Consider the following 72089-nt stretch of genomic DNA (forward strand, 5'->3'; position numbering starts at 1 on the left):
AATTAGAAAGGGACGGATTGCTCTGTGCTGTATTTAAATGCTTTCAGAACTTGGGTTGCCCTAAAAATGATCCATTTGAATTTTGATGTGAACTTGTTGGTTTTAATCACTGAGTATCTATCTATTCCTTGTTGTCCAGCCTCCTTCCCTGTGGTGTCTTCCCTCTGATGACTTCCCCACTGCAGAGACGTGATAGTAGTGTATGTAATTATCCAATACACATTTAAAAGAACATTGAGAGTAACTTAACAATCACTGCTATTTAAGCAGAATATCTTACAGCTTCACAGGATTTAAAGAATGAACCATTTTGATCATTGTAAGAGTAAAATTTCTCTAAGAAGGGAGCATGTGCTGTTATTATTGTTGCTTTTTCCCTATTACCACTCACTGATGTTTAATCTTATTAGTTTCTTAGGTGGATTGATAATTCCCTCTAAAAATCTATTTTCATACTTTCTTTTTTTTTAAAATTTTCCTCTTTCTTTCTTTCTTTCTTTCTTTCTTTCTTTCTTTCTTTCTTTCTTTCTTCCTCTTTGGTTTTCTGAGATAGGGTTTCTCTGTGTAGCCTTGGCTGTCATGGAACTTGTAGACCAAACTGGCTTTGAACTCACAGAAATCGACCTGCCTCTGCCTCCCAAGTACTGATATTTAAGGTGTGTGCTACCACCACTTGGCTTTTCATACTTACTTCATAAAAAAGATAAACTTTATAAGATACTATGGCTAGTTCAAGATATAAATATTTCAAAGACTAAATTCCCTAACACTAAATACCCACATATAAACAAGGGGCTTGATGCTAATGGAAACTAAATGAATTTATTAAAATGATTCAAGAACTCATCATACTGCTTGTTTTCTTCCTTCCTTCCTTCAAAGAATTACTCTTGTTTTCCTGATTCTACAATCCTATAGCCCTTATCAAAGTCCCAAAGAGAAATTTCATATATTAAATAAAGAGCTGCAATGGTTAATTTAGTGTTGATAGATGTACACAATACTTATTTATTAAGATAAGCAGTTTGAAAGGCATCAATTAATGCAGGCTTTATTGTTTTTTTATTGCGTAGTCAAAGTGACTTTACCCATAGCGCCACTCACCAGCTTAATAACAACAACATGCCGTCTTACAAGCTACTTGTTATTTTTTGAAAGGGGAAGTTTCAGGGTTAGTAACTTCTCTTAGTCAATACTTACTTTCTCAGTTCAATAGCAACCTCATAAAAATATGGAGTGTCAGTTTATATGTTAGATCAGAGAAAGTTAAAACTATTATTTTTTTCTAAAATTATGGCCCTTAAGCAGCTAACAACCAAAAGGCAGTATGTATGGAGATGGTTGCTGAAAGAGGTTTGAACTCTGGCTAGATAAAAATGCACTGCTCTAGCTAAAAGTTGTAAAATAGCCAGCTATTTTAACCCCTGTTCTGTGTGGATGTAGCCTGTCCTCAACTGTAGATTTTTTTGGAACAGTAAAACTTTTTCAGCAATATCCTACAAAAAGTCACAACTGTTCCATATTCTTTTTTTATTGAAAAATAAAATCATTTATATTACATCTCAATTGTTATCCCATCCCGTGCATCTTCCCATTCCTCCCTCCCTCCTGCTTTTACCCCATTCCTCTTCCCTAAGACTATGACTGAGGGGGACATCCTCTCCCTGAATATGATGCTAGTGTATCTAGTCTCTTCTTGGCAGTCTGCTATCTTTCCTCTGACTGCTACTGGGCCTACCCATCAAGGGGACGTGGCCAAATATGGGCCACCAGAGATCGTGTAGAAGTCAGTCCCCACTCTCCACTTAACTGTGGAGAATGTCTTGTCCCTTGGCTAGATCTGAGTAGGGGTTTGATGCTCACTGCATGTATTGTCCTTGGTTGGTGCCATAGTTCGAGCAGAACCCCCGGGCCCAGATCCTCCCATTATAGTGTTCTTCTTGTAGGTTTCTAGGACCCTCTGGATCCTTCTATTTTCCTATCTCCTATATTTCTCTCACCTAGAGTCCCAAATAGGACATACTCACCTCTATCCCACTTTCCTGGTAAGTGAAGACAACTTTATTTAGCCAATCAGGGATAATTTTGGAGGCAAGGTTACACAGTACCATTTTTGGTATGTGATAGTCTGCTTGTAAAAGTCAACAAACAGACTTCAGGGGGTAAAATAACTAACAGTCAAATACAAAGCACTAGAGCATACCATAACAGCATAGCTGTAGGGCTGCAAGAATTACACAGCACTTTATTATCCTAGTACTAATTTGGTTCAGAATATTTTTTTTCTTGTTTTACTGCTCTAAAAACTGGGGGCATCTTATGGTCAGGTGCGTCTTATGGTCCAAAAATATAGTAGCCTTTCATAACACTGTGTTAGGCAAGCAAAATTTTGATGCTTTTAGTATCCATAGGTGAAGCAGACAATATTATCTTACTCAGATGTGATACTGCTACACAAAGGGGAAAATAAGCCAATGTCTTCCAAGTGTTTATCCATACACACCATGAAGCAGAGACGTGAGCTGTGCCTACCCAAGCCCTCTTTCCATAATTCCTTCCTGATCTTTTGGGAATTTGGCGTTGATTGGTTGTGTACCCATTTGTGTCTAAGTGGACATGGGAGAATCTAGGATCCAGGTGGGGAGTTTGTGGGGGAGCAAATTCACAACAGCCCCTCATAACTCCATGTAAGTCAGATCTCAGCAAGGCTGACTTGAAAACCTTCATAAGCTGAGCCTCAACCAGGAGCAAAGCAGCTGAGGATGCTCATCATGGCCATGAGCTGGAGTGTCTGCAGATCCCATGGTTAGGACAGAAGAACTGGCAGAGGAAGCAGCTACACCTCCAGCCCTGTTACCACAGCCCTCATCCTCTTTATTCGGCCATTTCTATTTACTTTAATATCAGACAACTGTAATTGTTTCTTTAGGTGACTTCCAGTCATGCCAGCCCTGATCTGTAGCAGACAAGGTAAGGCTAACACAAGCAGGGCTTGGCTGATGATTTTAGCTCCATGAAAAGCTGAAGGTCATTTTCTGTGCCTGAACAGAGGACTCTGGACAGCAGAGTGAGAAAATCTCTTCTTTGATATTTCTCACCATTCTCTGTGGCTACCACAGTCCAACAAGATGACATTCAAGCCCCAATTAGTCATCAATATAGATCTTAGATTCTTCTAAATCTATTGGTTTCATTTCAAAATTAGTGTGAGTACTGTGGGTGATGAATAAGTCTGGTTATGAACTTAAGGCAAAACCAATAGACATGGATAAATTCTCTGATCATGACAGAAGCTAGACTTTCTGCTGTTTATACAGTGGAGCAAGAAACCAAATTTTTCCATAATATTCTGCTTTCTGACCTCTGACCCGCATTCTTCATCAAACTCAGGACTCATTGAGAAGAGTCACACAGTGGATTTTAAGGTCTCACTCACCGTTTCTTGTCTCAGTGAATTCAAGTGACAAATGGCTCCCAGAAAGTGTACACTGTGCTGCCCACAGGCTCTCCTTTCCTACAAGCACCAAGTCTTCAGTGTCCCTTTGAAGCTCTGTCTCCCTTTATGTCGAGGTCATTGACTTTCTGAAATGCCTGGATTTCTGAGACCAGGGGCAGGTGTTTGTCCTGGTGCCTCCTGGGATAGAAACTCAAGGTGAAAGCTCTTGGGGAGCAATTAAATAAGACCCATGGCTTGATGACACAAGCTCCCTGTAGTCTCGTGTAGAGGACAATGGTCAGGGCAGTCACATACTGAGGGTAGGAAGAGTTCTCCCTCTATAGTTTCTGCTGACCAACCCTGTGCATACCTCCAGTCACTGAGACTCTCATGCCCCATGAGGAAGGTTTCACCATGATACAAATTGTCTTCTCTGTATAATGCTGAGAATATTTCACCTGACTCACATACACATAGAGTGGGTTTATTCTACGTATCATGTACTTCTGTGCCTTCCCTTCCTCTTCCTACATTCTTGACTTTCAATATATTGTTATGAATCAATGTTCCTTCAACACTTCCATTCTGTTTGCTACATTTTAAAGAATTTAAAATATTTATTCATCCCCAAGACTATATATACAGGTAGTATTATACAGACAGAACAATTTATATTTAGGAATAGGTATAAATATACATATACTCATATGCATGCAATAACAATTAGTAAATAAAAATTAGCCATGAATTTGGAGAAGAGTGATAGAGGGACATACAAATGGGTTTCAAAGAGAGAAAGGGAAGGCAGAAAGGTTATAATCAAAGTATAAACTCAAAAAAGTTTAAAGATACAATTTTGTCCAAAGGTCTATGTGTCATCAAATTTTAAAAGAAAACCTATTTAATTAGAATTTTTAGTTGAAAAAAATTTCAGATCTTGGTCTTTCTCTCCACCAACTCCTCCCATATCCTCCTTATTCACCCAATTCCATGTCCTTTCTTTCTCTTTCTTCAGAAAACAAACATAGTAGCAAGCAAAAACACAAAGAAAGCAACAAAAATGGACAAACAAAAGAAACAAACACACACAAAGTCCAAGTCAAAATTAGAAGCTATAATATTCAAACAAAAGGCAAGTAAGAAAAAAAATGGCCAAAGAAATACGAGAGAAAAGGTCTACTAAAATACTACTGAGTTTGTTTTTGTTTTCCGTCTACTCCTGGGCACATGGCCTACTAGGTTAAGTGAGTTTTATATACCCAATGAGACTCTATTGGTGAAAACAAAGTTTCCCTGAGTGTTCCAAGGCCTCTTGCTGTTTGTACATTATCCAGTTGTGGGTTTCTGTATTAGTTCCTATGCACAGCAGGAGGATGCTTCTCTATTGATGGCTTCTGGGAGTGAGACGTTGATCTCTGAGTATAGTAGAAGTTCATTAGGAGTAATTTTGTTGCTATGTACCTTTATCAGAACTGTAGTGCTTTGTTTCTCCCTCTGTCTGTGCCTTTTTATTCTCAGGTTCTTGGCCAGATAAGCAATGTCAGATAGGGGTTCCATTTCATGGAATGAGAGAGTGGTTGCTTACTCCCAAAACTTTTGTGTCACTGTTGCAACTGTTTATCATGCAAGCAGTCACTATTGTAGATTGAAGGGTGTGTAGCTGGGTTGGTGTTTCCTTTTTCCCTCTGGTAGACTGCAGAGTACCTTCTAGGACCATGAATAATAGTCAGTTGGGGATATTTTCTGGGAGTAAGACAAAATAGCATAGAGGGTTAAGAACAGACACAAACTGCTCAGATTGTTTTGTGAAGCCTTATATTATAAAAGAGTCTGAGTTATTTGTGTGATCACTGGGTTAAGAAATAAGCTAATAGAGACAAACATTGTTTTTATAAAAATAACATCAACACATTTTCACTGCTACTTTTAAATGAGCTCTTATGCACTTTTACATACATAATACATTCAAATGCATTTCAATATGAGTACAGTACTCTTAAACATTAAGCTATTTCTGTGACTCATTGAACCAAACCCAGTGCTGATTCAATCATGAGCAAGTCATAACTACATTCCTTGACTTTCTATCCCAACAGCCATGAATATGCTGTCACAGTAGTGAGGAATCCTTGCTCTTAGCCTATGCCTCCTATAGACCACACGGTCCATGTTTGATTCTTCATACTTTTGCTATTACCATTTCATAACATTGCTTGAAGCATGATTTGCATGCCAACTTGAAGCAAGGATATCCATTGTAGGAAAACAGGAGATTGAGCTTTACAGCCACTGACGTCTACTGAACCTCCCTGATCCAAATACAGAGAGGTGAGACCAGAGCCAGACATTGGCACAGTAGCACTTTTCTAGGCACAACACCACACCAGGAGTTTGTTTAATCACATTTCTGATTTAGACCCCAGTGTCTGGTGTATTTGTGTGCCTGGCTTTTCCTGGAGGGTCATTCTTATATTATGTGGCACATTGTAAGCAATGTTAACAAGTAACATATATATATATATATATATATATATATATATATATATATATATGATGTAGGCATGTATATGTAGATGTTTGTGACCATTTGTATACTTGTGTTTGAGTGAATATCAGTTGTTCTATAGCTTAAACCATAGTCATGAGACTAACAAAAACAGAAATGGCACAAAACATGACTTAAAGGTGAAACAAACAGTGTAAAAGAAATCAGCAGGTAGAACAGGCCAGGATCACTGTTTCACAGACACTGCTCTTTATTATCACCATAAATGAATCTAGAATCACCAAGGAGATTATTCTCAGCCTTTCTTTTTTTTTTTTTTTTGGTTATATTAAGAATTTATTACTATAATTTAGAACATAATTACACTTCAGAGATATATTTGCTATATTTTGATGTCAAAAAACCTTAATTTTCTATACCAAAGATATGATGAAATTATATGTTAAAGCCATAATTATAAAGTAGTAAAGAGTTCAAGACCTGGTGTTCTTTAGAATTCTAATTCATGACGTTAGTTAATGCCACAACAGATCCGAGGGCCATTCTCTGAAAGGGACACAGTTGGGTGACTAGACTCTCTGTTGTGCCAACCTATGGATGTATGTAAAATTGCAGTATTAATAGCGATTTTGTATTTGAAAATCGAGTATGATTTGCAAAATATTTTTGTTTTATACAAGAAAATTAAAATCTTTGTAAATATGCCAGTTGAATGAGATGATCGGGCGAACAAATGCCTAAAACACTGCTCACTAAAAACATCCATTTTGCTCTGACTGAAGTTGTGTTAAACTTGATCCTAGCTTTTCATCAATTTTGTCCCTTCCCCCTAGTTTTCTTTCCCTCCCCCAACTTGTACTTTCTCTTTTCTTTTCCTCATGTGCTTCTCCCTCCTCTTCTTCTCTTTCTTTCTTGACATTCTGTTAACTGTTGTACATTTTTGGCACCGTGTAGCTCTGTTCTCAGTATCTCAGTCTCACAGGCCAGGGTGAGTGATTTTGTGTTTTTGCAGAAGTAAAAACCTATATGAACAAAACTGTATTCTATTAACAACTTAGCTTGAATAAGGGAAACCAAGGCTACTTCCAAGCCTAGTGGGACACATGTGTGTAATTACAGCACCCAGGGCCTGAAGGCAGGAAGACTGGGTGTTCCAGGCCATTCTTGGCTACATAGCTCTCAAAAATTCAAACCAAACCCAAACATCAAGGGCAACAAGACCACCAAATCCTGGTGTAATATACCAGTGGGGTAATTATTGAGTATAATGGTTAAAAAAAAAATACAGTAAATAATACAAAATTTCCTAAGAGAGCAAACTTGTTTGAGATGCCCATCAATTCCCTTTGCCTTCAGTGTAAAGAGTAGCTGTAGAAAGCCCTGGTGTGTGCCTAGGGATATTACACACGACAGGAAGCCTTCTTTTATATTAGGTACACCAACAAGCTGACAGAGGCTTAGCGTTGGTGCACATTTGTAACCCCAGAACTCAGGAGGCTGAAGTAGATGAGTTGAGAGTGTGAGGCCAGTGATTCTCAGCCTTTCTAATGCTGCAATCCTTTAATACAGTTGTTCTTCATGCTGTGGTGAACTCCAACTATAAAATTATTTTTTGTTGATACTTCATAACTCTAATTTGCCATTGTGATGACTTGTAATGTAAGTATCTGATATTTCTGGTTGTCTTAGGTGACCCTTGTGAAAGGATTATTTGACCTCCAGGGGGGTTGCAAGCTACAGGTTGAGAACCAGTGACCTAGGTGTTCACCGAGGGACACTCCTTTCCATGCAGGCGAGAGTGTTTCCAGAGAGAATTTCCTGAAGCAGGGGATCCACTCTCTATGTGTGCAACAACATCCTAAAGTCCGAGGACTAGAAGGCATGGGCTAAAGGAGAAATCCAGTTGAGCCCAAGCGTGTTCCTTTTATGTGTTCTGGGGTGCCACAATGGGAAGAAACTTCTCCATCACATACCCAACTGCCATGAGGCCCTGCCTCATACTAGTCCATAGTAGAGAGTCACATGTCCGTGGGCAGAGTCTTCTGAAACCATGAGTCAGAATAAGTATATTGAAAGGGTCTTTTACTCACAAAGAGGAACAGTTGATTAATAGAACATATGTGATTTTAATCACAAGTCCTGGTGTGGTACAACATTTAGGAAGAATGAGGCAGTAAGGTGATGAAGAATGAATATAGTCTGAGAGGGATACAGGATCTTTCCAGAAGCAGTTGCTGCAGATGCTGCCCTTTCTCCACCTAGTTTTTGTCCCACCAGTATCTTAGCCATCACTACAGACTCACTTCTCCTTCCTCTTCATACCTCCTTCCACCTTCTTGTTGTTCTCAGAGTGTTTTAGCCAGTTAATTAGTTAACAGAAATAGGACTCCATTTTCTGAGTGTGCTCTTGTCTTGTTTTGATATTATTCTGTCTTATTGGTTTGTGAGAGAGAAGGAGAAGGTGTGGATGTTGGGTAGGTAGATAAAAAGTAGTTAGGATCTGGAAAGAGTTGCAGGAGATGAAAAATATGATTAAATGATGTTGCATGAATAAAAATGTTTTAACCTAGCATTTTTATCTGTAATATACTTGTGGTTGGTTCTTTTTATTAATATGTGAAGTAAGAGTTCCACTTTATCCTTTGTGTTTAGACATTCATCTAGTTGCCCCAAATCTCTTTGTTGTAAATGATTAATTTTCCCCATGAGTTTGAGTGGCTTTTTTGTTATAAGTATGCTACGTGACATATGTGACTTCACTCTGAAACTTAAACTTTATCTCTGTTCCATAGACGACTCTTTCTCCGTGTCAGCTCTGTCCCAGCAGGAAGTTGTGAAATAGAGAACCCAAGGCACTCAACTTTGCCTTCCCAAGATACTGTGGCCATGCAGGCCCCTCAAGTTTCCTTACGAAGTTTAGGTGCATTAGCCATAGTTCTGAAGCAAGGTCCTTTGATGCTTATAGGACAGCCCTGCATGAAAGGGCTTTATCTTGTGGCAATCACCATTGTCCCCGCTGAAAACCTTCCAGTCCAGGAACATGAAATCTCCATTTAGATACTTTAATTACTTTTGAAATGGTTTGTATTTATCAGGAAATAAAGGTTGAGTGTTCTGTCTACATTGCATCTAAGAATTTTGGTGTTTTTGAGGTTACAGTAACTGCAATTGTCAGAGAAAGGTTTTCTTTTCTTTTAAGATTTTATTTAATTGTTCACTTTACATCCCAGTTGTAGTTCCCTTGCTTTTCTCCTTCCAGTCCTTTACCTCATTCCCTCTTCTCTCTCCTCTCCCCTTCAGAAAAGGGGAGCATCCTCTACTAACTCACTCCAGAACATCTAGTTGCATCAGGACTGAGCACTTCCTCTTTCACAGTGTCCTGGAAAGGCAGCCCTGTCAGGGTGAAGTGATCTACAAGCATGCAGAAGAGATCTTGTCCGAGACAGGCCCTGCTCCTCTTTCTAGGAGACCCACATGAAGACCAACATGGCCATTAGATACATATGTGTAAGGGGTTTAGGTACAGTTCATGATGGTGGTTGGTTGGTGCTTCAGTCTCTGTAAGCTACCCTCAGCTCAGGTTAGTTGGCACTGTTGGTCTTCTTATGGAGCTCTTGTCCCCTTGAGGTCCTTCTATCCTTGCGTCCATTTTTCACATCACCCCTGCCCTGACTATTGTTTGTGAGTCTCAGCTTCTGGTTTGCTCCATTTGTGCATGGAACCTCTCAGAGGACAGCCATGCTAGGCTCCTATCATGTGTGTCTTTCTGGGTCTGGGTTACCTCACTCAGGATGATCTTCTCCAGGTCCGACCATTTCCCTGCAAATTTCATGATGTCCTTGTTTTTAATAGCTCAGTAGTATACCATTGTGTAAATGTACCACAATTTCTCTATTATTCTTCTATTGAGAGACATCTGGGTTGTTTCTAGTTTCCGGCTATTATAAATAAAGCTGCTATGAGCAGAGTTGAGCAAATGTCATTGTTGTATGCTGGGGCATCTCTTATATATGTGCTCAGGAGTGGTATAGCTGAGTCTTGATTTAGAGCTCCTCCCAGTTTTAAGAAAGCTCCAGATTGATTTCCAAAGTATTTGTACAAGTTTGTACTCCCACCAGCAATGAAGGTGTTGTTCCTTTTTCTCCACATCCTTGCTAGTGAATGCTGTCACTTGAGTTTTTAATCTTACCCAAGAATCTCAGAGTCATTTTGATTTGCATTTCCCTGATGACTAAGGATGTTGAGCATTTCTTTAAGTGCTTATCTGTTTAGCAATTTATCCCATATTTTAATTGGATTATTTGGTTTGTTGATGTTCAGTTTCTTGAGAAAGTGGGGATCAACTTTGAACTCATTAGAGGACAGAGCTTCCTGAAAAGAACACCAGCAGCTCAGGCTCTAAGATCAACAATTAATAAAAGGCAAAGGACTCTGTCAACAGAACAAAGTGGCAGCCTATAGATTCGGAAAAGATCTTCACTAAGAAAGGTTTCTGAAGCAGCAGTAGCCACACCCCTGCTCCATGAGGCTGCTCTCAGGAAAGCATGTAGAGGAACAGCCCAGCCCTGGAGAACAGCCTGCACATCTCCATTTAATGTGAGAAAGAGGGCAAGAGCCTGCCCAGGGCCAGCTTGACATCCTTGTTCCTCAGTGTGTAGATAAGGGGGTTCAGGGTTGGGCTGAGGACCGAGTAGAGCACCGAAGTCACTTTGCTTCTTTCTGGGCTGTAGCTGGAAGCAGGACTGATATAGGCACAGAACACAGACGAGTAGTACACAGAGACCACGATGAGGTGGGATGAGCAGGTAGAAAAGGCCTTCTTCTTGCCCTCAGCAGAGCGCATGCGCAAGATGCTGGCGATAATGCAGCCATAGGATAGCAAGGTGAGCGCGAAGTTGATGCCTCCATAAAAGGCATCTGCCACAAGAGTCATAACGCTATTCATATATGTGGAGCTGCAAGAAAGCAGGAGGAGAGGGGGGATCTCACAGAAGAAGTGGGTGATGACCTTGGGACCACAGAATGACAGCCGCGTCATCAGACCAGTGTGGACAGATGCATTCAGTGCACAGATGGACCACACACCCATGGCCAGGACCCCACACAGCTGTGGGCTCATCCTAGAGCTGTAGTGCAGGGGACAGCAGATGGCCACATAGCGGTCATAGGCCATGACTGTGAGCAGCAGCAGCTCAGAAGACAAGGACCACAAAAGGAAGAAGAGCTGGGCCATGCATCCCTTGAAGGAGATGGTGTTTTCTTCAGAGAATAGACCAACCAGTGCTTTGGGCAGCACAGAGGAGGTGCAGACAATGTCCATGGTGGCCAGATTGCACAGAAAAAAATACATAGGACGGTGGAGCCCAGTGCTGGAGGTGACCAAAGCAATGATCACAATGTTGCCTATTAGAGCCATTGTGTAGAGGGACAGGAAGCAGCCTATCAGGAGAAGTCTTAGACTGCTGTGCTCTGAGAAGCCTTGCAGCACGAACTCTGTCACTATCGTCTGGTTGGGCCTTGACATCATGGTGGAGAATGTCCGTTTCACAACTGTGTCTGTTGGCTTCTGAGAAAGGATCACAGTTTATTACTGCAACGTCTAGTGTCCAAACTTGAGCTTCTCAAATTTCTCTGCTGTCAAAAAGGGAAGGCGTGAATGTATTCCCTTCATGGAAGCTTCGTGTCGTTTATTGTCTGTAGCACACCATTGGGAATCACTTATATTTTACTTACTTTTATTTCCCACCTAGCAACTCTCACTCCACTGGTTTGAATCAAGAGTGATATCTACTCCTCTGTCACCTTGGACATGTAGAATGAGCGAAGCATCTAAGAACCAGCTTGTAATTTCCTTCACTGTTACCAGGCAAACCTTGTGTTCTGGGGACAGTGCTTGGTGACACAGCTGTATCCTTTACCTGTTTAGCAGGTATTCTCCACACTATGACAATTTTGGATGGACACAGTGAGATTACTCTCACACATTCTTCCACATTTTCCACATTTAACCCCTTAGATTCCCAGGTACTTTGTGTTTTCTGATATTTGGAGTGGCTGCTTTATTACATACATTAACCTAATAATTTTCATTTCCCATGGCGAAGTAGTGATATATTTTCTGAATTCTACTTACTATGATCTGTGACTTCTAATGTGAATGAAACTTTCTCGACTGTAATCTACGTCAGTTCTATCAACTTGGAGAACATTTCTCAAAACCCAGGCTTCTAAACTCATCACACTTTTGTGTCTTTTTGTCTTAATTAATTACAGTAACTTCTGAGTCAACATACCTACAGGTGAAGTCACTGCCACTGTCTACAGATGTTTATGAACAGTTTCAATGTTCTTATGTAGAAGTTCACCCTCAGCTTCCCATTGGTTCAAAATGCTTTGTCTATGGAGCACAGCTCCATCCCTCTGACTTTCTGTCTTACCTGTAACCTATGCCCCAATAGAGCCTCAGATATCCTGTTTCATGAGCCAGAAGTGGTGTTCTGCACCCTTCTTACCTCCCTAATCCAACTGGTCCTCAAAGTGTGCAACTACAGCTTTCCTCACATAACTTTTACTCTCAATGTCTTCAGCTGTTTCAGAATTTCTGGCTTCTTATTATTTCCAACATTCCCAGTTTCCTTCTGTATCATCTAAGGAGTAGAAACTGTGTACCTTATAATAACTGGCACTATCCCCTAGTTAAAACTCACTATGTCTCTCACCAGTCACCCAGCAAATCACACTCTTTAGCTTGACATAGAGGCCTCATTTGACATCCCCATTGGCCTTTTCCATAGGTTCCTTCATCAGTTCACATATGAACACACTCACAGAACATCCTTTTTATAAACCTGTTTATGTCAATTATTTGCAGTACTACTTCATTTTTAATCATATTTTATCTCATCTATCTTTTCCATAGTAATGCTCACAACCTATTTCTTAACAACTTAGTAGTAAATGTAGAATTTTAAGCATTATGTGTACTTCCACTCCAAGCTAGAGATACAAATGCAGCATTTACTCTCTGCAACCATGTGGAACATATTATTTCTGACCTCCCCCTTTCAATCTATTGTACACAATGAATAATTTGGTATTGCAAGTGGTTCTAGAGAAAAAGAATTACAAAAACATATTACTTTAATATTCTTGGAAGTTTCTGGATCTGGCTAGCTAATTCAAGTAAACCTGAAATTGTGGAATATTCTCCTGATACTATTTATAACATTTTGTGATATTAACTTCCACTCTTAGGGTGCATCTCCCTCAGAGTACAGTTAGTATTGATCAAGATAGACATTAGGCTGAGCGAGAGGGAAAGATTTAATTCTAATTGAAACCTGTGACAAACATGTATTATATTGTAGATTTCTCCTAATATCAATAGCACATCTATAAAAATCTGATTACATGCAAGATAACTGATTTTTAAATGACACACCCAAGGAAAATGACAGACAATTGTAATATATAGGATGATTTGAGGTCACAAACACATGTCCACATACCTATGGACACTTGTATTACAAAGAAGTAAAAACTATACACTAGAGAAAAGACAGTGCTAATCAAATAGGACATCTAAATGGAGAAAATGAACCTAGCTCCTTATGTCTCAACCTGTACAAGGACCTCAGCATAAGACACAACACCCTGAAAATGACAGAGTAGAAATAGGGGATGAGCTTCAACTCATTATCACAGAAAGAGCTTTCTGAACAGATTCATGGTAGCAAGGCGCTAAGCTCAATGATTGACAAAGTGGTCCACATGCAACAATAAAGCTTCTGTACAGAAAAGAACACCACCATTTGAGTGAAGAGGCTGCCTACAGAATGGCAAAAATTCTTTCCCAACTATACAAATGAGAGTGTTAATATCTAGAATATACAAATAATTAAAAATTAAACAAGAAGCCGGGTGGTGGTGGTGCATGCCTTTAATCCCAGCACTTGGGAGGCAGAGGCAGGCGGATCTCTGTGAGTTCAAGGCCAGCCTGGTCTACAAAAAGAATCCAGGGCAGCCAGGGCTGTTACACAGAGAAACTCTGTCTCATAAACAAACAAACAAAAAATTAAACAAGAAAACAGAACACTCTCCACAGTAGAATGGAGAGTGGGATATTACTCTCTCACATACTCTGGTGCCTCACCTTTGACCATGTCCCCTGGACGGGGAGACCTGGTGGCACTCAGAGGAAGGACAGCAGGTTACCAAGAAGAGACTTGATACCCTATGAACATATAGAGGGGGAGGTAATCCCCCTCAGGAACAGTCATAGAGGAGGAGAATAAAGGGAAAATGGGAGGGAGGGAAGAATGGGAGGATACAAGGGATGGGATAACCATTGAGATGTAACAAGAATAAATTTAAAAAAAAAATGAAAAAAAAAAAAAGAAAACAAACAACCCAACTAAAAATGAGGAATATAGTTAAGCAAAAACTTTTCAGAAAATGAAACACGAATAGCTAAGAAACATTTCTTTTTAGAAAATGTTCAACATTCTAATCTATCAGAGAAATAAAATTTAAAATCTTTTTTTATTTCTAAAAATTTATTCTTTTTTACACATGCATTTATGTTATCGCACCACATATATAATAAACTACCTACCAGCAAGAAGAACCATGAAAAAATAAGGAAATATATAAATGTTACATTGGTAGTATTTTGGCTATTTGTATTTGGCAACCTTGAAGAAAATATTTTTTTCTATCTTGGTGAGTCTAAAATTCTGAATGTAAATCAATATCTATCATATCTCATCTCTATCAACTTAAATCATCTATCTAGATCTAAAAACATCTTAACCCCTAAACAATTAAGCTTAATTGTAAAACCAAACTATCTGGTCTTCAACCCCTTCAGAGACTTGAGAAAGAATAAAATTAATTACTTGAATAAACAGGAAGTGCAGGTTAGCAGCTTCCAAAGTGAGTGACAGAGAAAGTTTGCTGCCTAAACAGTCACCCAAAACTCTCTATAATGTTGGAGCACCATCTTCAGCCTTCTGGCCCAATTTATCTGACAGATACGTTTGTAAGGTAGGATCTATTGAGGATTTGCCTATCCTGTGTTGGCAGAGTTTGGCCTGCATCCAAGCTTGCCTTTTAAAGGCAGATTTCTGTCTGTTGCAGGAATGAAGACATTTTATCCAGTGGCTTGTTTGCCACATTTGAAGCCATCTCCATAAGGTGGTTCTTTGATGCTCATCATCTTCTTTGAAGTAGTCTGGGTGTTAACCTATATTATTGTCAATGAATCCTTAAAATAATAAAAACATCTTTAAATGCCATATTCTGTAGGACTCTGAGGTTTTTGAAGACCTTATCTATTTTACCTTATCTTTCTATAGAATCATATCTATGTGTTAAACCTAGGATGTATATTCTTGCAATATAAATAGACTAGGAATTGACATGACCATGATTTGATCAACTAACAATTAACTTGTATTATTTAATTATCCTAAACAGTCTGCAGTAGCACTTTCAAAATATTGGAAGTAAACCTTGTATTCTATTTGAGTGGTATGGGTGCAATACCTCATATTAGGGTCAAATATATATAATGTGTGAAGAATAATCTTAAATTTGAATTCTATAGCAATGTATTAAAATTAAAATTATTTTGCATCAATGCATTTGAGGAGGTAAGAACCAGGGTACAGTCATGATTTGAGCAAAGCAGAACCACACTCAAACAGTATAAATAATTCAATGTTTAATAGCTGGGATTCATTCATTCATGCTCTTCTGGGCTTTTTTTCATGATAACAAGGCTCAATTTCTTTCCACGACCCTTTCAATCATAGGCTTTAACAGCTACTGATGTTTAATCTTCATCACTGGCCTCTCCTGGCCTTTCACAGTGCAATGCCATAGATGCTCTCCATGGTCCCTTCATGCCTTCAAAACCAGTATCACCTGCATGACTCTTACTCTACCATGTTTGTCTGTCAACAGGAGGTGCCTTCTGTGTGCTGACCCTGAGGAAACACTTTCAAGAATGCTTTCCCTCACTGATGGTCTCTTCTTAATCACAGTTAATTCTTCAGGTGACTAGCATCCATTGTCCCAGGAAAGCAAAGGTTTTACTTCAGTGGTTCTCTTGCTAATCACAGCCAATTGATTCTTGAGCTTTGGCTGACCAGATACTATAGATTCTTCACACAAAAGGCCCGGTAGAGTCTGCTTCCCTCTAAAACTTCACAAGCTAGGACTATATTGTCTACGTTGTTCTCAGAATTCTTATCTTCCAAGCTCCTGCAGAACAGCTCACTGAGCTCTGAACACTCAGTGGCTTTTCTAGTCCAAATTTCTAAAGTCCTTCCTCAATCATCTTCAAACAAAATGGTTAGGTCTATCATGGCAATACCCAGCTCTTGGTACCAATTTGGCTTAGAGTTACTGTTTCTGTGATGAAACACCATGACTAAAGCAACTTGGAAGGAATAGGCTTATTTGTCTTACCTTTCCAAATTTTTGTTCACCACTGAAGGAAGTCAGGACAGGAACTCAAATAGGGCAGGAACCTGGAGGCAGGAGCTAATGCAGAGGCCATGGAGGGGTGCTGTTTACTGGATGGCTCATCATGGCTTACTCAGTTTGGTTTCTCATAGAACATATAAATTAGACAGCACAATAAGAAACACTAAAAGCTTTTTGAAAAATCCACGTGGAAACCTTCTACAGAACAATATTCTTAAAATATACTCATATACAGATATAAAAAGAACTTATATGGAGTTACCTTATTGTGGGTGTGAGGGATAAAACCTCAATTAGACACCATATGCTACCAAATAAAACTCTTGAACCAGGAATGGGTTACTTGTTTCAGAGATGTTAATCATTGGGTCCCATTGACCCTCAGACATTATAGGCTAGTGTTATTGCTCTTGATTACCCTCCAGAATGTGACGGTATGATCCTGTGTTGGAGATACTACTTAAAATGGATCATAAACATGGAGAAATCAAGTGTGTACTGACCTGAAATCTTCTCTCTTACTTCCACGTTTCACAGTTCTGGAAGATGCTATGCACATTTACTTGATAGAAAAGATCATGATCAATTTCACCCAGCTCTGAACTTTATAACCTATAAAAACATGCTGGGCAAGATATGACACGTGATGCAATAGTGACAGAAATGTAATGGGGTAACCAACTACTTCCTAACTGAACTTAAACCCCACTTCACTATATTAAATCCACACCTGGTACTCTTAACAAGGCCAAGAACTCGTGGCTACATAAATCACAGGTCTAAGAAAAACCTACTCCTGTTCTCCTACTCTAAGTGGATATAGTGTTAAAAAGCCTTCTACTGAATACTGCTATACCCAAAGATAAGTCCCCCATACAACCCTCATCAGAGATGCTTCTTGCAGTAGATTAAAAAAAACCCTTTGGTGTGCTCTGACTTAAAAAGGTCTAGATCACACCCCTTTCCTCAAGACTTAGAAATATTCATGGATGAGGGGAGGAAAGAATTTTGCAGGATCTAAGATGACTTCATTTAGACAGAAAAATAAGTTCTAGGGCTCTGTATGGTGGAGTGATTACACTTTACAATAATCACTTATGCATTTACAAATAACAAGAAGAGAAGAGCTCAAAGCTTGAAAAGATAGAGATGACAAAGTCACAGAAGCGTAATCATTTACTTAGAATATGCACAAACATATTGAGATGTCAACCTATGTCCCATCAACATATGCAGTGGCTTGTTGTTACAAAGAACAGTATTGATTGACAGCATTTATTGTTATTCATCTTACCAATTCAGAAAAATACATCACAGAAAAACCAGTTCTAAACAGACAATAATATGGATAAGATGTGTAAAATAACTGTTCACAATGAAGTTATATGTGTTCATATAGAGGAAAATGTACTTAATACCTGCTCCCTAGCAGAAGATGCACATCTGTGTTACCTTAATTATTATGACCCAAACAAGAGGGTTATTGGACTTCTGATATTATGAAAATACCCTGCATCTTCATGGAACTGGGCTACATAAAAGAAAGCCCTCCATAAAGCACAAAGTGGTTAAAAATGTAAATCTATAAACAATATTACTTTCACTTCTTAAGTTTACTTGGCATCAAAGCTATGATATCTACCTTGAAAATATTCTAAGTGTGTTAGAACAAATGAAATGTACGTTGAGTGTAAAAGGAGCTGCATGCCTTATGGTGAAGAAAGGAGACACTAATAGGAAAAACGGGAGAGAATGTGTCCTCTGTGGAGTAGGATTATTAATGGAGAGGTTAGATGGAGACTTCTCTTTTGAACAGTGTACCACAATGCCTTTGCCACCTGAAATCCAATGGCAACATCTACAATCGTGTATTCACTTAAAAAACAATGAGAGTTGGAATGTGAGTGTGTGTACAGTAGGAGACAGGTCCGAACTGAACACAAGAAAGCATCAGTGGTTGCACAGTATGTGTGCCAAACATTTGGATCAAATCCACATCGACTATGGTGCAAAATAACATGTTCCACATGAGTCCACTGAGGACACTTAGAATTACAGGATGTGTCTGAATCCTGATAATCCTCATCACCAAACAGACTGAGAGCTTGTTCATGGCCTCAGCATTGACAGTGTGGTGACAACCTGTAGGATCCTGTAGTGCCATGGTGAATAACGAGCATCTTTCCTAGGATATAGAGACACCATTAGGGCTCTTGTCTGTGAACCCTGAAACACCCGGAACTGGGAAAAAACCAGTGAAATCAGGTAGGTGCCAAGTTCTGGGATTTCCAAGTCCAAATTGAGATTGGCTAGGGAACTGGAGGAGGCTTTGTTCTTGAAGAACACACATGGGGAAGGGATTAGAATATCATAAGCATGAATCTGTGACGGGCAAAGGCTAGGTTAGACACAGGACTTTCAGATAGTCCCATCTTTCCACAGATTATGTGTGGTTTTCATAAGAAAAGTACTGACTTCACCCTGTGCGCCTCATCAGAATCAAACCAGGCATCCCCTACACAGTATAATACTCAGTATTTATACTGAGTTTGTAGGGTAATAATCCTACTCTACATTTGCAGTGTATCTTAGAAGATGAACTACGGAGAAAAGTTGTTGGTAGAGGATCAGTTTGGTAGGCAATGACTGCCATCTTACCTGGACTGGACACAGAGGGCATGCCATATACTGGTACATCCAATAGCCAAAATGCACAAATTGGCTTTTGGAATATTTTGCATGAATAACAGAGAGGATAACGGTACTTCTAGAAAACCCCAGATCAATAATGAGTCTCTTCATACACACTGTACTTGGCAAGCTATGCTATGACACTGTCACACAGAAGCAAAAATATTAATACATTTCCCAACTGTTCACCAATGCACACTGTGAAGCTATCTATGATGCTATGACACTTGCACACAGGTAAAAATATTAATACATTTCCCAACTGTTCACCAATGCACACTGTGAAGCAGAGAGGTAGCAGCACCTGTGTGAGCCCTCTTTTCTGTAATCCTATTATGCTATTTTTGGAACTTAGCTATGATTGTTAATGTGACCATTTGTACCTAAGTGGACGCAGAAGAATCTAGGATCCAGATTCTTGGGAGAGCAAATTCATAACAGCCCCTCATAGCTCCATGTAAGTCAGATCTCAGCAAAGCTGACTTGAAAACCTTCAGAAGCTGAGCTTCAACCAGGAGCAGAGCAGCTGAGGGTCCTCACCATGGCCATGAGCTGGAGTGTCTGCAGTTCCCATGGTCAGGAAGGAAAAATTGGTAGAGGAAGCATCTATGCCTCCAACACTGTTATCACAGGCACCACCCTCTTGGTAGCATTTTTCTTTATACTTAGTATTAGACAGCTGTAGTAGTTTCTTTAGGTGAGTCCCACTTATGCCAGCTCTGATCTTCATCAGGCAGGGTAAGGCTACCACCAGCAGGGCTTGTCTGGTGTTTTTAACTCCATGTAAGATGAAGGTCATTTTCTGCCCCAGAAGAGTGGGGTTTGGATAACAGGGTAAGAAAATATCTCCTGTGGCATTTTCTCATCATTATCTATAGATACAACAGACCAACAAGACAGCATTCAAGTCTTATCTAGTCACCAATATAGGTCTTAAATTCATTTAAATTTGTTAGTTTCATTTGGAAAATAGTGGGAATACTATGGGTGATGAATGAATAAGTCTGCTTATGAACATAAAGCAAAAAAAAAAATAGGCATAAATAAACTCTCTGACCATGATTAAAAGATAGACATTTTCTGTCTGTGGAATAGGAAATCAAATCTTTCTATAATATTCTGTTTTCTGACCTCTGACCCAGCACTTCATCAAACTCAGGACTCACTGAGAACATGTCTATTATGTGTTTTTGTCCCTCTGTCCTGATTCCCCAAATCTGGAACAAACGTCACCTTTATAGTGCATTACCTTTTGCTTGAGAGTTCCATTGTTAGCCTGCAGATCCCCACAGTGGAAGTTAAACATCCAGACACCTTCTCCAGTCCCAGTGAGTTGAGGTGACAGGTGGCTTCCACAAAATGCCCACTGTGCTGAGCACAGACTTTCCTTTCCTTCAGGTACCAAGTGTCTTGTCCTTCTGAAGCTCTGTATTCCTTTGTGTTGAGCGTCAATTGACCTTCACAAATTCCTGTGATATTTTTGAGACCAAGGCTAGGTGTTTGTCCTGGTGCCTCTTGAGATAAAAACTCAAGGAGAAAGCTCTTAGGATCAATTAAAGAATACTCCTGGCTTCTTGACCCAAGCTCCCTACAGGCTGGTGTGGAAGAGGGTGGCCAGGGGATTCTCATAGGAAGAGCAGCTCATTCTCCACACACCCTCCCCCCTTGAACACTCTTTGCACAGCTCCCAGAATGCCTTGGTCTTCTCATGTCCCATGTGGAAGGTCTCGCCATGGTATAAACTGACTCCTTTGTACACTGCTAGGAGTACTTCATCTGAATTGGATATACACAATAAGTTTGTTCTTACTATGTTTTATTTCCTGTGCTCCTCTTCCTCTTTCTACATCCAAGCCTTCAATATATTGCTATGAATTAATGTTCCTTCAGTACTTCCATTCTGTTTGCTACATTTTAAAGTCTTGAGATTATATATATATGGAGAGAGAGAGAGAGAGAGAGAGAGAGAGAGAGAGAGAGAGAGTTAGCATTACACAGACAGAACAAGTTTTATTTGGTAATATACATGAATATGCATATGTGCATTAGGTAACTATTATTAAATAAAATGTGTCCATGGATTTGGAGAAGAATCAGGGTTGAATATATGAAGTGGTCATAAGATAGAAATGATGGGTAGAAACATGATGATAAAATTATAAAAATTTTAAAGGAAAGCTTTATTTAAAGTTTCATGTGTCATCAGATACTTTATAAAGAAAAAATAAATAAGACCATTTCATTTTGTTTTTAGAGACAAGTTTTTATGTGTAGCCATGGCTGTCCTGGACTCACTTTGTAGACCAGGCTGGCCTCAAAATCACATAGATCTGTCTGCCTCTGCCTCCTTAAGTGCTGGGATTACAGGAGTGCACTACCAGGCCTGGTTTAACCAAGACCAATTTAATTACATTTTCTTTAAATTGAAAAATATTTTTTTTCACACAGTGTATTCTGATCCTGGCTTCCCCTCCCCAAACTCCATGCCCTCCCTCCCCATCCAACTCCATGCCCTTTCTTCCTCTCTATCTCAGAAGATAGACAGACAAAGAAAAGGCAAATAAAACAAGAAACAAACAAACAAAAAACCCCCATACAACCAGATTCCATAAAAACAGAAATCCAGAAACCATAATATACAAGCAAAAGGCCAGCAAGATAAAAAAAAAACACCCAAGAAAAATTTACAGAAATACTATTGAGTTAATTTTTCTCTTGGCCATTGATTGCTGTTCATGGGGCCTACCTATGATTGGGGTATATAAACCCAGTCATACTCTATTGGTGAGACCGAATTTTTCCCGAGAACCCCAAGATTTTTATTTGTTTTCCCATTGTCCAGTTGTGAGTGTCTGCATTTGTTCCCATGTACTGCAGGAGGAAGCTTTTCTTATGATAGCTGGGTGACACACTGATCTGTGAGTACAGCAAAATGTCCTTAGGGGCCATTTTGTTCATACTTGACTTTAGCAGAACTCTAGCATTGGTGTTCTCCTTGGTCCATGGCTTATTTAGCCTCATGTTCTTGGCCACACGAGCAGTACCAGGCATGGGTTCCATTTCATAGAATAGATATTCGCACTTAAGATGAATAAGAAAGCAAGTTAATGAAGAATGTGTTTAATCAGAAAAGAATGTAGTATCATTTCAGCAGCACTTTCTGCAGTCACTGTCCTTCCTCCACTGGGTTGTCTTTTCATGAGTATCTTACAAGGGATTACCAATGAACTTCCTCTTCTTTGGCTATACCTACTCTTTTCTGTCTTCAGAGAGTGTGAATGATTTAGCTAGGATTGGTTGGTCCACACAAAATGGACTCCGTGTGTGTATGTGTGTGTGTATATGTGTGTGTTTGTGTGTGTGTGTGTGTATGTGTGTGTGTATGTATGTGTGTGTATGTGTGTGTGTGGTGTGGTGTATGTATGTGTGTGTGTGTGTGTGTGGTGTGTGTATGTATGTGTGTGTGTGCGTGTGTGTGTGTGGTGTGTGTATGTGTGTGTCTATGTGTGTATGTGTGTATGTGTGTGTGTATGTGTGTGTATATGTGTGTGTGTATATGTGTGTGTGTGTATGTGTGAGTGTGTATGTGTGTATGTGTGTGTGTGTGTACTGTCTGTTTTCCTATGATCCATTCTTGCTGAATTCCATTCACTGTGCAGATATGTATCTAGTTTCCCCAAACATTTTGTTGAAAATAATCTTTCCCATGAGCTTGAGTGTCATTGTCATAAGGAGGCTGAAATCACATATGTGATTCAATTGTTGAAACTTAAACGTCATCCATTGTTCCACTGAGTGCCTCTGTCTTCACCACAGCCCCAGTAGCCTTGACTTCCGCAGCTCAGTAGGAAGCTGTGAAGTTGCAACGCTGAGTCGCCCAGACCTTTTCTTCCCCAGAGACCGTGGCCATGCTGGCCCCTCAAGTTTTCTTATGAAGTTTAGATTCATTAGTTGTAGTTCTTAAACAAGACCCTGTAGCGTTCATACAGTGGCACTAGATAAAGAGCCTATGATTTTTGATTATCACAATTGCCACCCACTGAAGATCTATCTTCCATTCTAGGAACTATATTTAGATAAATGTTATTTTTGAAATGGTTTGTGTTTGTCAGGAGATAAAGCTGGTGTTTTTATTTACATTGTCTCTAAGAAGTTACAGAAAGTGCCATTGTCCAGTCTTTGCATCAGGAAAGGCTTTCTGAGGCAGCAGTGGCCACACCCCCGCTCCATGAGGCTGCTCTCAGGGAAGCAGGTAGAGGAACAGCTCAGACCAGGAAAACAGCCTGCACATCTCCACTTAATGTGAGAAAGAGGGCAAGAGCCTGCCCAGGGCCAGCTTGACATCCTTGTTCCTCAGTGTGTAGATGAGGGGGTTCAGGGTTGGGCTGAGGACCGAGTAGAGCACCGAAGTCACTTTGCTTCTTTCTGGGCTGTAGCTGGAAGCAGGACTGATATAGGCACAGAACACAGACGAGTAGTACACAGAGACCACAATGAGGTGGGATGAGCAGGTGGAAAAGGCCTTCCTCTTGCCCTCAGCAGAGCGCATGCGCAAGATGCTGGCGATGATGCAGCCATAGGATAGCAAGGTGAGCGCGAAGTTGATGCCTCCATAAAAGGCATCTGCCACAAGAGTCATAATGCTATTCACATATGTGGGGCTGCAGGAGAGCAGGAGTAGAGGGGGGATCTCACAGAAGAAGTGGGTGATGACCTTGGGACCACAGAATGACAGCCGTGTCATCAGGCCAGTGTTGATAGATGCATTCAGTGCACAGATGGACCACACACCCATGGCCAGGGCCCCACACAGCTGTGGGCTCATCCTAGAGCTGTAGTGCAGGGGACAGCAGATGGCCACATAGCGGTCATAAGCCATGACTGTGAGCAGCAGCAGCTCAGAGGATCCAGACCAGACAAGGAAGAAGAGCTGGGCCATGCATCCTTTGAAGGAGATGGTGTTTTTCTCAGAGACTAGGCCAACCAGGGCCTTAGGCAGCACAGAGGAGGTGCAGATAATGTCCATGGTGGCCAGATTGCAGAGGAAAAAGTACATGGGACTGTGGAGCCCAGGGCTGGAGGTGACCAAAGCAATGATCACAATGTTGCCTGTTAGAGCCATTGTGTAGAGGGACAGGAAGCAGCCCATCAGGAACAGTCTTAGGCTGGGGTGCTCTGAGAAGCCTTCCAGCACAAACTCTGTCACTACTGTCTCATTGGGACTGGCCATCCTTGTGAGAAGTATTCAGTTCACAGAGATGTCTGTTATCTTCTGAGAGACCACTAGGTTACCAATCCAAACTCTGATTTTGGAACGCCATCATCTCAAAATTCTCTGCTGTCATAAATGAAAGAATGAATATATTTTTTTTATCAGATAGACATCTTGCCTCTTATTTCCTTACCACACCATTTGGTATTTTATTTACTTCTCATTTTTCACCAAGAAATTTCTCCCTGTAGATTTGGATCAAGGTCGTCTGTTCCTCCCTCATCTTCTTGAACATGTGCATTGAGTGAAGCATCCCTCACTCAAGACCTGCCTGCAATTTACATCTCTGTCACCTGAAAGCACTGTGCTGTGTTGACAGTCATGGAAACACAGTACCCCCCACCTCCACAAATATGCCAACTTTTGAATACACTGAGATGGACTCTTACATCTTCTTTCACACCTGACCTACTGGGTTCTAGGCTCCTTTGCTTTTTCTGATATTTGGAGTGGGGTATCTTCTATCTATTAAAACATTATAGTTCAGTGGAATCGAATCGAAGACCCAGATATGAATCCACACACATATGGTCATTTGATTTTCGACAAAGAAGCCAAATCCATTCGATGGAAAAGGGATAGCATCTTCAACAAATGGTGCTGGTCTAACTGGATGTCCATGTGTAAAAAAATGCAACTGGACCCATATTGGTCACCTTGTACAAAACTCAAATCCAAGTGGATTAAAGACCTCAACATAAAACCAGAGACACTAAGTCACTTAGAAGAAAAAATGGGAAAGAGCCTGGAACATATTGGCACAGGAGACAACTTCCTGAACAGAACACCAACAGCCCAGACATTAATGTCAACAATTAATAAATGGGACCTCATGAGGCTGAGAAGCTTCTGTAAGGCAGGAGACACTGTCAAGAGAACAAAGCGACAGCCTACAGACTGGGAAAAGATCTTCACTAACCCCACATCTGACAAAGGTCTAATATCCAAAATATATAAAGAACTCAAGAAATTAAACACCACCAAACCAAATAACCCAATTGAGAATGGGGCATGGAACTAAACAGAGAATTCTCAACAGAGGAATATCAAATGGCTGAGAAACACTTAAAGAAATGCTCAACCTCCTTAATCATCAAGGAAATGCAAATCAAAACAACGCTGAGATTCCATCTTACACCCATCAGAATGGCTAAGATCAAAAATTCAAGCGACACCACATGCTGGTGAGGATGTGGAGAGAGAGGAACACTCCTTCATTGCTGGTGGGAATGCAAACTAGTACAACCACTTTGGAAATCTATCTGGTGCTATCTCAGAAAAATGGGAATAGGGCTTCCTCAAGACCCAGCTATTCCACTCCTTGGAATATACCCAGAAGATGCTCCAGCACACAGCAAGAAAATTTGCTCAACCATGTTCATAGCAGCCTTATTCATAATAGCCAGAACATGGAAACAGCCTAAGTGTCCCTCAATAGAAGAATGGATAAAGAAACTGTGGTACATATACACTATGGAATACTATTCAGCTATTAAAAACAAGGAATTCCCGAAATTTGTGGATAAATGAATTGAGCTAGAAATGATCATAATGAGTGAGTTAACCCAGAAGCAGAAAGACTCAAATGGTATATACTCACTTATATCTGCATATTAGCCCAAGGGGCATGTCCCACGAAAGCCTTCACTTACCAGGAAACTGATACAGAGGAGAGGACATTGTAGTGGGACTCTAGATGAGAGAATCATGGGAGAAAGGCAAAGTAGAAGGATCCAGAGGGTCCTAGAAGCCTACAAGTAAAACATTATGATAGGCAGATTTGAGCCCAGGGGTCCCACTCAAACTAAGGCACCAGCCAAGGACAATACAGGCGGTAAACCTTAAACCCCTACCCAGATCTAGCCAATGGACAGAACACTCTCCACAGTAAAGTGGAGAGTGGGATATTACTTTCTCACATACTCTGGTGCCTCACCTTTGACCATGTCCCCTGGAGGGGGAGACCTGGTGGCACTCAGAGGAAGGACAGCAGGTTACCAAGAAGAGACTTGATACCCTATAAGCATATACAGGGGGAGGTAATCCCCCTCAGGAACAGTCATAGAGGAGGGGAATAAGGGGAAAATGGGAGGGAGGGAAGAATGGGAGGATACAAGGGATGGGATAACCATTGAGATGTAACAAGAATAAATTAATAAAGAAGAAAAAATAAAACATTATAGTTATAATTCTACGTGACTATGTAGACATGTATCTTCTGATTTAACTTAACTGTGCTTTGTGACTTCTCTTGTGGATGAAACTGTCCTGATTCCAACCCACTTCAAATCTATCACCATAGACAGCATATCTCAAAACCTCTGCCTGTAGATGGAATATACTTCCATGCCTTTTCTGTTTTAATAAACCACAAGACACCAAATCAAAACATTCAGAAGTGAAATCATTGTCATGGTCTACATATCTTCCTGTGTGCTTTCAATGTCATGCATAGAAACCAATCATTACCTCCCCAGTGTGTTGAGATGCTTATTTTATAGAACACAGCTCCATATCTGTGACTCCTTTTCTTAACTTTATCATATGCCTGTGGAAGATCCTCAGTAGCTTCCTGTACCATGTTCCAAGTCTGTTCTGCATTCTCTCATTTCTTTCATCCAACTTATCCTCAAAGTTTGCAAGTATATCCTTCTCACTACTCCCGCTAATGTCCCAATGTCTCCAACTCTTTCATAATTTCTGGTTTCTTTTCATTTCCAACATTTCCAGTTTCCTCCTCCATCGCTCAAGGAGGACAGATTGTGCACCTTTAGATCGCTGGTCTTTGGCACCTACTCCTAATTCACAATGTCTCTCTTTAGTCCTTAAGCAAATCATCCTCTATAGCATATCAAGGAAGAGTCATCTGACACCCTCCATTAGCATTTCCTATTGGTTCCTTCATGATTTCTTAGGTAAACACATTCTATACCATCCATAAACATCTTTGTGGCAATTATTTGCAGTGTCCCTCAGCTGGAAATATTACCTGGAAATATCCTTTGCTTTGCACCTCTCTGTCAGTGCCCAAGATAAAGGATATATTCCTTCAGGACTGAGCATACCCAGGACATATTAGTCAGCGAAAGGTATTCCACTTACTGAATCTAGTGGTGCTCACCACTTCCCCACTTTGCCCTACACCACTCCTATAACATTTTATTTTCTTTGTTTACATTTTATCTCCTGTATCTTTTCTGAACTATGAGTCACAACCCATTTTCTCCTTATCTTAATAGTAAAAGTTGAATTTTAAAAATTATTTCTGCCTCTATTTCAAACTAGAGATGCCCAAATCTAGTATTTACCCTCTGTAACCATGTGGACAGTGTTGTATCTGACCATGGTTCTCTCTTCTCCATTCTAGTACACAAAAGAACATGAATACATAGTTTGATATTTCATTTTTGTACAGAAAAATAACTACAGAAGGAAATTTCTCATATGGTCTTGAAATTTTCTGAATCTTTCCAGCTAATAGAAATACAACTGAATTTTTTTTTATAACATACAATATATGAGTGATATTAACTCCCTTCCCCAGGGAGTGTTTATTATGATTAACTCTAGCCTGAACTAGAAGGAAAGATTAAAAACACAATTGAAACCTATAAAAAACTTTTGCTGTCAGGATGGATTTCTATTACCAATAGCACATCTATGGATTCTAATTACATTGGAAACATCTAACAGATTTCTAACTGATACCCCTAAAAAGAAATGACAGAGATATATAATAAGTTGCATGATCTGGGGACCCAGCTTATGTCCACATACCTATAGACATGTGATTTATTACAAAGGAGTAAAATATATACACTATAGAAAAGCATAACACTTTTTAAGCTAATTGTCATGATCAAACTGGATGATTACACACAGAAGAATTATACTAGACCTTTATTGCTCATCTTTAGAAAAGTCAGCTCCAAGTGGATCAAGTCTTCAACCTAAGATTCAACATCCTGAAAAATGACAGAAGAGAAAGTAGGGAATATGCTTGAACTCATTGTCACTGAAAAGGACTTCTGGACAGATCCATGGTAGTATAGGCATTGAGATCAGTAATTGACAGATAGGCCTACTTGCAAATGCAGTGCTTCAGTACAGCAAAGAACACTATCACTGAGTTAAGAGATATCCTACAAAATGGCCTAAAACCTTTACCATTTAGACATCTCACAAAGGGTCAATATATAGTGTAAACAAATAATTTACAACTTTAAATAAGAAAACAAACAACTCAACTCACCTAGGAAGCGAAACTAAACAGAGAAGTTTCAAAAGTTGAAACACGAATAGATGAAAAAACTTCTTAAATGTTCAACTTTCAAATTTCAAATGCTAAGTCATCAAATAAATGCAATTTAAAACTCTGAGAATAATTTTTACTCATGTCAGAATGGCCAATAAAAACATTATAGGAAATGCTGGCAAAGATGTGGGGAAACAGAATAATTATTGACTGCTAGTAGGAGTCCAGACTGGTACAACTACCATAGAAATCAGTATGAAGGGTCATCAAAAAGCTGGAAATAGATACAGTACATGCTTCAACATACCACTCTTAGGCACAAACCCAAAGGAATACACACACACACACACACACACACACACACACACACACACACACACACACACTTGTTCTTGCATTTTAATTGGTACTCTATAAACAATAGTCAGAAATGGAAACAATATGAATGTCCATCATATTAAGAATAGGTAGTGAACTTGTGTTATTTACAAAATGGAACATTACTCATCTATTAAGAAAAATAATATTATAGAGTTTTTAGGAAAATGTGTGGAACTGGAAGCAATCATCCTGGGTAAAGTAAACCCAGACACAGAAAGACAAACATCACGTGCTTCCTCTCACGCGTGGATACTACCATTTAAGCTTTAGAAATGCGTGCTTCCTTTGAAATACTCATAGAGAATAGCATCTGGTAAGGCAACATGTGGAGGCAGAAGGGGAGATGAAATATAATTTTTAAAAGATGGGAAGGAGATTATTAAATAAGAATGATGAAAAAAATGTGGCAGTTGCTGCTTCTTGTCAGGATCAAATGAGGCATCCCCTGGACAGTACCATGGAGATGCCTCAGTATTTGTGCTATCATAGAAGAAAACTACAGAGAGGAGAGGTTTATACGAACTCACTTTGGTGGTCAATGACTGCCATTTTGCTTGCATGCCATATAGTCTTATCACCAATGAACCAATGCACATTTTCTGGGATATTTTGAATTCATGAACGAGAGTAGAATGACACTTTGGGAAAACCACAAGTCAGTAAGTATTCTTTCCATACACACTGTGATAAGCAAGCAGTATTTTGATGCCTGTCATTCCTAAGGATCTAGCAAACAATATTGTCTTACTCTGATGTGATACTGCTATACAGAGGGAAAAATGAATATATCTTCCAACTGCTCATCCATAAGTACCATTAAGCAGTCAGATGAGCTGCATACACTTGAGCCCTTTGTCCATAATTCCATTCAGATCTTTTTTTTTAAAATTTTATATTATTAATTTATTATTGTTATATCTCAATGGTTATCCTGTCCCTTGTATCCTACAATTCCTCCCTCCCTCCTATTTTCCCCTTACTCCCCTCCCCTATGACTGTGACTGAGGGGGACCTCCTCCCCCTGTATATGCTCATAGGGTATCAAGTCTCTTCTTGGTAGCCTGCTATCCTTCCTCTAAGTGCCACCAGGTCTCCTCCTCCAGGGGACGTGGTCAAATGCAACTGGACCCATATTTGTTACCTTACACAAAAGTCAAATCCAAGTGGATCAAAGACCTCAACATAAAACTAGAGACACTAAGTCAGTCAGAAGAAAAAGTCGGGAAGAGCCTGGAACACATAGGCACAGGAGACAACTTCCTGAACAGAACACCAACAGCCCAGGCCTTAACGTCAACAATTAATAAATTGGACCTCATGAAGCTTAGAAGCTTCTGTAAGGCAGGAGACACTGTCAAGAGAACAAAGCGACAGCCTACAGACTGGGAAAAAATCTTCACCAACCCTACATCTGACAAAGGTCTAATATCCAAAATATATAAAGAACTTAAGAAATTAAACACCACCAAATCAAATAACCATTCAGATATTCTGTGAATTTAGTTTTGATTGCTGGTACATACATTTCTTCCTACGTGAACATGGGAGAATTGAATAGCTAAGTGTGAAGTCTGGAAAAGAAATTTAAAACAGCCCCTCACGACTACAAGTAAGTCGGATCTCAGCAAAGCTGACTTGAAAACCTTCAGAAGTGGAGCCTCAACCACGATCAAAGATGCCAAAGATCCTCATCATGGTCATGGAGTGTCTGCAGAATCCATGGTCTGGCAGCAAAAGAAGAGGAAACAACTACACCTATAGCCCTATTAACACACTCCTTTCCTCTTTATTTGGCCATTTTTCTTGATTCTTCATTTAAGCAGCTGTAATTGTTTCTTTAGGTGAGTCTCAGTCAGGCCAGCCCTACCTAATCTGCAGCAGACAGGAAAAGGCTAACGCCATCAGGGCTGGGATGTTGTTTTAACCATATAGATGGTGAAGGTTATTTTCTGTACCTCAACAGTGGACTCTGAACTATAGGGTAAGAGATTATCTTCAATCACATTTTCACCACCCTCTTTGGATGCTATGGCATGACAAAATAGCGTTCAACCCCTGTCTGTCTGTCTGTCTGTCTGTCTGTCTGTCTGTCTATCTATCTATCTATCTAATTCATCTAAATCTGTAAGTTTCATTTCAAAATTCATGTGAATACTGTGGGTGAGGAATGAGTAAGTCTGCTTATGAACATAAAGCAAAAAAAAATCAGACAATATTAAACTCACTGATTGTGATTAGAAACTTGACATTCGGCTGTTTATACAGTGGAGTGTGAGGCTAAATCTTACTATCATCTTCTGTCCTTTGACATGGCACTATTCATCAAACTCAAGACTTATTGAAAACATGAATTAATGTCCATCTATCTACACTGACATCTGATTACAAATGTCACTTTTATAGTGGACTTTGCTTTGGAGCTCCATCACTAGTCAGAAGAGTCATGACTACATGTAAGCAGTGGAAATTTTTTTTCACTCACCTTTCCCTGTTACAGTGAGTTCAGGCCACAGATGGATTTCACAAAAGTTCATACTGTGCTGTCCACAGACTCTCCTTTCCTGCAACCACCAAGTCTTTAGTGTCCCTCTGAAGCTCTGTCTTCCTTTGTGTAGAGGTCACTGACCTTCAGAAATACCTGCGATTTCTGAGATCAGGGGCAGGTTCTTGTCCTGGTGCCTCCTGGGACAGAAACCCAAGGAGAAAGCTCTTAGGATCAATTAAAGGGGATTCACGGCCTCATGTTACAAGCTCCCTGTAGACTGGTGTGTGGGACAGTGGTCAGGGAAGTCACACACAATGGGTAGTTCCTCCTCTACACCTCCTTCCACCCACCCTCTATATTCATGTCTTAGAATGTCTTTGGTGTTTTCATACCCTGTGTGGAAGGCCTTTCCTCTGTATTCTACTGATAGGACTTCATGTTAATTTTAAAAACATGCAATGTGTTTATTCTATCAATGCTGTATGTGTGTGCTTCTACTTTCTCTTCCTACATTCAAGCCTTTCAGTATATTGTGATGAATTAATGTTTCTTCAGCGCTTTTGTTGTTTGCTACATTTTTGAGCACATAAAATATTCATTCAGCCCTGAGACTATATATAAAGGTACTATTATAAAAAAGAACAAGTTATATTTAGGAATATAAATAAATATACATATACTTATGTGAATTCAATGATAATTAGTAAATAAAAAGCAGCCATGAATTTAGAGGAGAATAAGGGAGGGTTGTATGATAGTGCTTCAAGGGAGAAGAGGGCAGCATAAAAATTCAAATCAAATTATAATCTCAACAAAATTTAAAGATAAAACATATTCAAAGTTTTACAGTCATCAAGCCTGTATAAAGAAAATCTACATAAATTTATTTAAGTGCAAATTTAATTGAAAAATATTTTTTCATATAATATATTCTGATTGTGGTTTCTCTTCCCCAAACTCTTCATAGATATTCCTTATCCATTAAATTCCATTTTCTTTCTTCCTCTCTTCTTTAGATAACAAACAAACAGCAAAAAGAACATAATGTGCAATTAAGTAGCCTGTAAGAGAATAAATATCCAAACAAAGCAATATGAGAGATAAAGTCTACTAACATACTATTGAGCTTTTCCTCCACCTACTGATGGTCATGGGGCCTACCAGTAAGTGGGTATAAATACCTAGTGATACTCTGTTGCTGAGAATTAATTTTCCCAGAGAATTCCAATGTCTATCACTATTTGCACATTGCTCAGTTGTGGGTTTCTGTATTTGTTCCCATGTACTGAAGGAGGCAGCTTCTCTGATGATGGCTGGGTGAGACACTGCTCTGTGAGGGTAGAAAACTGTCCTTAGGAGTCATTTTGTTGCTTCTTACCTTTAGCATAGCTGCAGTGTTTGGTGTTCTTCTTGGTTCATGGCTTATTTAGTCTCAGGTTCTTGGCCATATGAGCAGTGTCAGGAAAGGGTTCCATTGTATAGAGTAGATCTGACATCCACTTAGATAGTGGTTGGTTACTGCCAAAAGTTTTGTGCCACTGTTGCCAAGAGTTTATCATGCAACCAGTTCACAATTGTAAAGCATTTGTAGGTGGATGACATTTAATTTTCAGGTGCAGATTTCATGTTTTTTAACACCTGAAAATATTTCATGGTATACAATACCCCTATTTTCTCTTTTTTCCTCTCCAATATTTTAATTTTTATTATAATTTTTTATTAATTCATTCATATTACATTTCAGTTGTTATCCCATCCCATGCATCCTCTCATTCCTTCCTCCCTCCCATTTTCCCCTTACTCCCCTTCTGTATGACTGTGACTGAGGAGGACCTCCTCCCCCTAAATATGACTCTAGGGTATCAAGTCTCTTCTTGGTAGTCTGCTATCCTTCCTCTGAGTGCTATCGGGCCTCCCCATCAAGGGGACATGAATACCCCTATTTTCTTTTTTTTTTTATTAATTTATTCTTGTTACATCTCAATAGTTATCCCATCCCTTGTATCCTCCCATTCTTCCCTCCCTCCCATTTCCCCCTTATTCCTCTCCCCTATGACAGTTGAGTGGAGAGTGGGATATGACTTTCTCACGTACTCTGGTGCCTCATATTTGACCACGTCCCCTGGAGGGGGAGACCTGGTGGCACTCAGAGGAAGGATAGAAGGTTACCAAGAAGAGACTTGATACCCTATGAGCATATACAGGAGGAGGAAGTCCCCCTCAGAATACCCCTATTTTCATCCATTTACCTATTGACAGAAATCTAGGGTGCTTTCAGTTTCTGGGATTCACACCTAGAGCAGCAATGAACATGGATTAGCAAGTGTCCATGTTGTAGAATGTCTAATCCTTTGGGTTTATGCCCCAAAATTATTGCCTGGATTTGAGTTATGTCGATTATCATCTTCCTGTGGACTTGCCACAGTGATTTCACTACTGGCTGTAGAAGTTTGAACTACCACCAGGCATGGATGCCTGTTCTCCACATCCTCACCAGCATGGCCTCTCATTTGTTTTATTCATCTTTGCCTCTCTGAGTGGTATAAAATGAAACATCAAGCAATTTGATTAGCATTTCCTTGATGACTAAGAAGGTCGAACACTTTAAATGTTTCTCAGCCATCTGTGTTTCATATTTTGAGATCTCCGAGTTTAGTTCTGTATTCCATTTTTTAATTGGGTTGTTCTGATGTTTATTTTTTGTGTTCTTTATATATGTGTGAGATATTAGCCTTCTATTGCAGGTCTAATTGCAGGTAAAATTATTTTCCAATTCTGTGCCATTTTGTTCCTTTGCTGTACAGAGGCTTTTAAGTTTCCTGAGGTTCCATTTGTTAATTGGTATCCTGTTCAGAAAGTCTTTCCCTGTGCTAATGAATTCAAGGCTATTCCTCACTTTCTCTTCTGTCAGATTAAGAGCATCTGGCCTGATGTTGAGGTTCTTGACGTATTTGGAGTTGAGTTTTGTTCAGGGTGCTAAGGATGGATCTACTAGCATTCTTCTGTGTGCAGCCTTCAAGTTGCCCATATGCACTTCTGGATTTGCTATAAATGCTGAGTTGTCCATAGGTGTGTGGACTTATGTCTGGGTCTTTGATTTGAGTCTATTGATTGTGTCTGGTTTTTAAAAAAAACATCAAAACAATATTGGTTTTTATCACAAAAGCTCTAAATCATATTTCCCTGATTTCTTTCCCAGCCTGTTTGTCATTTTTATATAGGAGGGTTACTGATTTGTGCGTTATTTCTGTATCCCTCTACTTTTCTGAAAGTTTATATCAGCTGTAGGGGTTTGCTGGTAAACTTTTATAATGTCTTTTACTTAAGCAACTCATCATCTGCAAATAAATATACTTTGGCTTTTTTTCTTTCCTATTTGTATCCTCATAATCTCCTTCTGTTGTCTTATTGCTCTAGCTAAAACTTTAAGTACTATAGAACAGGTACGGAGAAAGTGGACATTCATTTCTTGTTCCTGATTTAGTGGAAATACTTAGAGATTATTTTTCATTTAGTGTGATATTGGACGTAAGCTTGTTGATAAATCACCTCGATGATGTTTAGGAATGTTCCCTGTAATCTTAGTCTGTCAAGGACTTTTATTATAAAAGCATTTTAAATTTTGCCAAGGGTATTTTCTGCATCTAATTAATATTTTTTTCAATTTTTTCTTTGGTAGATTACCTTTATTGATTTATATATGCTGTATCTGCACCCATATTCTGTAGCAGTACAGCAGCTCTATCTCTTGGGAAAAGCCTACTGTGGCAAGTTAGATGACATTTTTAATTTTTAGTGTTAACTTTTAAAATTGATTTTTTTTGGTATGAATTTCACATCATGCATCCCAATCTAACTCATCTTTCTGTTCTTCCATATCCATCTTCCTTCTCTTCTAAGGAAATAAAAATAAGACAATAACAATGATGATGATGATGATGATGATGATGACGACGACGACCATGACAACAACAACAACAACAACAACAACAACAACAACAAAGATCTTTGGATGGAAGCTGGAGTGTGTCACAGTGTGCCAAATAGTTTCACTTGCAAATGTTCATTGCATTGAGTAATTGGTCTGGTTTGATGCCTATGGTTTCTGCCACACTTTCAATATTGAATCTTCACTGGGTCTTCTATCAGATAACCTGTTGTTGCCCTGTGTCATGGAGATCCTGCAACTTGTAGTTTTCCCCTTTACATACTCCAGTAGTTCATAGATGTTCATAGATGTTCATAGATGTTGAGGTGGGATAGCTCAGAGTTCTGGAATTGGGTCTGGGTGGTAGCTGAGTTGGTCTTCCCACCAGGTCTCCCGCACCCATGCCATCAGGGCCAGTTCTTTATTTTGCCCAGGTGATGGGTGGGGCCAGCACATCTGTCTGCAGCAGGTAAGGGTCAGGGCTAGCTCTCAATTTCTCATACCCTAGGGTCCAGTTCTTCTATGCAACCCAGTCAAAGGGTGGGGCCAGCTCTCCTGCTTGCCTCAGGGAGCAGGGGTCCAGGATGTAGGGGAGGGGGCATAACTCTCCCATATTGTGAATGACTTTCTTGTTGTGTTCTTGGATTCTGTTTGCAAGTTTTTTAAATTGGGAATCTTTGCATCTATGTTCATAGGGGAAATGATTGTGTAATACACTTTCTTTGTTGGATCTTTGTGTGGTTTAAGTATCAAGGTAATTGTGGACTTATAAAAATTCAGCACTGTTCCTTCCATGTCTATTTGTTGGAAGAATTTGAAGAGTATTGGTGTTAATTCTTTTCTATGTGCAGTACATCTGGCCCCAGGCTTTTTTTTTAATTTGGAGACTTGATTAATGTTTCTATTTCCTTATGGGTTATAGTTCTGCTTATATTGATTATCTGATCTTGATTTAGCTTTGGTAGGTGGTCTACATCAAGAAATGTATGTACTTCTTTTAGGTTTTTTCATTTGCTGGAGTACAGATTTTTATAGTATGTTCTGATGATTCCCTTTTTGGTCTCTAATTTTATTTGTTTAGATCTTCTCTCTCCACCTTTTAGTTAATTTAGCTAAGAGTTTATCAATCATTGATTTTCTCAAAGAATCAAGTCTCTGTTTAATTTATTCTTTGTATGTTTTATTGTTGGTGTTTGTTTCTTTCTTATTGGTTTCGTTACTGAGTTTGATTATTTCTTGCCATCTACTCTTTTTTTTTTTTGAAGGTTATGCCAAATTTATATAAAAAGAATATATTTAACTCAGTATCACAAAGACAACTTAAATTAAAAATGGAGTGACTTTTTTTTTTAGAGAAATTGTAAATTGCCAGTGAATATAGGAAAAGAAACTTTAACATCATCAGAGAAATGGAAAGCAAAACCACAGTTATTTTGGTGCTGGTGTTTCTACGCAAGTTCTCATTCTACCACTGAACTATAGCCCTATTTTTCAAAAACTACCACTTGGTACAACTCTTTTTCTCTCCCCCATTAGTTTTACATCCTGATGGCAGCCCCCTCCCTCCCCTCTTTCCAGCCCGCCCTCACATACCCCTCCCCCATTACCCCTCCTATTCTCTTCAGAGAAGGGGAGACCCTATACAAAAGTATAATGAAGAATTTTCAGATAAAAAGAAGTTTTGATTAGAATATGGGAGAAAAATTAAATACTGCTGGTGGGATTTTTAAAACATTGAAGTCTTTTCACAAACCAACGTAGTTAAACATAAATGGCCAAGATAGCCATTCTTAGGTATATATATCCAAGGAAATTGAAAATGCATGGCCATATAAAAACGTGTGCATGACAGTTCCTAACCATATTGTTCCAAGTGTGTATTGACCAGTGAGTTGATGAGTAAAAGGTGACATAAATACAACAGAGCATTCTGCTTTAAAAGTGCTCTTAACTGCCTATCTATTTCTCCCACCCCTAAAATTATGCATTAAACTTTTTTTTGTCATATTGCCATCTACTCTTTTTGTGTGTTATTTCTTCTTTTTTCTAAAGCTTTCACACTATGTGGGCCATTAAGTTGGTAATATTATTTGATATAGGAAATTAGTGATATGTACTAGCCTCTTGATTGTTCCTTCATTGTGTGCCATTGAAGTTTGGGTATATTGAAATTTCATTTTAATTAAAATCTAAAGTTTTAAATGTCTATTGTAATTTCTGTCTCGATCCAGTTCTCACTCAGTACTGAGTTGTTCAGTTTCCATGAGTTTGTACACTCTCTGTTGTTGCTGGTTTTGATGATATTTACCTTTAATTCATGGTGGTCAGATCGGATCTAGGTCCCCTGATTTTTCTCTTATCTTTTCAATTTTTTGTGTCTGAATATTTTGTCAACTTTTGGCAAAGCTGTGTAAGCTTCTGAGAAGAAGGTACATTATTTTTGTTCAAGTGAAATGTTGTATAACTATTTGATTTATAACATCACTTAGCCCCAGCATTTCTGGTTAATTTTAATGTGGATAATCTGTATATTGGAGAACTGGCTATTGAAACTATCCCATGACACGGAGTGGTGTTCAATATGTGATTGTAGCTGTAGTAGTGTTTCTCTTATGAACTTGGGTGCCCTAGTGATTGGTGCATAGATGGTGCATATAATTGTAATATCATCTTGGTAGATTTTTTTTCTGTTGGTGAACATATAGTATCCTTTAACGTTTCTCCTTATTGATCTTGGTTTGAGCCTATTTTGTCAGATACTAAGGCGGCTAGCTCTGATTGCTTCTTTGGTATATTTGCTTTCTGAAGTGATGTCTATCCTTGATATTGAGGTGTGTTTCTAGTCTCTTTTCTCTACCTCATTCATTCCTCCTTAGTTTCTCCTCAGAAAAGGCCAGGGCTCTGTAGTGAGAAATCTGGAAATTTGATTTTTTTTAAAGAATACAGAAATATTATAAAATATGCATTTTAAAAATCCCAGGTGTGGGGATATGGGGCTGATTCACAGCAGCTGAATATGATTTGCCTCGTGCTCTAGCAGAAAGATAGATCCCATTTTCAATCTGTTAGCCTGGTTTTTTTATTGGAGAATTAAGACCATTGGTTGACACTGACAGTTATCAGTGAGCAATGTTTTTTTATTCCACTTATTTTATTTGTATGATGTTTCCTATCCCTATTTTGATTTTCTAGTCTGGAATAATTTATTCATAGTGGTGTGTGTGTGTGTGTGTGTGTGTGTGTGTGTGTGTGTCTTCTTAACCTTTTCATGTTGAAGTTTTTCTTCTAATGCCCTACATATTAGATAAATTTGTAGACAGATACTGCTTAAATTTAGGGTATTTTCTATACCATGTTTTATTTTGTAGGTAATGTTAACATGTTATAAGGCATGTCCTATGGTTATGGCATTAAAGATCACTGGGAAAAGATCCATAGACTTAATTTAGACTATCATTAGTCAAGTTTACTAAAACTGCTAGTAGGATCACAGCCTCTAACCCAAATCAGACATGGCCCAGATAAGTATGAAGGAAGGGCTTTTTAAAAGTTAAAACCACAGTATGGTGGTACACTTCTTTAGTCCCAGCACTTGGGAGGCAGAAGTAGGCAGATCACTGTGAGTTCAAGGCCAGCATGGTCTACAAAGCAAGTTCAGGACAGGTAAGTCTACACAGAAAAACCCAACCTCAAAAAAAATGAAAAACAAAACAAAACAAAACAAAAAACGATAAACAAACAAAAAACAAAACAAAACAAGACAAAAATAAAACAAAACAAAACAAAAAGTGAAAAACACAAGAAGGTTTTGAATATCTACAAAAGCAAGTTATAGAAACCAAAATGCTGTGCACCTCTGCCAAAATTAAGCAGTCAAGATGAGCTTAAAATATTCTCTGAATATTTCCATTAGCAGGTCACAAAAGTAAAAATTTACCAGTTATTCTTATGATAAGAAGTAGATGGCCATAGTTGTACATATTGCAGTGGTGGACAAGCAATCAGGATTTCTACGAGCTTATTTTCCAAGAACTTGAGTCAGAGACAAGTAGCTATTAGATATCAAGATAGATGCCTAGCACACAATGAAGTTTCTTTACCTATCACATTTCACATTTGCTCTACATCATATTAATCAAATCTTTGATTAATATTGAAGTATATGTTCGTACCATGCCTATGCAGTTTCTATTTTAACAAAACCAATTCTGTTTTTAACATATGTGAGTAACCAACTTAAAATTCAAGAGCTGATCATAATGCTAAAGATTGCAAAAATTAAATCCATTTATGGCAGATAAATTGGTGATCAGCCATGGGACTAAGAGAAAAGAGACTAATATATAATCACTTGGTGATTAAAAAAATAACTGCTCAATAAATAAAATAACTAAAGTCACTATGTTTAGAGAGTTCATTTTTGGGGGGAATATTATAAATATATTATTGTTGCTTATTTACAGTCAATCTACAATGCTGTGCTAAGATTTTTTAAGTTAAATGTGATCATTAGGAGAATAAGTCTTAAATAAAAAGACTTTAAAAACAAAACAAGCAAAACAGAAATGAGAGGCCTCAGCATGCTAATATGCACAAGCATCTGAGATGTTTTTAAACCACATTTGTGGTTTATTTTGTTGTGGAAATGTCTCATGTAAAATTCCATACTTGGAATAAAAGCAGCATTTTTTCACGTAGGGTGCCAGGAAGAACTCCTTCCTCTAGGAATAACAAATCTAGTCACCAACAGTTCTGTAAAACCATTTCTGCTATGGAACCAACTTGTTTTTAACCTGTTGATTGAAATCCTTGAATCTTTGTATATCTTGGTGTACTCTATAGGCTATGAGTAGTGTGTGAAATTGGTACTCTCTACTTTCTATTGAGGCCTTGGACCTCAAGGCGCAAGTGTTCTTTATATACAGGCAAGGTTTGTTGTTTGTTTGTTTGTCCTCCTCTCCAGTTGACACATCAACCTGGGTAAGAATATACTAGAGTACAGAAATTCCTTCCCATGGTCCTAATTACAGGTGTTCAGCTGTTACACATCTAGCAACGCCAAATGTATAGGCCCATTATGTCCCTAAAGGGGCCTGAGAGTATATTCTAATGTGTTTAGACAGGGTCTTGCTGACACCCTCCACCAAGCAATACCACCAGAAAATTTACTTTATTGGAACACAATAGCGTCTTTTAAAAACAGATTTGTGGTAGCCCAGTTGCTGGAAAGTTTCAAGTAGCTCCTCTGAGGCTTGCTGGCCCTCTTTCAGGGTATGTGAAACCGTGCAATCATCTTCATTCAGGTGTCCTTGGTGGTACTTAATTAGGTTACATCAAGATAATTTATATTATTTTTGGCTATTGCGAAGGATATAGTTTCCTTAACGTCTTTCTCAGCCCATTAATTGCTTGTATAAAGGAGAACTGTTGATTTTTAAAAAATACTTTTATTTTGTTACACATGTATAAAACAAACTACATACAACAGGGAGAACTATGTGCCAATCATGAGAATAATGAGTTCTATACATGTTACATTCATAGTGACTTAGCCATCTGCATTTGTCTCATTTGAAGTAAGTGTCTTTCCTGTCTTGTTGGGTCTAAATTTCCAAATGAGATTCAATATCTATCCTATCTTAACTCTAAAAGCTTAACTTCTTTATCTTGATCTAAAATGATCTTGTCCTCTAGCCAACTAAGCTTGGTTGTTAAACTATACTCTCTTGTCTTCAACGCCCCTCAGAGACTTGAGAAAGAATAAAACTTAAATTCCTGAGTGAATCAGCAGTGTGGGTTAGCAGCTTCCAAATTGTACAAATTGACTTAAGACAGTTTACTGCCTGACCAGTCACCCAATACACTTTATAATGTTGGAGCCTCATCTTCAGCTTTCTGGCCTAATATCTCTGCCAGAATTATTTCAGAGCAGGAACTATTGAGGACTCGCTTATCCTGACTTGGCAGAGTGTGGCCAGATGTTAGGGGAGGAGAGCTCTTCTATCTAAGGACCAGGGGAGGGAGGGAAAGGGGATGAGAGAGGGGATGGGATCAGGGATAGATGAGGGAGGGGGTGAGATCGGGAGGGGATATGAGAGGGGGCCACAACTGAGATGTAAAGAACTCAAACTACAGAATGAGCAGATAATTTATATTCCTAATCCCACTACATGGGAATAATTCTGAGACTGGCAGAAATATAAATGTAAAGGCTTAGAGAGGCCTCAGGTGGACCACAGATTCTCTGTGACTTACTATTAGAGGCCATTATTAGTAAGGCATGAAGGAAGATTTGCAAATGCCTTATGTCCGCCCATACAATGACCAGAAAACTAGCTTTAATTGTTCTGTGCATCCCACACACCTCATACAATTATAATGTTAGAACTGTGTAATGTTTGTGAGAAATTATGCTTTCAGAACAAATTAACCAGCTGGATCACACCTGACAGGAATCATTCCTCCCAGCACGATGGACACTGACATCCTGCATCCTCCTAGTTCCAGCCCCGGATGATTCTGTTGCTTTTACTCAACAGAGTTGGAAAGCTTCCTGGACAACATTGTAGAAAACTTCTGATCCAATTTAGACCACCATTTCAATCTCCTACTAAGCCTAGAATCTCTCAACATTTAGAAACTGAATCACAAATGCAATCACCAGAGAGCTTAACCATTCTCTCCAATTTTGGAGGGCCCACTCCAAGGTATTATGTGCCCCAATTGAACCTGAAGAAACCTTAAGAGAAAGATGCCCCATTCCCTCAAAGAGGGGGTTGTATAGGTTGCTGTTTGTTTGCTTGATCTACAAATGCTTATTCTTATCTGGAGGTGGTCATAAGTCATTATTGGTCTTATACAGAGAAAAAATTAGGGGAAGCACAGGAACATCTCTCTCTACCTTTGTCTTACATATGTAGGCAAGGAGATGGGAGCTGAAAAGAAAGAAAGGGAGATTTAGGAACATAGAGGGAGGACAGAACAAAAGCTAGATGATTGAACCTACTCCTTAACTCAAAATTTTTTTTACTATGTTTCTTCTTTAATATATACATTTATGTTATTACACATGAGTAAAATAAACTTCACACAGCAGGAAGAACCACAAGACAATCAGGAATTATATAAATCTTACATCCATAGTGATTTGTATTTGGAAAACCTGAAGTAAACATCTTTCCCATCTTGTTGGGTCTAAATTTCGAAATGAAGATTAATATCTATCATATCTCATCTCTATTAACTTAAAACATCTATCTTGATCTAAAAACATCTTAACCCCTAACCTACTAAGCTTAATTGAAAGACTAAACTATCTGGTCTTCAACCCCATCAGAGATGTGAGAAGGGATAAAACTTAAATACCTGAGTGAACCTTGAGTGCAGGTTCTAGAGCTTTTACTCTTTGTGTGCTTTAAGTTGCTAATATAGGATCTCTCTCTCTTTTTTGATGTAGGTAATTAGTGCTATGTACTTGTTTCTTGATACTTTCTTCATTGTGTCTTATAAGCTTGGGTATATTGAGTTTTCATTTTCATTCAATTCTAAAAAGTTTTAATGTCTATCTTAATTTCAGGCTTGACCCACTTTTCATTCAGTGTTGAATTGTTCAGTTTCCATGTGTACTTTATGTAGTCGCTGTTGTTGTCATCCAGCTTTAATCCATGGCAGACAGATAAGATACAGGGTGATTTTCAATGCATCTGCTGAGGCTTGCTTTGTATCTGAATATGTGCTCAATTTTTGAGAAAGAGCCATGAGCATTCAAGAAGAAGAAGGTGTATTAATTTTTGTTTGGGGGGAAATGTTCTGTAAATATATGCTAGGCCCATTTGATTTACAACATCACTTACCTCCAGCATTTCTGTTTAATTTTAGTCTGGATGACCTTTCCATTGGGGAGTTGGGTATTGAAATTACCCAGTATCTGTGTGTGAGGGTCAATATGTGATTGTAGTTATATTAGTGTTTCTTTTATGAACTTGGATACCTTTGTGTTTGGTGCATAAGTGTTTAGATCTGCAATATCCTTTTGATAGATTTTTCTGTTGATGGGTACATAGTGTCATTCAATATATCTTCTGATTAGTTTTGGTTTGAACCTATTTTGTCAGATATTAAATTGGCTAGTTCACCAACCAAGGACCATGCATGGACTGGACCTAACTCTTCTACATAGATGTAGCTGATAGGCAGCTCTGTCTTCATGTGGCTCCCCTAGTAAGGGGATCAGGGGCTGTCTCTGACATGGACTTTGTTCCATAGTTTTTGATCACTCTCCCATGAGAGGGGTGTCTCACCAGACCACAGCCACAGGGGATGCAGATGAGCTCATTACTGATGCAACTTGATGGCTCAGGTGGGTTGGTGGGAGGTTGCCCCCTTTTCTGAGGAGTGGGTTAAGGGGTAAGGGGAAGAGGGAGAGTGGGACCCAAAGAGGAGGAGGGAGGGGCCCATGATCAGGATGTGAAGTGAATAAATAAATAGATAAATAAAATAAAATGACAAGTTCTGTTTGCTTCTTGGGTACATTTTTTGGAATGTCTTTTTCCATTCTCTTAATCTGAACTGATGTCTAACCTTGACATCAGTGTGTTTCTTTATGTAGCAGATGGATGGATCCTATTTTAAAATATGATCTGTTAGCCTATGTCTTTTTTATAAGGGAATTGAGACCATTGATTGGTTGTAAGAGTTACTGTTGAGCAGTGATTTTTATTCTACTTACTTTGTTAGTATGATTTTCCCTGTTTTGATTTGTTAGTGTGGGATCATTTATTCCATGTGTTTTCTTGGATGTGTTTAATCTCTTCATGTTGGATTTTTTTCTAATGCCAGACCTTGAGATGGATATGTAGAGAGACACCATTTAAGTTGTTATACCATGTAGGTACTATTAACATGATACAATGCATGCCCCACTTTTACAGAATCCAAGACAATCTGGAAAAGATCCACAGACTCAATTCAGATTATAATTAGCTAAATTTATTAAAACATCTAGCAGAGTCATAGTCTCTAACCCCAAATCAGAAACATTTAGCTTGGGGACAGGCTTTTTTTTGTTTTTGTTTTTTCATTTTTTTATTAATTTATTCTTGTTACATCTCAATGGTTATCCCATCCCTGTATCCTCCCATTCTTCCCTCCCTCCCATTTTGTTTTGTTTTTTTGTTTTATCGAGACAGGGTTTCTCTGTGTAGCCTTGGCTGTCCTGGAGTTACTCTGTAGACCAGGCTGGCCTCGAACTCACAGCGATCCTCCTGCCTCTGCCTCCCGAGTGCTGGGATTAAAGGCAGGCGCCACCATTGCCCGGTGGGGACAGGCTTTTAAACATGAAAACCACAAGAACTCATTGAGTAGGTAGTAGATAGGAAAACTCTGGGAGAAGTTGTGGGGGAGGAAATAATATGTTTGAATAAGATGTAGCCTAGCATTTTATTTATAGTGTCAATTATCATCATTTTCATAAGCAAGCTGGACTCACACACGTGACTTCATCTTTGAAATATAAATGAATATTTACTCTTTCTTCATTTCAACTTTCAGTTCCACAGCTCAGTAGGAAGCTGTGAAATGGAAGACCTGTGTCACTCAAGATTCTGCATCCATTCTGTCTCCTCAAGTTTCCTTAAGAGGTTTATACTCATTAGCTATAGTTCTGAAACAAGGTCCTTTGATGTATACAGGCAAGCACTAGATAAAAGTGCTTTGTTTTTGTCACTATCACCATTGTCACTCACTGAAAATCTTACAGTCCAGGCATGCAGAATCTCCATTTGGATAAACTTTCCATTTGAAATGGTTTCTACTAGTCAGGCAAAAACATTTGTGGTTTTTTTTTACATCACCTCTAAGAATTTTGTTGTTTTCAAGGTTATAGATAGCAGAATTAATTGTCTAGTCCTTGCATCAAGAAAGTCTTTCTGAAGCAGCAGTAGCCACACCCCTGCTCCATGAGGAAAGCATGTAGAGGAACAGCGCAGCCCTGGAGAACAGCCTGCAAATCTCTGCTTAACGTGATAAAGAGGGCAAGAGCCTGCCCAGGGCCAGCTTGACATCCTTGTTCCTCAGTGTGTAGATGAGGGGGTTCAGGGTTGGGCTGAGGACCGAGTAGAGCACCGAAGTCACTTTGCTTCTTTCTGGGCTGTAGCTGGAAGCAGGACTGATATAGGCACAGAACACAGACGAGTAGTACACAGAGACCACGATGAGGTGGGATGAGCAGGTGGAAAAGGCCTTCCTCTTGCCCTCAGCAGAGCGCATGCGCAGGATGCTGGCGATGATGTAGCCATAGGATAGCAAGGTGAGCGCGAAGTTGATGCCTCCATAAAAGGCATCTGCCACAAGAGTCATAATGCTATTTACATATGTGGGGCTGCAGGAGAGCAAAAGGAGAGGGGGGATCTCACAGAAGAAGTGGGTGATGACCTTGGGACCACAGAATGACAGCCGTGTCATCAGGCCAGTGTGGACAGAAGAATTCAGTGCACAGATGGACCACACACCCATGGCCAGGGCCCCACACAGCTGTGGGCTCATCCTAGAGCTGTAGTGCAGGGGACAGCAGATGGCCACATAGCGGTCATAGGCCATGACTGTGAGCAACAGCAGCTCAGAGGATGCAGACCAGACAAGAAAGAAGAGCTGGGCCATGCACCCCTTGAAAGAGATGGTGTTTTCCTCAGAGACTAGGCCAATCAGGGCCTTGGGCAGCACAGAGGAGGTGCAGATAATGTCCATGGTGGCCAGATTACACAGGAAAAAGTACATGGGACTGTGGAGCCCAGGGCTGGAGGTGACCAAAGCAATGATCACAATGTTGCCTGTTAGAGCCATTGTGTAGAGGGACAGGAAGCAGCCTATCAGGAACAGTCTTAAGCTAGGATGCTCTGAGAAACCTTGCAGAACAAACTCTGTCACTGCTGTCTGGTTGGGACTCAACATCATCTTAGAGACTATCCAGTCCTCTGCTGTGAACATCAACTTCTGAGAAGACATCAGTTTACCACTTCAAAGTCTGGTTTCTACACTTGATCATCTCAAATGTCTCTGTCGTCAGAAAGGAAAGGAGTGAGTGTATTTTCTTCACGGAATCACATTTTCCTTTATTGTCTGTATCACACCATTTTAAACCATGTATATATTATATAATTTTGATTTCCCACCCTTTAGGTTTGGATCAAGAGGGGCATCTGCTCCTCCCTCATCTTCTTGACCATGTGGAATGACCAGAGCATCCCTCACTTATGACCTGCCTGCTCCTTTCTTCTCCATTATCACCACCCATGTGACAGTGCTGGAAACAGAGTTGTACCTCCTCTCCATCCATTTGATGGCAAGTTTGGGATGGGCACACACTCTTGTACCTTCCTTAACACCTGGTCTACTGGCTTCTCAATCACTTTTTTCTCTACTATTTGGAGTGGGAGCACTTTCATCCATTTCAGCCTGGTAATTGTCATTTCCTTGGCCAAGTGGCCATGTATTTCCTGCATTTTACTTACTGAGATCTGTGAATTCACCTGTGAATGAAACTGTCCTGACTCTAACCCACTTCAAATCTACATCCCTGCCCCATAAAGCATGTCTCAAAACCTTGGTCTATAAGCGTATTGTACTTTGTGCCTTTTTTTTGTCTCAACAAACCACAGTGACATCAAAGTCAGCACACCACAGCTGAAATCAGTGCCAAAGTCTACAGCCTTTCCTATGTGCTTTCATTGGCTATGCATAGAAACTTAACATCACCTCCCTAGCATTTTCATATGTTTATTATAGAAAACACAGCTCCATCTCCCTGACCCATTGTATTACGTATAGTCTATGCCTATAGATCCTCAGAAGTTTCCTGTTCCATGAGCCAAGGATGGTGTTCTGCATCTTCTTATCTCTCTCATCCAAAGAGAAAGTGATAAATAATTAGAAGTCATGTTAATATATGTTCATTTAGTAGGAAAGGAGTAGTTGGTATTTTTGCTGTGGCCTATGGTCTATCTAGCCACAGGTACTTGGCCTTTTTAAGCATTCCAGGTATGGGATCTATATAGTGAAATGAACCTCATCTCGTTCTCAAAGCCTGCAACTCTACCTTTAAAAATATTACAATTCATATTCTCCATGCTTTCAGCTCTTTCATAATTTCTGGCTTCTTGTCATTTCAAATATTTCCAGTTTTCTCCTCCACTACCCAAGGAGTACAGCATGTGCATTTTACTGTAAATGACCCTCTTCCCCTAGTCCAAATTTACTGTCTCTCTCTCTCTCTAGTTCTTCAGCAAATCACACTCTTGCTTTACATTGAAGACACATCTGACATCACCCATTAGCCTTTTCCATAGGTTCCTTCATGTGAACACACTCTTTCCCTATCTAAAATCCTGTTTGCAGCAATTATTTGTTAGGTTACTTCTCTGGAAATATTCTTTGCTTTGTACCTCTCTTTCAGTGACCAAGATAGAACTATATTATCCTTATTGACCAAGTACATTCATCACTTATTAGTCAGTGAAGTGTGTTTTGTTTACTGAATCCAGTGGTACTTAGCACTTCCCCCACTTTGTTCTACACCATTTTCTAACATTTTATATTTTTAAAATCACATTTTATTCTCTGTAGCTTCTCTATAGTATGGCTCACAACCCATTTCCCTTCATCTAAGTAGGAAAGGTTGAATTTTAAATATTATATCTCAATTATATACTCAAATGTTGTACCCTTTGCAACCATGTGTACAGTGATAAGTTTGACCATGTTTCTACCATACTCTCATTTGTTGCACCAGAGAATGCCAAGACATAGTTTGGTGCTGCAATTTATTCTCGAGAAACAGAATTACAGAATCAATTCCTCAAATTATCTTGGTAGTTTCTGGATCTGGATTCCTAATTCAGCTACACCTTAAATTGTGAAATACTCATATGGTGGTACTAATAACCTTGATGATGTTAAATCCCAATCTCCAGGGTTCACCTCTCCCAGAGTTCAGGGAGTGTTGACTAAGACTGACCCTAGGCTGACCTAGAGAGGAAGATTCTAAAATAGTTGAAATCTGTAAAAACATTTGCTGTCTGATGGAATTCTCTTGTTACCTATAGTACTTAAAAAAATCTAATTATATGGACAATAACTAGTAGATTTCTAAATGGCATGAATGAGAAGAAATGACAGATTAATGTTAATAATAATGGGATTTGAGAATCCAGACATATGTCCACCTAACTAAGGATAAGAAAAGTAAATGGTGCTGGTCAACGTGTCAGTAACATGTAGAATAATGAAACAAGATTCTTGTCTCTCACCCTGTACAAATTCAACTCCAGTGGATCAAGGACCTCAGTATATGACCCAAAAATTTAAATGACAGAGGAGGAAGTATCGAAAATCCTTGAGCTCATTGTCACAGGATAGGCCTTTCTGAGCAGGACCGTAGTATCAGATATATTAAGATCGATGATTGACAAACAAATCAATAAAGCTTCTGTACAGTAAAGAATACCATCATCTGAATGAAGAGGCAGCCTATAGAACTGCAAAATTTTTACTAAGTATACAAATGAATGAGGATTAATATCTAGAATATAGGAATAATTTAAAAAATTAAACTTGAGAAGAAAAATTTGTCATCAATCTTTCCCTACTTACGACAATATGAGCTGCCACAACAACTTGCTTGACAAGATATGCCAGCTGATGCAACAGTGGCTCGAATGTTAGAGGTAGCCAACAACTTTTTGACTAAATATAAGGCTCACTTCATTATATGGAACATATACCTGGAACTCTCAACACACCAAACAACCTGTGGCTAGATAGATCATAGGCCATAGAGAAAAATCTACTACTGTTTTTCTACTAAACAGATATAGGGATAACATTACTCCTAATAATTTATTGCCATACCCATAGATCAGAGCATTATTCAAACCTCATGAGAGAAGCTTCTTCTTGTGGTAGATGTCAATGAACACAAAGGCCAATGTGAACAGAATAAGAAACTTTGTAGTGTTCTGACCTAAGTGGGAGATCACCCCTCCTTTTCTTAAGAACAAGGGTTCTTCATGGATGAGGGAGAGAAAAGATTGTGGGAGCCAGAGGTGTTAGATGGCTTCAAAAAGAGAATGTTTCCCAGAAACAATAGGGTAGATACACATATGAACTAACAGTGATATTACAGCATTCCCAAAAAATCTATGCAAACCAGGCAAAAATCCCAGCACATAACTCCACCCTTAGCTAAGGAGTTATTGGCATTTGATAGTTTCTGGGGGAAGACAAAATCAGTTCTATCTAATGATATTATCTCTACATGAAGACCACCCTACAAAGTAGACCACACCCTTAAGAGTAGGTGGTCAGTAAATTAGATCCAGTGGCTTTTAAAAGAAAAAGAGAGTAAAAGAAGTTGAGTGAGTAGGGAGGAGTGAATGTATCTGAGAGACACCGGGGAGGGAAAATGTCTTTCTGACCTAAATACAATGTAATGATGGTGAGCATCAATGAACCGCCTTATGGAAATGGCTTCAAATATGGCAAACCTCCCACTGGGCAAAATGTCCTCGTTTCAACCACTGACACAATTCTACCTAAAAATGGGCAAGCTTGGATGCAGGCAGAGTTGATAGCCAATCTCTGCCAAGACAGGGAAAGCATGTTCTCAGTAGTTCCTGCCTCACAAATATGTCTTTCAGATATACTGGGCCAGAAAGCAGAAGATAATGCTCCAACATGTAGAGAGTTATGGGTGACTGTTCAGGCTGCAAACTGTCTCTGTCATTTTTTTTTTTAACTTGGAAGCTGCTAACCTGCACTACCTGTCTACTCAGATAATTAATTTTATTCTTTCTCAAGTCTCTGATGGAGTTGAAGACCAGGTAGTTTAGTTTTACAATTAAGCTTAGTTGTTTATGGGTTAAAATGTTTTTAGGTATAGATAGATGTTTTAAGTTGATAGAGATGAGATATGATAGATATTGAGTTACATCCAAAATTTCAGAGTCACTGAGATAGAAAAATGTTTCCTTTAAGGTTGCCAAATACAAACTGCCAAAACACTATGAATGTAACGTGAATATAATTCCTGATTGTTCTGTGGTTCTTATTGATGTATGTATCTTATTTATTTTATATGTGTGTACTAATATAAATGTATATGTAAAACATTTAATAAAAAAGAAATTATCAAAGAATTAATAAAAATATTACTAAGAATTACATCACTTCAAATGTTAGTCTTGTTGGCAATACATTTTTAATCCCAGCTGTTGGGACGGAGGGAAGTTCAAAGCAAGACGCTGGCATACATAAATAAGTTCCAGATTGGCCAAAGCTATATAGTGAGACAGTGTTTTAAAAAGAAGAAAATATTTCCCAAGGAGATAATATTAGCATAGCAGAAAGACAGCAACACACCCTTGTGGAAAATAGGGGGAATAAGCCTAGGATGAGGAGATGAAAAAGGGTACTAACTATGCTCAAAGTAATGTTACTCAACTAATTAAAAAAAGCATGATACATTTAATGTACAGTAAAATGGATGATAATGGAGAATAATATGTGAAAATAATATGAGAAAAATATGGCAGGCACATAAATACAGATTCCACATTTATCTCTCACAATCAGGAACTAGAAACTCTACTTTCATAGACAAGTGGCTAATAGACATGGTGACTGCAAAGATGAGGACGAGTTAAGGAAGAGAGGACATGAGAACCAAGTACATTGAGACAGAAAAAATAAGTTCTATAAGTTCTAGGGCTACACTTTACAATCATGTCTTATGCATCTACAAACAACAAGAAAAGAGGAGCTCGAAGCTTGGAAAGACCTAGATAACAGAATCTCAGAAACAGAAACATTTACTTAGAATATGTACAAACATATTGAGATATCAACTTCCATCCCATCAACATATGCAGTGTCCTTCAGGTACAAATAATAGCGTTGGTTGACCCCATTCATGGCAGCTTCATTCATATGTCAGTTCATAAAAATGTATCACAGAAACGCCAGATATAAACAGACAACAGTATAGATAAAGCCTAAAGTTTAAGACGTTCGGAATAACTGTTCACGATGAAGTTATATGTTTATTTGGAAAGAAATGCACTCAAAATCTGATCTGTAGCAGAAAATTCATGTCTGTGTTGCTGCCTTTTGCTTATTGTGACCTGATTAGGAGAGTGTAGAGAACTTGGATTATAAAAAAAATGTCCTGCATCTTCAATTAACTGGCCTATGTGGAAGGAAGCATTGTGTAAAACATATTGAATGGTTAAAAAAGAATTCAAACCGCTTCTTTATCTGAACCTTAAAAGTATAAATATTACTTTCACTTGTTAAGTTTACTTGGCATCAAAGCTTTGGCATCTACCTTGAAAATGGTATAAGTGTGTTAGAGCAGGTGAAATGTATATTAGGCATAATAGGAGCCACATGTCTTAAAGTGAAGAAAAGAGACACCAGTGAGAAAGGAGAGAGAGAGAGAGAGAGAGAGAGAGAGAGAGAGAGAGAGAGAGAGAGAGAGAGAGAGAGAGAGAGAGAGAACGTGTGTGTGTGTGTGTGTGTGTGTGTGTGTGTGTGTGTGTGTGACCGACTTCTGTGGAGTAGGGTTATTGCTACAGAGCTTAGATGGAGACATGTCTTCTGAACAGGGTGCCTCAGATGCTTTTGCCACCTGAGTAATCCAGTGGCAACATCTACATGTGCACTTTCAATTTACAACAGAATGAATGTGAGTGTATGCATAGCACCAGAGAGGTCTGAACTGGCCAAACACAAGAAAACATCAATTATTCCATAGCACGTGTGCCAAAATTTCTGATCAAATCTATGCTAACCACATTGAAAAATACTGCGTTCCACTTGAGTCCACTGAGAACACGTAGAACTAAGGACAGAACAATTTCAACAAATGTCTGAAGCCCGATAAACATGATCTCTCAGTAAAGGGATCAAGGGCATGTTCAGGACCTTCATATGGACTGTGAGGTATCAACCTGTAAGATCCTGTAGTGATGATATAAACAATGAACGCTTGTCCTAGGAGACAGAGACACCACCAGGGCTCTTGTCTGTTAACTGTGAAACACCTAGAACTGGAAAAAATGGTGAAGTCAGACAGGTGCCCAATTCTGAGATTTCTAAACAAAACTGAGTCTGGCTAGTGAACTGGAGGGGGCTTTGTTCTTAAAGAACAAACAGTGGGGGGAGGAGATTAGGTTATGAGCATGAATCTGTGATGGGAAAAGGCTGGATTGAACACAGGACTTTGAGGTAGTCTCAGCTCCCCACAGAGTATGTACCATCTGCATAGGGAAAGTACTGACTTCACCCTGTGCTCCTCAGCAAGTGGCACCAGTTGCTGTTTCTCATCTGGATAAAAAAAAGGAGTACCCTGCCGAGTATCATGGAGGAGCCTCTATTTGTACTGTCGTAGAAGATGAACTATGGCGAGAAGACATTGGTGGAGAATCCCTTTGGTGGTCAGCAACTACCATTTTGTCTGCATTGGCCACCTGTGACATAATGTATACAGTTGCATCCAACAAACTAGGGCACAGGCTTCTTTGTGTACATGTGTGGGATATTTTGTATGTATGATAGAGAGGAGAATAGCACTTTTGGTAAATCATAAATAAAAAATTATTGTTTCTATACACAGTGTGTTCAGCAAGATCTATTTGGATGCCTGTTCCTATCAGCCTAGCAAACATTATTATCTTACTCAGATGAGATACTGCTATACAGATGGAAAAATTAATAAGCTTCCCAAATACCCACCCACATACACAGTGAAGCAGAGATGAGCTGTGCCTCCCCAAGCTCTTCTCATAGTTCCATCCTGTTCTTTGGGAATTTAGGTTTGGTTGCTTGTGTGCCTATTTGTGCCTGAGTGGACATGGGAGAATCTAGGATCCAAGTGGGGAGTTTGTGGGGGAGCAACTTTCACAACAGCCCCTCATGGCTCCATGTAAGCCAGATCTCAGCAAGGCTGACTTGAAAACCTTCAGAAACTGAGCCTTAGCCAGGAGCAGAGCAGCTGAGGATCCTCACCATGGTCATGAGCTGGAGTGTCTGCAGATCCCATGGTCTAACAAGGTGATGTTCAATTTCTAGCTTCTCGGTATGTATCTTAGATTAATCTAAATCTGTTGGTTTCATTTCAAAATTAATGTGAGTACGGTGGGGGATGAACGAGGACGTCGGAATTTTGACGTAAGGATAAAAATCAGGCATAATAAGCTGTGATTGTGATTAGAAGCTGGACATTCTGCTGTTTATGCAGGAGAGCATGTAACTAAACCTTTCTCCCATAATCTGTTCTCTGACCCATCGCTGTTCCTCAAATTCAGCCCTCACTGGGAACATAATCACGCTGTTTCTGTCTCTGTTCTGACATGCAAACACTGGGACAAATGTCAGTTTTACAGTGAGACTTTTGCTTTGTGGTTCCACTGTTATCTACTGGAGTCACATAGTGGAAGATTAGCCTACACTCACCTTTCCATGTCACACTGAATTCAAGTGACAGATGGCTCCCACAAAGTGCACACTGTGCTGCCCACAGACTCTCATCTTTTGCAGGCACCAAGTCTTCAGTGTCCCTCTGAAGCTCTGTCTTCCTTTGTGTAGAGGTCATTGACTTTCTGAAATACCTGGATTTCTGAGACCAGGGGCAGGTGCTTGTCCTGGTGCCTCCTGGGATAGAAACTCAAGGAGAAAGCTCTTAGGAGCAATTAAATGGGACTCATGGCTTAATGACCCAAGCTCCCAGTAGACTGGTGTGGAGGATGGTGGTCAGGAGAGTCACATACGGTGGGCAGGAGCACACCCCCTTCTACACTTTGCTATGCCAGCTCTCTGCATGCATGTCTCAGAATGCCTTTGGTGTTTTCACCCCTGTGTGGAAGGTCACACCATGATAGAAATTGATTTCTCTGTATTCTTCTGAGAATACTTTTTCTGAATTTTAAATATGCAGTGGATTTATTTTAAGTAAATTTCACTTTCTATACCCTATTTCCTCTTCCTATATTCAAGCCTTTCAATGTATTGCTAAGAATTAATGTTCCCTCAGCACTTCCATTTTGCTTGCTATATTTTTAAGCACTTAAAATACTTTTTCAGCCCTGATACACACATACATACAGGTTTCACTATACAGACTTACTGGGATATATTTAGGGATATATATATATATATATCCCTACATACATATATATGATAAGTATCAGTAATAAAAAAGAGATCACGCATTTGGAGGAGATGAGGTATGGGTATATAGGAAGGGTTCAAAGGAAGAAAGGGAGAGATAAAATGCAATCAAATTATAACCTAAAAAAATAAAAGATAAAAAGTCACTCAAAGTTTTATGTGACACCTAACTTTTCATAAATGAAAAACTAATAAGCCCATTACTTAAATTTTTAATTGTAAAAACTGCTTATATAATCACTATTCTCCTTCCTCACCTACTTTCAGATCCTTCTTATCTCCCCACTGACCAATTCCAATTTCTCTTTCTATCGCTTTAAAAACATCAACAAACAAACAAACGAGGAGGAGGAGGAGAAGCACACACTTCCAAAATTAAAAAAAAATCATAATTGTAATACACAAGCAGAAGGCCATAAAACAAAAATGTCCCCTCCCAATTTAATATGAGACAAAAAGTTCTCAAGAGTACCACTGAGTTCATTTAGTGTTAATGGCTGTAAGGCCTTCTCTTAACTGTGTTTGATATGCCCTGTGAGACTCCAGTATGTAGAACTAAGTTTTCCTTGCAAGCAGTTGTCATTGGGGACAGCTTCTTGGTTAGGGATGAGATCTGATGTCCACTTCCTACAGTCAGTGCTGGGACTCTCTCCATCATGAGCCTATCCAATATCTGTGTATGCTGCCACAGTTTCTGTGAGTCCATATGTGCAACCATCCTGTTCTTTCTGCCTCCTCGTTCTCACAAGTCCCTGAGTCCTGAGGGAGGGAGTTTGATGAATAAATATAATTTAGGACTGAGTGCTCCAAAATCCCTGAATCTCTGTATATTGTTCAGTTGTGGGCTCCGTGTTTGTTCCCATCTACTGCAAGAGGGAGTTCTTCTGATGATGTCTGAGCATGGTACTGATCTATGGGTATAGCAGAGTGTTATTAAGAGCAAATTTGTTGCTATCCTCTTTTAACTGAACTATATGTAGCATTTATTTTTTTCCCTAAGCCCAAAGCCTATTCAGTCTCAGGTTATCAGCCTCCGGAGCAGTGCTGGGCATGAATTACATATTGTGGAATGGGCCTTAAATCCAATAAGATGGTATTTGGTTACTTCCATAATATTATTGCCACAACTGCTCCAGCATATAATGAAGACAGGTCACTCTTCAAGATTGTACGGTATGTAGCTAGCTTTTCTATTACCTTTCTTCTGTGTTAGATTACTTTTGGTCATCGTCTGGTGCAGATTATCTTTAAGTACCAGGAACACTAGTCATTGGGAGCAAAGGCTCTAATTAGGCACAAGATCTACTTCTTTGTGTTCAATGAGATAGATATGTGTTATTTTCAGCAATAGAAACTTATCATCTATTTTTTTTTTTGCAGAGCAACCAATAGCCTTGGTGAAATCTTGAGATGTTTAGAGGTCAAAAGAACTCTCTGCCAGGGAAACTACAATCCCTACACTTTTCTAAGATACAAAAATTGCAATAGAAATCAAGGAATGAGAACACCCACACAGCAAAAACAAGACCAGGTGTTAGCACCTGTAATCACCTTAATTATTCTACCTTCAAGTGCATAGACACCAGCACAAAACACAAAATTTGACAGCCAACACAACATATCTCTCCCAGAACCCGGTAATCCTATCATAGTAGGCCCTGAAAAATGTAATGTGGCTGAAGCAAATGACAAGAACTTCAGAACGGCAATTGTGAGTATGTCTGAGAAGCTTAAAGAGCATACGAATGAATCCATTAATAACATCTGTGAAAACACAGTTGAATAAAATAATGAAAACATTTCCAAACTGAAAGTAGAATTTAACAAATAAATAGAAACACTTAAGAAAACCTAACAATGAGGGGGGATCCAAGATGGCAGCTCCAAACATGCACAGTATCTGATCTGTAGGACAGAGACTAGGGAAATGGCTGGAAGCTACAGACCGCAAGACCTGGAGAACCCTAGGTGAGAGGGGTCTGCACAGTGCAGAACACAAGTGGGTCTGGCCTTGGGCTACCCAGCTAGCCCATGCATGAATGGTGCCCAGTTCCCAGAGTCTAGACCTGTACCTGCTTGTGAGCTGCAGCTGTGCTCTATCTATATCATGAACTTGGTATCTATGACTGAATTGTAGGCGATGAAGCACCAGAGTCTGGAGCTTCTGGCCTGGGGAAAACTCAGGAAAATGGGTGGATCTGACCTCAGACCACCCCACCAATCCACAGAAAGGCCCAGGGGCCAGTGACCACTAGGGCACAATATTCAAAGGCCAATGCAGCCTAGTGTGCCATAAAATACCTGTGCTCTTTTACTCTCCCTCTCTGACTGATCTGTGGGCCACACAGAAGCAGTTGCCAGTGTCTTCTGGGCTGGGGAGAGCTGAGAGTGTGGATCTGGGACAGATATGACCTCACATAATTCTAAGAGTCCATGGAGGAACCCAGAGCTTACACTGGTGGTGATGGGGGGGGGAAGCGACTATGGACATGTTCTCCAGCTACAGCTCCATAGCTGCACTCTCAGGTTGGCTGATCTAAGGCTGCACAGTCTGAACAGATTGGTCAGAAACCTAGGCAGCCACCCCAATGGAATGTTCATGCACACGTGAGCAGAACTGAACTGGCCTGAATGGATTGGGAGGAAGCCTAGCCAGCCGCCACAGCCCATAAAGGGCTCCCACACTTTCAGGAGGGTCTGAACAATACTGAGGGGATTGGGCAGGAACCTAACTAGCGACACAACCCAGGGAGCTGTTCCCACAAGCTCAGGCAGAGCCTAGCCAGCTGCCATAGCCCAGCAGGAGGTACCATGCATTCAAACAGGACTGAACCAACCTGAAGGGATCAGGCAGAATCCTAGCCAACTTTCACAAGCCAGTAGGGGTTCCAGAACTCTAGAGTGGACTTAGCCTAGGCCCCTAAAGCTGCAGTGTCTGAGTGTAGAGTTTTCAAAGCCCAGCCAAGGGCAGGGTAACTGGCTTTATCTACACTACCTTGAACAAATCATTGGGCTGCAGAGCACCAGTATCTGCCTCTACTGACCCAGTGGGGAGCCCAGGGTGTGGAGCAAAGTCCCTTGGAGTTGAAACCAGATCATCTGCCTGATCCAAGGAAGGGTTTTCTGATCCCCACAGGTGAGGGTCCTCGACCTTCAGACACTCACCAAAGAACTGCACTAAACAATCAGTGAAGGACACCAGAAGCTACCTCCCAACATCAGATACAGGAAGATGACTAAAGGCCAGCATAAAAACACAAACAACAAAACCCAAAACAATATGGCATTTCCAGATCCCAGCTATGCAAAAGAATTCAACCCTGAGAACTCAAACACAAATGAGGCACAAGAAAGTGACTTCAAATCCTTAGTAATAGAGATGATAATGGAGGAAATGAATAAAATCTCTAAACAAGTGCAGGAAGATGTAGCCAAACAGACTGAAGATATTATAAAGGCCTATAGAGATGTACTGGAAATAATTCAGGAAAACACAATCAGATGAAGGAAATCAATCAAACAGCTCAAGGTTTGAAGATGAAAGTGGAAACAATGATAAAAGCACAGACAGAAGAAATTCGGGAACAAGATAACTTAGAGAAGAAAGCAGGAAGTGCAGAAATAAGCTTATCTAACAAAAATCAAGAGATGGAGGAAAGAATCTCAGGAGTAGAATATACAATTGTTGAACTTGATGCAACCATTAAAGAAAATGTTACATCTGAAAAATTCCTGACACAAAACATCCAAAAAAAAATCAAGGCCACCAAGAAAAGATGAAACCTGAGGATAATAGACACTGAGGAAAGAGAAGATGCCAGACTTCAAGGCCCAGAAGATATTTTCAACAAAATCAAGGAGGAAAATGTCCCCAATTTAAAGAAGGATACGTATATAAACATACAAGAGGCCTACAGAACATTAAATAGAATAGAATAGAAAAGAAAAAATCCTCCTGCCACATAATAATGAAAACACAAAAATGTACAGAACAAAGGAAAAATATTAAAAGCGGCAAGGGGGAAAAGACCAAGTAACATATAATGGCAAACCTAGAAGAATTACACTCGACTTCTCAGCAGAGACCATAAAAGCTAGAAGGGCCTGGAAAGAGGTCCTTCAAACCCTAAGGGACCACCGATGCCAGTCCAGACTACTATAGCCAGTGAAAATTTCAGTGAACATTAACAGAGAAAACAAGATATTCCATGACAAAAACAAGTTCAAACAGTACCTATCCACAAATCTACAGAAGTTACTAGAAGGAAAATTCCAACCCAAATTGATAAGCTACAACCAAAATAACACAGCAAATAGATAACTTAAGTGTTGCAAAACAACCACACAAACACTCTACAGCAACCAACATAAAAATCAAGGGACTTAACAGTCACTGGTAATTAATGTCTCTCATCATCAATGGTCTCACTTCTCCAATAAAAAAACACAGACTAACTGAATGAATGCATAAATAAGAACCAACATTTTTCTGCATTCAAGAAACATCTCAGCCACAAGAATAGGCATTACCTCATGGTAAAAGGCTGGAAAAAGATATTCCAAGCAAATGGTCACAAGAAGCAAGCTGCTGTAGCCATTTTAAAATCTAATAAAATATACTTTTAACCAAAATTAATAAAAAAGAGATGAGGAAGGACACATCATACTTGTCAAAGTTAAAGTCAACCAAGATGACATCACAGTTCTGAACATCTACACCCCCAATACAAAGGCATTCATATTAACTAATATTAACAAAACTTAAACTACACATCGATCCCCACACATTAATAGTGGGAGGCTTCAACACCCCTCTCTCACCAAAGGAAAGGTCAATGAAACAGAAACTCAACTGAGAAATAATGACACTAACTGATGTCACGAATCAAGTGGGTCTAACAGATATCTAGTGAAATTTTCACCCAAACACAAAGGACTATATATTCTCAGAAACTCATGGGATCTTCTCCAAAACTGATCATATAGTACATCAAAAAACAAGTCTCAACAGATACAAGAACTTTGAAATTGTATCTTATCAGATAACCATGGTCTAAAGCTGGACTTCAACAACAACAGAAATAACAAAAAGCCTACACACACATGAAAACTAAACAACACTCTACTGAATGACAACTGGGTCAGGGAAGAAATAAAGAAAGAAATTAAGGACTTCCTAAAGTTCAATGAAAATGAAAGAACAACATACTCAAGTTTACGGGACACATTGAAAGCAGTGCTAAGAGGAAAATTCATAGTGCTAAGTGCCTTCATAAAGAAATTGGAAGCTTCTCAAATAGGCAACTTAATGACATATCTGAAAGACCTAGAAAAAAAGAAGAAACACCCAAGAGGAGTAGATGGCTGGAAATAATCAAACTCCACACTCATATGATGCTGGTCTAACTGGATGTCTGCACATAGAAAAACGCAAATATATATAAATGCATATGTCTCAGGCTATGAGTTTGGAACCGGGTTTGTCTCAAATGCTTTTCTTTGTGTTCACTGATTCTTCTTCATGAGGTCTACTTTGAAGTTGTCTGTGTAGTGATTTAGTTCAGTCACTGCATTTGTTAGTCACACAGGTCTTTGAAAACTTCTTATTTTAATCATGTATTGGCTTGCAAATTTGCAAAGTATTTCACTTGCTTCAAATGAACTGCAAGTCCTTGTTTTACCATGGGGGTTGAGACTGACTCTTTGCTCATTCCTCTTTGTTTCTCAGCCTATCGTGCATCTCTCCTCTGATAACTACCTTTTTATTTTATTATTTATTATTTTTCTGAATGTAAATCAGTATCTATCATATTTCATCTTTATTAACTTAAAATATCTATCTAGACCTGTGTGGAGCCATGACATATGGCCTGCTCACTGATAGCACAACTGCCTGAAGGTGCCACATAGACTACAGCAAGCATCTGCAATTTTCCACTGTTGGACTAGCATTGCTGTTTTTCTAATGTTTATCCAACTCCCTCTCCTATCTTGGCCTAGAATAGCTTGAAAATACCCTGCAGCTGGCTAAACATCCTGTTTTTATGGTTTTACTCAGAAATCTGCTTCCTCCCTCTATAAGCTGCCCCGGTATGCTCAATAAACGAGACTTGATCAGACTGCCATCTTGTCTTCGTTTCTCGCATCTCTTGCCTCTCTCCATTCCCTCTCCCTCTTCCAGGATCTTCGTCGACAGTCCTGTGGATCGGGACATAGACCTAAAAACATCTAAGCCCACAAAAAGTCAGGAGCAACCTCCACTTCCACCATTAAGAGCACCACAAGAACACCAAGCTACACAACCATAACAAATACGCAAAGGACCTATCTCAGACCCATATAGACTCCCTGATAGCCTCTTCAGTCTCTGTGGGCCTCTATGAGCCCTGCTGAGCTGATTCTGTGTGCCATGTTCTCATGGTGTCCCCAATCCCTCTGGCTCCTACAGTCCTTCCTGCCCCTCTTCTGCAGGGTTCTCTGAGTTCCACCAAATGTTTGGCTGTGGGTCTTTGCAGCTGCTCCCATCAATTGCTGGATGAAGCCTCCCGGATTAGGATTAGGCTAAACAGTAATCTATGAATATAGCAGAGTACCTTTGGGGATCATTTCGTTGACTTTCTTTCCCTTTTTCTTTTTCTTCTCTTTTCTTTCCCCTCCCTCCTCCTCTCCTTTTCCCCCTTCCTTCCTTCCTTCCTTCCTTTATTTCTTTTTTTTTTTTTTTTGATGCCAGTTGTGTTTGGTTCTATCCTATGTCTCCGGGCTATCCAACTTCTCATTCTTGAACATCTATAAAGAGTCAGGTATGGGCTCCCTTTAGTAGCATGGGCCTCAAGTTGGGCCAGTCATTGGTTGGCCACTTCCACAAGCTCTGTGCCACCATTACCCCAGCACATCTTTCAGGCAAGACATATTGCAGGTGGACGGCTTTACGGCTGGGTTGGTGTCCACCCTGGAAGCTTTGCCTGGTTACAGAAGATGGCTGGTTCAGGCTCCTTGCCCCCATTACTAGGAGTCTTTGCTAGGGTAACCCTCATAGATTCCAGGGAGTTTCCACTGCACTAAGTTTCCACATTACCCCTCAAAGGTCTCCCCAATTTCAATCATCTCTGAAAATATTGGTAATTTCTCCCTCCATTCCCCTGTCTGGTCCCTCCTGTTTCCATACCCACCTACCCCTATTCCACCTGCAAAATATATTTCCCCTTCCTAAGGCTATCCATGTGTCTCCCTTGAGACCTACTAGTTACTTAGCTGTTGTACTAACAGTTACTTAGTTTCTTAGGTCTTTGTATTGTAGCATTATAATCCTCTACTTAACAGCTAATAGCCACTTATAAGTGAGTACATACCATGTTTGTCTTTCTGGGTCCGGGTATTTACTTAGAATGATTTATTTTATTTCCTTCCTCTTGCCTGCAAGTATCATGGCATCATTGCACAGTGGAGGAATGCCCCACTGTGTAAATGTATCACACTTTGTTTATCCATTCATTAGTTGATGGACATCTAGGTTGCTTTCTATCTCTGGCTATTATGAATAACGCCATTATGAACATAGTTGAGCAGTATCCTACTGGTACGATGGCATTTTCTTGGGTATATGCCCAAGAGTGGTATATCTGGGTCTTGGGATAGATCAATTCCCAATTTTCTCAGAAACTATTATGTTGGTTTCCATAGTGGCTGTACAAGTTTGCACTTCCACCAGCAGTGGAGCAGTGTTCCCCTTGCTCCATATCCTTGCAAGCATGAGCTATCACTTGTGTTTTTGATTCAAGCTTGTGGAGTACAGGTTTTTGAAGTTTGAACTAATGATTATTTGGATTTCCTCAATGCCTCTTGTTATGCCCTCCTTTTCATTTCTGATTTCGTTAAATTGGATATTCTCTGTGCCTTTTAGTTAGTTTGAATAAGAGTTCGTCTATTTTGTTGGTTTTCTCAAGGAACCAGCTCTTAGTTTCATTGATTCTTTATTTTTATTTTATTGGTTTCAGCCGGAGTTTGATTATTTCCCACAATCTACTCCTCTTGGGTGCTTGTTTATTTTTGTTCTAGAGCTTTTAGGTGTGCTGTTAAATTGCTAGCACGGTATCTCTCTAATTTCTTTATGAAGGCGCTTAGTGCTATGAACTTTTCTATCAGCACCACTTCCGTGGTGTCCCATAAGTTTGGATGTGTTGTATGTACATTTATTTTCATTGAATTTTACAAAGTCTCTTATTTCTTTCTTTGTTTCTGCATTTATCTCATATTCATTCAGTTGAGAGGGAATGGAAATTTTTAAATTGGTTTCTCCTTTTGCCTTGGCCCATGCCTGCCTGTCCCCAATGCACGTGGAGATACTACCCACACTGAAGATGTGGTCTAGCTACTTAGTGAGTCATCTTTGGAAACAGTTCAGAGATAATCATGGAGATGTCTCTCAGGAATATTCATGGAGGTCATCCCAGTTAAATTAAACATGAGTATATAAATCATCACACCATGATTCATTGACATTGTCTTATTTTACCTGCTATTTTTCTTCATTATATTTACCACATTTGTTAATCATGTTTTGTTGCCGTCTGTTCTATATTAGTCAGATGGCTCAATGTAGTATTTAAAAGTGTACATGATCACATGGTGGCGCCAAGTGCCCTGATGGTGCTGTTTGACAAAGTCTTGGTGCTCGGATGACCTGGACTGACCCATCGCTGCCCCTGGTGGAATATTGTTACACACCTTTTGGTTTTACTTATATTTCTCACTGTTAAAGCTCTCTCTCTCTCTCTCTCTCTCTCTCTCTCTCTCTCTCTCTCTCTCTCTCTCTCTCTCAAAGCTAGAGCTGGGATAATGTAAGAAAAGCCGGTGTTAACAAGAATGAAACTAATGGAAGTTCCCAGGGAGAAACAGCTTTGCAGAAAATTGAGTCTTCCCTAGAACTTATTACTTACACATATTTATATTATTATTAAGTGATATTAGTAAGCATGAGACAGAGGATCTGAGAAAAGTTATTAAAGTAGAAAAATTAGGGACATTTTAGAAGCTGACAAACTGTAACTGGATCACTAGGTTTTCATATCCAGCTTCAGAAACAAAAAAACTAGTATGGAAAGGAAGAGATTTTGATCATACAATTGATGAGAAACCTGAAGGGCAAGCAAGTAGTTTTAGGAATCCTGGTATTATTCTATTTTTTATGGAATTATAACAAAGATAAGAATCATATTGAAATGAGGGTTTATGACAGAGACACAGAGGAAAACATTTTGGCTTAGTGAACTGCCTGCTTTCCTGAATAGAGTTCTCATACCAGGACTTTTCTGATATTGTAAGGGGAAAAAGAGACTGCTTTTGCTTAAGCAAGGGGGCTGTAGAGTATTTTAAGAATCAAAGAAAAGGATGGTGGTCTTAGGTTAAATATTAAAAAAAATTAAGGAAAGAAAGGAAGAATTAAACAAGACTCAGAGAAATAGATTGGACTTTTGTAGAAAGATAATTTGATGTAACAGGTGGTAGGAAATACCTTCTAATCTATTAATTCTGTGCCAAACTGAAACAGAATCAAACCCAAGGTCATCTGGTCTAGCATTTCTGTAACCACAGGTTTTATGACACCAATTGTAAGGAAATAGATATTGAGTTAAAAGAAAATTGATTTTATTAATAATGTTAATATTTAGTTCTCATAAAACTTGCTGTTTGTTCTCTGTTTCTTTTATTTCAATATACTTATATAATCAGGAAAGACTAGAAAATTTTTATCCCAAATTTGTGTAATCAATGATTAAAGTTTCTGAGGAAATGATTTTATGTATAAATAAAGCATGTAAGAGACACAGGTTGTCAGAGTAGGTCAGTATATACCAAGATGTTCTTCTTCTCTGTCCCTTCTCTCATGAATCGAAATGGAATGGTATCCCATGTCTTATTCTTTCCATGTTGCTCTTGCACCCACCTGTTTAAAGCCCTGCCCTCACCAAGGGACTGGACCTCAGCAATCACCCCAACATGAATACATCTGATAAGCTCTTTATTTCAGTGGAGCAGAGCTCGTTCCATGTTAACATTACATGCTACATGCAGTGTTGAATAAATGTAACCACTGAAGGATGGTCATGTCACACAAAACAGCAGGAGAAATGCTGAGGTACAAGTTGGAGTCATTGTAAAACTCTGTAATGACATAGGGTCTGAGGAAGAGGCCACCACACCAGTGTCTGGCTCTGCTCTGACATCTATGGATGTTGGAATAAGAGACATTTCCATAGGAATCTGAACTCAGCCCCTAACTTGGGTCCTTTATGAGAATTTCCTTCCCTCAAATGGTAGGAATAAACCAAACATCAGGGAAAACAGTGAGATGATAATAAGAAAAATGAAAACAGCCCAATCAGGTGGAAATGTCCAGAGCAGCTGTAGGGAGGGTTCAAGTTTCTTATCTCTAACTATACACTTGTGGCTATTGCCACAGAGGTTCAGAAATTTTAAATGGGCTCACTAAAAATACTACACTCAATATTTAACAAGATTTGTCTCAGTTAGTCATATAACTATTGCAATAATTAATACCATCAAACTTATAGCTATATATTTCTATATACTAAGTAGAAATGGTTGAAGCTATCTAAAACTTTCAGAAGAGTAAAAACCCTAGATTTTATATGGTAAACAGTATAATGTACAATGTATAATCTTTGGAGAGTTTTCCTAGGCTGTAAATTAGTCTGTGTTCCTCTGAGTCAGGAGATGCATAAAAGAAGGGACTGAGTGACCTTTTTCACTCCTCACCACTGTTTCCAGAGTCCTTCTCCAAGCTCCAAGCTCTCACTGGGGAAATAAGAGTTTTTTAAAGGATGTTTTGAATTCCTTGTTTCTCAGGGTATAAATGAGAGGGTTCAGAGAAGGGGTCACAGTGGTGTACAGAACAGCAATGACCTTGTCCAGGAGCCCAGCAGTTCCTAGAGCTGGACGGATATAAGTATATAAAACTGTGGAATAATAAAGGATGACCACAACCAGGTGGGCAGAGCAGGTGGAGAAGGCACGCTTCTTCCCCTCAGCTGAGCGAATATGCAGGATGCTGTCAATGATGAAGCCGTAGGATGTCATGGTCAGTAGAAAGTTCAAGCCAGTCAGGAACATGTCTGCAATGACAGTCATGATGTCATTGATGAAGGTGGGGCTGCAGGACAGCATCAACACAGAAGGGATCTCACAGAAGAAGTGTGTGATGAGACTGGGGCCACAGAAGGACAGTGGCAACACAAGACAAGTGAGCACCAGGGAATTCAGAGCTCCAGTGAACCACACAAAGGTTGCAAGGGCCACACAGACCTTGCCACTCATGAGGGTACCATAGTGTAATGGCCTGCAGATGGCAAGGTAGCGGTCATAGGCCATGGCAGAGAAAAGCAGAAGCTCAGAGCCCAGGACCCAGGAGAAGACGAACATCTGTGTGAGGCATCCCCCATAAGATATGGTGTTCTCTGCCACCAGGCTCTGCAGGACTTTGGGCAGGACAGTCACAGTGCAGATCACATCCATCAGGGCAAGGTTGACTAGGAAGAAGTACATGGGAGTGTGGAGGTTGGAACTGCTGTGGATGGTTGTGATAATCAGTCCATTGCCAGCTATGGCCGCCATGAACAAGGCAAAGAAGAGGCAGAAGAGGACATCCTGGATCCAGGGGTCATCCACAAAGCTCTGCAGGATGAACATGGTCACCACCGACTGGTTCCCAGGAGCCATGGGAAGCACAGTCTAGATTCAGGATGGGAGTTGTAGCTTGGGCCTCTTGCATAAGAAATGAAATTTAATCTAAATAACTCAAAATCCTTTTTAAAATTAGGCAACAATCGACTCTGTTCTTGTACGAAAAGAATAGCTTAGTTTTATTCTCATGGCTCACATGATAAAGAAAAGAGCAGGTCAAAGACACACCCCACACAGTCTCACTCTGTGAACATGGGTGGACCCTGAATGAAGATTTCTGAGCAAATTGTTCCATGTATGTTGCACCTCATCCCTCAAGGGGGTGCAGGGATTGTCACTCTCATGTGAGCTAACCTGGAGACTGGTGTGTGGATGCTGGGAAGACATGAGTAATAACACAGAGAAAGTTGATTGAATGTGTCTTTGGAGACAAAGTCAAATGCGGTCTTTGTGACAATGTGGCTTCTCATCCAGGTGACAGCAATGAACCCATAGCTTCCTATCTCAAAACTCTATTCCACTAGGACACAAGGCTAGGAGTTGACATTCAAGACTTATGCCCCACCTGTTAAGAAAAGTTGGCTCTTCTGAGGGTCCTAGGGTGTGTATCAAACCCTTAAGCCATAGGAACCCAGAGGCTCCTGCAAGGTTGAAAGCATCCTCCTGTTCATAGGAGAGGGGGATGTGGTCACCAAGGCTGAGGTCATCTGGGCTATGTGTGTACTGGTTACTTGTCACTTCTCACTATTGGACTCTACCAATTAGGGTATAGTGAAGGCTAAGCCCTTGAGTATGAGTTAAGAGCCAGATTGTAAGGCCAGGCTGACAGTGACAGGTGTCAAGAACTTCCATTGTGGCCTGTCAGATGGAGAGCACGCCATCTGAGCAGGCTGCTCTCATTTAATTATCCCATCTGGCATAAAATGACATTTCAGGTTTCAGAGTAAAGCATTTCACATGTCTCCAAAGTAGAATGTTCTAAAGCTGAAAACAGTTCTGGACATTCACTTACTGGCACCCATAACACTATGCACCGCCACCATTACTCCGTACACAGTGCTCCAGAGGGGGTTAGCAAGTACAGGGGTGCGGGTGACTGTGAGGTGCTGCCTCTGCTACCATCTTCCATCTAGTAAACTAAGGTCAAAGTAATAATGGTATAGCCTGGGCTAGCAGGCATTGGACCCTTCTCCTGAGGTCTATCTTCATTCTTTTTTCCCAAGGGGCCCTAGACCAGGCTGCATTCAACCAGTAGCCCCTCCATTTCACAACCAATTCTAATAGTCACTGGGCTGTGGCTGGGGTGTGAGCATGGTGTCCATGAACACCAAGCGTAACAGACCCAGCTGTGAGATTTAGCAGACACTATCCAGGAAGCTGAGACAAAGAGTAGCACCCTTAGAAAAACATCTCAAGTCCTGCCTAGGAAATCCTGATTCTAAACAGTATTTGTTAATCACCTAAAATGTAGTTTGAGCTGGTCTTCAAGTTCATCTAAAACCATCCATCTCTTATCTTACCTGTCTTTGACGCCAGCACCAGTTGAGAATGCACCTGTGTCCAGATTCACACATCTGAGAGATGAATCACTGTGTGAAACAACACAAGAGCATGCTCCCTGCCCCACACTTACCCCCAATACTTGTCCTACAGTGGCTTGTCACAGGGGTCAGGAGCAGCTTGCTGTCTCTGCTGTCTAGGCAGCCTGGAAAGATAAGAAAAGAATGAAGTCCAGGGTCATTCCTCCTCCTGGGGAAAGTGAAGTGACCTCTGAAGTCTGTCGTTACTAGCATAAGGGTGAGATGTCCATGGTAACAAGTGCCCCAGAGAGACAAAGGAGCTGAGGGCAGGAATTGCTGCTGAATTGTACACCAAACTAACTCCCATGAGCTCTCTACTGCCTGTTTGAGGGAGTGAACCCTACTTACTCCCAAAAGCTAGCATTGTTTTACCATGCCTTTGTGTAGTTGTGAGCAAGGCATGTGAAATCTACATGGGAAAAGTATCTCTATCTCCACAAGTCCAGAAAAGTCACATGAGTATGTTACCTACCTGAATGTCCTTGCACATGTGTCTTTGTGTCCAGAAAAATATGTGGAAAAGAACCTGAGAGGAGGTGAAAGAGAGAGGGGACCTGTGATTGCACTATTATCCATTTCTCCAGCCCTTCACCTCACTTCTCTGAGACAGCTCTTGGATCTGTTGATTCTCCTCTGGATAACAGAAACATGCAAAGAAACACACCTGTGTTTTTTCTGACATTAGAGTAGTGGCTCTAAAACACCCCAGACTCTCTCTCTCTCTCTCTCTCTCTCTCTCTCTCTCTCTCTCTCTCTCTCTCTCTCTCTCTCTTCTCTCTCTCTCTCTACACACACACACACACACACACACACACACACACACACACACACACACACACACAATCTCCTGATTGAACAACTAACTGGGAAGAAAACGCACAGCCAACTTAAGCCATAATACATGCTAGGGGTTTTTGAAACTAAGGATATTTTCCAGGTGAGTCCCTGAGGTAGGAGACTCCTGTCTAGACAGATGCATCTGGACCCTATAAAAGAAGGTTGGCTAGGTCATGTCCTCACCACACCATCTGGGCTGCAGGGATGCCTTAGTTCTGAGGTGTACAGAGGTGTCTGTGTGCTTCAGAAAATCCTGGCTTAAATCTAGATAGTTTTGGCTGTGTGATGCAACCCAAGGCGGCCATGGCCCATGGGAGGCCTGCCCCAGAGCCCTGCCTACGTTGGCCTTGCAACTAGCTGTCAAGTTTACGGTGGAAAGTGGAGGTGGAGAGAGGCCTTGCCTCAAGGGCAGATGGGAAAAGCATTAGTTCTGCTTGCTTTGGCAGGAACTCGGTTGATCTCTCAGGAAAAAAAACCCATACCATAACAACAAAATAACAGGAATGAAAATGAATATTGCTTATTGATAACACTCAACACTAATGACCCCAATTCCTAAGAAAAAGGCACAAACTAACATATTTGAGTTAGAAACAGGATTTACCTTTCTGCTACATCCAAGAAACACACTTTGACATCAAGGGTAGACATAACCTCAGGGCAAAGGAATATAAAAAGATATTCCAAACAAATGGATCCAAGAAGCAAGCAGAGGTGGCCATTTTAATGACTTCACACAAAATCTAATGAGAAGAGACAGGGACAGACACTACATTTTCATCAAAGGGAAAACCCCACGAAGAGGATATTGCAAGTCTAACCATTTATACACCAAATATAAGCTTACTTAAATTCATGAAAGAAAAACTACTGTAGCTAAAATCATATATTGACCCTCACATGGTACTGGGTGACTTCAGTACCTAACTCTTACCAATAGAAAGATCATCCACACAAATACTTAACAGAGAAATGCTGTAACTAAATGATATCATCAATCAAATTGACCTAGCAAATATTTAAAGAACATTTCTTCTCTGAACTCTTGGAACTTTCATGTTGACCACATACTGGAGCACAAAGCAAGATTCAACAGACAAAATAAAATTGTAATAGCACCTTACAATCTATTTGACCACCACAGGTTAATACTGGACAGCAAGAATGAAACAGCAACAGAAAGTTTACAGACAGATACTCATGAAAACTTAACAACTCACTACTGAATAAAGAATGAGTCAAGACTGAAATCGAGATAGGCATTAAAAATTTATAGAATTGATTGAAAATGAAAACACAATATGCCCAAACCTATGGGACACAAATAGGTGATTATAAAAGTCAATTCATTGCACACCTACTTCATCAAAATAAAGAAATCTCATACTAACAAATTAACAACAGACTTGAGACCTCTAGAAAAAGGAAGGCATAACAGGCAAAAGACGTAGACAAACAACTAATCAGACTCAAGAATGACATAAAGACAATGGAAACAGTGGTAACAAAAAATACCAAGAATCAATAAAATTAAGAGGGGTTTTTAAAGAAAAAAAAAACAATAAACTTGATAAATCCTTAACCAAATTAACTAAAAGATATGTAGAGAGAAGATTCAAGTTAGTAAAATTGTAGAAAAGGGGAGATATCAGAACACATACTGTGGAAATCCAGAAATTCAAAAGGACATGCTTTAAAAATCTATACTTCACCAAACTGGAAAAATCTAAAAAGAACAGCAATGTTAAATCAAGACTACATAAGCAATGTAAAGAGATCCACAATCTTTAGTGAAATAAAAGCAATAATAAAAAGTCTTCTAAACAAAAATTTAAAAAACTACCACCAGATTGATTCAGAATGGAATTATAACATACTGCCAAAGAAAATTTAGCACTAATATTCCACAAAAATAGAACTGAAGAAACATTTACTAATTTTATTTCATTAAGCTACATTTAACCTGATACCTAAACCACATAAAGAACCAACAAAGAAGGAAATTATAGATCATTTTCTCTTAGGAACATAGATATAAATTTTTCATAAATTCTTACAAACCAAATCTAAGAACACATCTAAAAAGTCATCCACCTTGATCAAGTAGGCTTTATCCTAGAGGTGCAGGAATAGTTAAACATACATAAATCAATAAATGAAATATACCATATAAACAGTCTGAAAGATAAAAAAAATCATGTGACCATCTTATAAGATGCAGAAAGGCCTTTGAAAAAACCTAGCATCCCTTCATAATAAAAGTAATGGATGGACTAGGGTCTAAGCACATTACACAACATAAAAAAGTGATTTACAGCAAGCCTACAGCCAGCATTAACCCCAAGGGAGAATATCTCAAAGCATTTCTACTAAAATCAGGAACAGGACAAGGATGTCTACTCTCTCCATACCTATTCAATATAGTACTTATAGATCAGTAAGACAACTGAAAGAAAAAAAATGAGCTACATATTGGCAAAGATGAAGTCAAGGTATCTTAATTTACAGATGATATGATTTTATACATAAATGACACTAACAACTCTGCCAGAAAACCTTTTATCAATCACTGGTAAAGTATCAGGAGAATACAAAAATAACACAAATAACTAGGAGATTTTCTATATACAAGTTATGAACAGATTGAGACAGAAATCAGGGAAGCAATATCCTTCACAATAAATAGCCTCAAAAATATCTTGGGGTAACTCTAACCAAGCAAGTGAAAGAATTATGTAATAAAAACTTTAATACAAAAAGAACCTTAAGACACTGAAGAAAAAAATTGAAGAAGATATCAGTAGATGAAAGGATCTCTGTGATCATTGATTAATATAGTGAAAAATGGACTTCCCAGAAAATACAAATTACTTATTCCATGATCTCAAATTGAACTACAGAGCTATGATAATAAAGAAAAAATGACAACGGTATGATATTGGCATTAAAACGGACATCTTGATTAATGGAATCAAATTGAAGATCTAGACATTAGTGTACACACTTATGGATACCTGATCTTTGACAAAGAAGCAAGAAATATATACCAGAAAAAGACAGCATATTCAACAAATGATGCTGGTCAAACTGGGTGTCTGCAGACCTGAACCCAGAAAGACACACTTGGCATGTACTCACTTATAAGTAGATATTACCCACATCATAGAGGATAACCATAGTATAATCCACAGACCCAAAGAAACCAAGGGAAGATGCTTGATATCACTCAGAACAGGAAATACAATAGACATCAGAAGTAGATGGAGGGAGAGAACTGGATAGGAGAGGTGGTAGGGAGGGTAGCATGGT

General features: G+C 39.5%; 4 protein-coding genes across 4 annotated transcripts; all 4 read right to left on the reverse strand.

Moving 5' to 3' along the window:
- Positions 1 to 10533: 10533 nt before the first annotated feature.
- LOC311585170 (olfactory receptor 13A1-like) lies at positions 10534 to 11469 on the reverse strand (the record flags this gene model as incomplete). Its single annotated transcript, XM_084760064.1, has 1 exon — positions 10534 to 11469. One exon carries the CDS (start codon positions 11467 to 11469, stop codon positions 10534 to 10536), a length of 936 nt encoding a protein of 311 aa, XP_084616190.1.
- An 11265-nt stretch (positions 11470 to 22734) lies between these two features.
- On the reverse strand, positions 22735 to 24354 carry LOC311590106 (olfactory receptor 13A1-like; the record flags this gene model as incomplete). The annotated part of the gene is made up of 1 exon (XM_084768970.1): positions 22735 to 24354. The coding sequence occupies one exon, from the start codon at positions 24352 to 24354 to the stop codon at positions 23422 to 23424; it is 933 nt and encodes a 310-aa protein (XP_084625096.1). The 3' UTR covers positions 22735 to 23421.
- Positions 24355 to 45459: 21105 nt separating this feature from the next.
- On the reverse strand, positions 45460 to 46514 carry LOC311586329 (olfactory receptor 13A1-like; the record flags this gene model as incomplete). The annotated part of the gene is made up of 1 exon (XM_084762293.1): positions 45460 to 46514. The coding sequence occupies exon 1, from the start codon at positions 46444 to 46446 to the stop codon at positions 45460 to 45462; it is 987 nt and encodes a 328-aa protein (XP_084618419.1). The 5' UTR covers positions 46447 to 46514.
- An 18914-nt stretch (positions 46515 to 65428) lies between these two features.
- On the reverse strand, positions 65429 to 66399 carry LOC311609634 (olfactory receptor 13G1-like; the record flags this gene model as incomplete). The annotated part of the gene is given in 2 exon segments (XM_084802867.1): positions 65429 to 65491; positions 65494 to 66399. Coding segments are annotated over 2 exon segments (969 nt in total).
- Positions 66400 to 72089: the final 5690 nt, after the last annotated feature.

Source organism: Acomys minous, assembly GCF_964271855.1.
Source record: "Acomys minous genome assembly, chromosome: 2".
Classification (NCBI taxonomy): Eukaryota; Metazoa; Chordata; class Mammalia; order Rodentia; family Muridae; genus Acomys; species Acomys minous.